General features: G+C 40.4%; 4 protein-coding genes across 6 annotated transcripts; 1 reads left to right on the top strand and 3 right to left on the bottom strand.

The window, feature by feature from the left end:
* Positions 1–10,662: 10,662 nt before the first annotated feature.
* LOC306810817 (uncharacterized protein C3orf38) lies at positions 10,663–16,044 on the bottom strand. Its single transcript, XM_079323804.1, has 3 exons — positions 15,896–16,044; positions 14,589–14,794; positions 10,663–12,830 (listed from the first exon to the last, which is right to left on the bottom strand). Exons 1-3 carry the CDS (start codon positions 16,026–16,028, stop codon positions 12,255–12,257), a joined length of 915 nt encoding a protein of 304 aa, XP_079179930.1. The 5' UTR covers positions 16,029–16,044; the 3' UTR covers positions 10,663–12,254.
* Positions 16,045–18,204: 2,160 nt separating this feature from the next.
* Positions 18,205–47,397, bottom strand: ZNF654 (zinc finger protein 654). 2 transcript variants are annotated; one of them, XM_079321332.1, is made up of 9 exons: positions 47,210–47,397; positions 39,250–39,395; positions 36,279–36,360; positions 34,873–35,008; positions 31,076–31,278; positions 30,202–30,341; positions 26,096–26,237; positions 22,326–24,642; positions 18,205–22,000 (listed from the first exon to the last, which is right to left on the bottom strand). In XM_079321332.1, exons 1-9 carry the CDS (start codon positions 47,339–47,341, stop codon positions 21,993–21,995), a joined length of 3,306 nt encoding a protein of 1,101 aa, XP_079177458.1. In that variant the 5' UTR covers positions 47,342–47,397; the 3' UTR covers positions 18,205–21,992. The 2 variants fall into 2 exon arrangements, with proteins under 2 accessions (XP_079177458.1, XP_079177459.1); XM_079321333.1 differs by lacking the exons at positions 36,279–36,360; positions 39,250–39,395 and having other exon boundaries at positions 20,408–22,000.
* A 2,121-nt stretch (positions 47,398–49,518) lies between these two features.
* Positions 49,519–53,983, top strand: CGGBP1 (CGG triplet repeat binding protein 1). Its single transcript, XM_079307876.1, has one exon. The coding sequence runs from the start codon at positions 49,520–49,522 to the stop codon at positions 50,021–50,023; it is 504 nt and encodes a 167-aa protein (XP_079164002.1). The 5' UTR covers position 49,519; the 3' UTR covers positions 50,024–53,983.
* On the bottom strand, positions 50,953–62,017 carry HEMK2 (HemK methyltransferase 2, ETF1 glutamine and histone H4 lysine). 2 transcript variants are annotated; one of them, XM_079307858.1, is made up of 7 exons: positions 61,856–62,017; positions 61,183–61,272; positions 60,710–60,800; positions 60,071–60,154; positions 59,843–59,984; positions 59,046–59,173; positions 50,953–51,554 (listed from the first exon to the last, which is right to left on the bottom strand). In XM_079307858.1, exons 1-6 carry the CDS (start codon positions 61,987–61,989, stop codon positions 59,067–59,069), a joined length of 648 nt encoding a protein of 215 aa, XP_079163984.1. In that variant the 5' UTR covers positions 61,990–62,017; the 3' UTR covers positions 50,953–51,554; positions 59,046–59,066. The 2 variants fall into 2 exon arrangements, with proteins under 2 accessions (XP_079163984.1, XP_079163983.1); XM_079307857.1 differs by lacking the exon at positions 50,953–51,554 and adding an exon at positions 56,358–58,667.
* Positions 62,018–71,246: the final 9,229 nt, after the last annotated feature.

The following is a 71,246-nucleotide window of genomic DNA, read 5'->3' as shown; positions in this document are numbered from 1 at the left end:
ATCACAGCAGGAGTAGGAAGAGGGTTTTTCAGTGGGATGGGGATCGCCAACAGCACAGACATTGTTTCTTCACAAAGGAAACAAACTTGAGCCCGAGGCTTTGGCCGGCAACACATCCCTAATGCAAACAGCCCTCGGTTCTATTGCCCAAGGAAGGGTGGCTGAGCCTAGCAGGGACAGGAATACCCCCAGGCAGGGGCTGACAGCTAAATCCAGGTCACTGAGAAGGAGAAGCAAAGTACACATTTTTAACAGCTAGCCCCTGAAATGAACTGCCAGGGGGTGAAGCTGGGTGGTTTAGGTTTTGCTTAAATTTTTCAGAACAAGATTAGGATTCCCTCCCTGCACAACAAGTTATTGCAGACCTGAGCAAGACTTGCTGAGCTGCAAACACCCTTGCAAGGAGAGAGCACTGCAGAAGAATGAAGCTTTGTAGAGCCAGGGTTTCATTCAGCAGGATGAAATGACCAATATTGGTACTGCTGCTCTTTCAACTCCAGCCAAGGGCTGTACTGGATCTGGGTCTTGCCCACAGTGTCCCTTAGGAGGGGAAGTGGGCACTGGTGTCAGGAATTTCTTCACTTTACTGGCGATCCCAAGCCCTTCCCAGTCAGCTCAGCATCACAGCTCTTCTCCTGGCTCCCATCACAGCATGCCACCAGCATCACCATCACTTTCCTGCTGCTCCTCAGCGAGCCTGACACCTGCTGCTCAAGGAAGGATGGCTGTATCCCAGGGACATCCCATCCAGGAGCTTGCCCCAGACCTTAGGCCAGAACTGTGGTGTTTTAGTCAGTAAATCTGACTGCTACAGCAGGCAGGAGCGCGGGTCCTTGCAGCAGCGGCTCCCTGCTTTGGGAGGCAGGAGAGGAGGCAGTGCCCGGCTCCCGCAGGATCCACAGCGTTAAACCAGCCTGGAACAGCTGCAGAGCCGCGGGGAGAGGGGACAGAGCCATGGGGACAGGGCACAGAGTCAGGGGGACACAGAGCTGCAGGGACAGGGCACACAGAGCATCGGGGACACAGAGCCACGGGGACAGAGCACAGAGCCAGGGGGACACAGAGCTGCAGGGACAGGGCACAGAGAGCATCGGGGACAGGGCACAGAGAGCCAGGGGGACACAGAGCCAGGGGAACAGGGCACACAGAGCATCAGGGACAGGGCACACAGAGCCACGGGGACAGGGCACACAGAGCATCGGGGACAGGGCACACAGAGCCAGGGGCACACAGAGCATCGGGGACAGGGCACACAGAGCCAGGGGCACAGAGAGCCAGGGGCACACAGAGCATCGGGGACAGGGCACACAGAGCCAGGGGCACACGGAGCCATGGGGACAGGGCACACAGAGCCAGGGGCACACGGAGCCATGGGGACAGAGCACAGAGCCAGGGGGACACAGAGCTGCAGGGACAGGGCACAGAGAGCATCGGGGACACAGAGCCACGGGGACAGGGCACACAGAGTCAGGGGCACACGGAGCCAGGGGAACAGGGCACACGGAGCCATGGGGACAGGGCACACAGAGCCAGGGGCACACGGAGCCATGGGGACAGGGCACACAGAGCCAGGGGCACACAGAGCCAGGGGCACACGGAGCCATGGGGACAGGGCAGAGCGCCGGGTGCCGCTGCCCGGGCGGGGCTGGAGGATGCGCAGCGCGCACGGGATGCTGCGCCGGGATCCCTCCCGTGCGGGCGCGGTACCCACGCTGAATCCCGCGGCACTTCCCCTGCAGCTCGTCCCCGCTGCCGTGGCAAGGGCGGGCTCTCTTAGCTGCCTTTCCTGCGTTTTTCCCGTGGGAATCGCGGGGCAAGAGCGGGGCAAGAGCTCCGCAGCGCGGCCGCTGCGCGCAGTGCGGATGGAGCGGGGCCGGGGGCTCTGCCCGCCCCTCCCGGGCCATCCCCGCAGCTCCGACCGCCTTCAGGGCTCATTTCCTACGGCTCAGGGCACTGAGCCCGGGGTGAGCATCCCCCCGAGCGGAGGGGACCGCTCCCTTCTCCGTCCCGCTCGATTTCTCATTCCCACTGATGTTTCTCATCCTACCACTAAAGTTCTGTGTTGTGCACTGAATCCTGCTTGTTTTGCTCCAATTGCTTCTCCTCTAGAGATTCCCGCCTGTAAAAGAAATGATTGTCACAAGCGTTCTGCGGGCTGTTACTTTTCCTGCCCTAGAAGTGAATGCCTGTCATTGTTCTTTGCCAGCGGTCATGAACTTTGGGTGGCAGCGCTCTGGCCCTCAAGGAGTTTCTCAGTTATCTGTAATATGTCTAATTTTGAGCTGTCTCCCTGCTGTCTTCATAACTGCTGGAAAAACAAAAACTCTCCAATATTTTCAGTGTTGGAGAATCAAGGCATTACTTTATGCTGGCCAGGATGCTGCTCTGGCCAGGATGTGCAACAGAAATCATTTCATCCATACATAGCCCGGGCTATGGAAATTCGTTGTCCAATGTTCATTGGCCACAAGTTACACAGTTCTTAGAATTTGGTTTCCTACTGATTATTGATCTCTTAGCATTCGATGTCAATCAGGTTCTCATTCCCTGGTTCTCTCATCAGGTTTTTCTGGACCAGGTGTCTCCACCATGCCAGGGGTGTTTTTTAGAGCTGATGGTCGTTGATGGTTGTTCTCCTTTGTGTATCTTCCATGCTACTCCCAGTCTGTTGAAAGGTTCAGCTCGTCAGACCTTTCAGTGCTTAGAAAAGAAACTTAAAATGCCCTTCCCTCGGGGCAAAGACGAAAAAAACCTCTGACTAAAGTTAAACAAAAACATTTTCAACTCAGTATTTCCAACATTACCACTTAATACTAATGGTCTGCTTGTAGGGTTTTTCCTTACTGACAGGCTGGAGCACATAGAGTATCCCACATGGAAACACCACTAGTACATCCCACACACCGGGATTTCCATCGGCATTAAATCTTCCCGACGGGAGGCAACCCCACAAATAATCTGTACAGCACTCAGGGACAACAAATTCCATGGAGAAAGGCAAATTTCCCCACTGTGACCCCTGGAAGCTCATGCCCTGTGCCTATTCCTGCTCTGCAGCCTGTACCTCCACCCTCCTTCCCCAGTTTCTCTGCACCCTGTTCCCTTCACCCCATCACCCCTTATCTCTGTGATGATTTCTGGAAATGCCTTTTGTCTCCAACAGCTCATCACCCTGTCCCTCACCTGCTGAGATCAGCTGCTTTCCTACTGGGAAAAAAGAATAAAAAATGAACCCTGGGAATAATGAGGAGTTCTGAGAGCTTTCAAGTTGCAAAAATAAATAAATAAAGGGAAGGAGGAAGGGAGAATTGCATGCTTTGTTTGATTAATTCCCTTTCTTCCCACCCCCAAAGACCATGCAGTAAATAAAATGAAGTCCAGTCCTGACAGACACAAACCTTGACTGTCTGTTTATAGATGTGTGAGTGCCAATATTCCAGAGGGACTGTGCAGAACAAATCTGTCAGGGAATCAGAGCACATGTTACAGAGTGTGAAGGTACATGCTTCACATTAAAAACAAATCCTTCAGAAAGTGCAGAATAGCCTAAATCTACATCTGCCAGGCTGGTTATTCCTGTTGCGTTCTTAAAATTCATCCTGAATTTTATTTTCCACATCTTGCAAGTGCTAGATCTGCAAAACAGCATTATAAGTGCAGCTGTTGTGAAGTTCAGTTCTGAATAGCTGTGTAGCTGAATGCTGGCTGGAATTCTGATTTTTACCTCTGAATATTTTCCATCTCTTGGAAGGTGCCTAGTCTGAGAAAACCATCCCTTCTGCCTATGATCACTGATTCCATCACACTTCTGGGTGATGTGAGGGTGCCATTTTTTCACATCTGATTCAACCCAGCTCTAGCACCACCTTTTCCTAATTGCCTCAGTTCCTCAGCACCAACTCCCTGTGCAGCTGCTTTTGCTTCTGTATTGCCATTACTGTGTCCCCAAGAGCCACATTCAGTGCCACTGATGTCATTGAAAATAATGTCAATGAGCAGAAAGAAGCCTAGTAAATGAATAATATATTTTTAATTTTTTCAATCCTTTGTCACCATCACCACCTCCTGACAAAGGAAGCAGGCTTGAGGCAGGTCTGTGCTGTACAGCAATTTGCAGTGTAAATTTTGAGCAAGATCCTTGATCACACCAGAATTCATTCATCTGTATTAACAGGCAAATACAACACAGAAATCTCCCCAGTTCTGAGACATGGTTTAGCATCAGTTGATGACCCTATTGATTTATTTGGTATTTTTCATAATGAGTTATAGCTACATTATAGAGTTGCCTGCATTGGATTGCAGTTTGATTTTCCAAGTGACATTTCTAGAACGTGAGGTTTTTACAAAAGCTTTCCTCACAACAAAAGCCATGTACTTATCCTTTTAACAGAACAGTGTTGCAAGTTTGCCTCTACAGTTCAACAACAAATTAAAACCTTTTTATTTTCATCTACACACCAGTGAACAGAGGTTGGAGCACAGCAAACAGGCAGTGTGCTCCCTCTGATCCCATTTTTCCTTGGAGGTGGAGAAGAGCTCTGACTATTTCTCCTCTTCTCCTACACATCAACACTGCTGGAAGCTATCACCTCTCTCTGGTTGGACTTTGCCAATAAAAATAGAATAAAACATTTTAGCTCAGTGTTTCTAACTCACAGTTCTTCCTGCAGGTCTTGCCTGAAAAAATCTGTTTCCTCAGAAAACAATTCATAACTTTCCCCTCCTTCAGCAGGAGCTAAACCAGCCAAAGGCATCAGCATGACTTTGTCAGGTCTGAGCTGTGTCTCTGCAGACTGGACAATGTCCTGACACAAAACAAAGCTCCAAAAAAATGAAAAAAACCCCAAAAAACCTGATCATGCTCCTCCCACATGTTATGGATTCCAAGCCTTGGCTCACATGTCAATTCGAAAGGAAGAGCTGGAAAATATTATTTTCCCTGATTTCTTGTTCCATCCCAAATCCTTCCCTCAAGGAAATACAGAGCTAATGGTGCTGTCACAGATGAATCATTAACCCCAGACAAAGTTTTGGGAATAACTCTTTGGGGGTGGCACAAAAATGGAAAAAGAAAGTGACTTGATCAATGTGAAACATTATTTCAGCTGAGAAGGAGAAGGGACAGTTCTCTCTGTACATTAAACAGGAGAACAAATGCATACAGGTGAAACATTTGCCACAAGCAAGGCAGCAATCCCCAGCACTGCTCCAAGAGACAACTTCCTTCCCCTTCCACTCACCTCAGGTTTTGGGATACACAGAATTGGAAAAAAAGTGGAAAAAAAAAAAAAGAAGGAAAGAAGGATCCTAATGGGCTTGCAATATTCAACCTGACATTGCTCCTTGAGGATATTTCCTAGTGTGCACTCAGGAGTTGAGAAAATAATGACAAGATATTCTCTCAATAGGTCAAAAGAGCTTTACTGGCTCTTAAGAAAAATCAAGGAAGTTTGGCAAAGGGCTCACCACAACATCCAGTCTACATAAAACACTTCTCAGAGCATTAATTTGGCCCATTCAACTTAGCAAATTTTAAGCCCATTTGATGTTAAGCTCCTCAAAATGCTCCAAGAAAGGAGAATTATAAAAGGAAGAAAGAGAGAGAGAGACAGGAAGACAGAAAAGAGATTGAAAAGCACACAGGCCACATACACATTCAAAGAATGAAAAAATTTGAAATTAAAACATTCTTAATACCATTCAGGAGCACACAATTAGATAACTTTTACCTGTAGACACCAAAGTACATCACAAAAAAAGTAGTTACAAAGAGAATTCCAGTCCAGCAGCCATTCAATTTTGACCTGGGATCTGCAGCCATACTTTTCTGGCTCAATTTTACTTCTGTTTAAACACTGGAATACTATACAAAGCCTATCTACAGACATTAGATCCAAGATTTCCCAGGTTAAAAATAGACATTGAAGGTGTTTTGATTAAACTTTGTTTAAACAATCACTGGGACTGGAAGAAGGGGACAACCTTCCAGCAGCACCATTTTGCTTTTGCACACTGAAAATGTTAGGGATTTTCCAATACTGACTGTGTTACTGTCTTGTGGGGACACTGAGAGCAGAAGGAATCAGTAAGTGCAGTGAGGAGCTCAGAATTTCAAAGTGAAAAGGGTGAAAACTAAAAGATAAAAGAAGTAAAGCTAATTTTAAGCCCATTCCCTAATTTGCAACGCTCTAGTTACTGTGAGCAGATATGGAAATACAAAGCCTCTGATTCTGTGCAGCCCTGCCCAGGATGCAGGAGGCCAGGAAAAGCACACAGGGAGGTGGAACATGTGCCTTCTGATGATCAGTCCAGATTTAGGGCACTCTGAGTGAGTTACACACAAGGAACTGTCCCAGGTAACTGCATCACCTCCATGCAATTGAAACATGGCATAGTTACTAATGAAATTTTCACATTTATGGAATGTTTATGGCTTCCAGGACATGAGAAATCACAGCTGGCATCATGCAAGCAAGAGAAAGGACACTTGTGCTCAGCAGGTCTGATGGAGGACAGGGTGGGTGGTCTTTTCCAAAGGGCTGCAGTTGTCTCCTTGTGTCACAGGAGCACTGGAAGGGCTCATCCACACACCAGCTTCTCCCCATGGAGCCCACAGCCAGATATTTTCCATGGCAGGGTTCACAAAAATCCTATCCATCATGCTTAGCACTGCTGCCAAAGTTTGTCAGCTATAGCCTGGAAGCATCCAACTTTTTTAGGTTGGAATCCAAGGCCTCTGTTCCATATGTAAAAGCTTTAGGGCAAAGAGTGTTTGCACTCACAGTGCAAAATTTCTTGTGGGTGGTTTTCTCCCTGATGCAAAAGCTCTTTTAACAGTGTTGGAATTAGAATGTTTTTAATGTGTTCATTATATGATCTAGTGGTTTTATTGTCACCACTGCCACTGCTCATGTTTCCCAGCCAGCTGTAAAGGGGTGGCATCCTGGGCTGAAGCAGGAGTTGCTTTGCCAGTGACAAACCAGCCCTCCTGGGCTCCTACAGACCCTGGCAGATCCATAACACAATCCCAGTCTGGCCCAGTAACAGGGAAGACCAACCAGCACTGAAATTCAGCTCACCTGGAATTTGTCCTGTGTTGTTCTGACAGCCTTTGTCCTTGCTGTTAACCCCTCACTGAGCTCCAAGTCTTGTGTGATGTTTTCCTGCCTCCAGCAGAGTCCTTGCATGTATATCTGGGGAAAGCAGCTGCTGGAGACAGCTGGAAGGAGACTTTTATGATTATTGCAGTAGCTGCAAAGTCATCTGTGCCGTGGTAATGCTCAGATATTTATCAGTTTCTGCCACCAACACAAGTTTTTAGGTTGCAATGGGTCTGCAGGCAGCCAGGGGAACCCACAGCACCCCAGCCCATCGTGTGTCAAGGGAGGGAGAGCTGCAAGGGGCTGGAAAAATTCAGGAGACATTGCTGAGAACTCATGGCTTGGTCACTGTCAGGGTGCCACAGATGTGCCAAAATAGAAAATTGAATTGTAAACTGAAAATACTGAGATCTTTTTAGTGTCATGAGATGTATTTCCAATGGCAGCATTTAAAGAGTTTGTGTCTCATAAGATGATGTTTCTAATTTCAGAGGAAAAAAAATGACTGCTCATCTGAGCCTTTCAGCTGCACATCAGCCAGCAAGTAATTGAAGACAAAGTGTTTTTCTGTAAACCTTCATAATGAAGCACCAGAGGAAAATCCTAAAGTTCAACTCAATACATCATGCTAATCTGCAGAATGGGATTTTCCTGCCACTAATCTTGTTAGAGCTGGGGCACTGTGCAAATATATCTAAACACATAATTACTGAAGAGATATTAAAGGGATCGATTTATTTCAATAAAAAATGCAAACTTTGAGGAGAATTCATTAATACTCAAAATCCAGCCAGGCAATAAATAACACTAATGAACTGAGAAGAAGGAATAAATGAACAAGTACTGACATGATGTCTTATGCTTATTGCTGTTAAAGAGGAGCTGACAATTACTGCATTTGAAATATAAATCCTGCAAGGGAAATGCTAGAAAGTGAGTGAAAGACTTGTTAAAAATATGCATGTACATATATATACACACATTTTAAGAAGGCATTAGGATGAAAACGAATTTAATTTCATCCTAAGGAGGCCATATTACCATTTTCATCACCCATAAGCTGTGTTTACATTAGCAAACAGTGCTGTGCAACAGGAGCATGAAACAGCTGCTGCTGAGATGCTGCCAGCACAGCATCTCTAAATGTGTTGGGGGTTTGCTGCCAGCCAGCTCCAGGGTGGTCCTGCAGCCTGAGTGCCTCACAGACAGCAGGGTAGCCCAGCCACAGGGCTGCAGGATCTCCCTGGTGCATTTTGTCCCAGGGGAACTCCAGGGTGATGTGAATCAGATCACAGCAACTGTGGCTGTGGCAGCAAACCCAGCATTTTCCTCAGAAGCAGCCTCCTGACTGGCATTCCAAAGTTGCCTGCAGCAGCAGCAGCACTCAGGGCACTGTAAAGGGCTCACCCTGGGACAAAAAGGACAGAGCAGAGACCTCAGAGACCCACACACACAACCCAAATGACCCAGTGACAGCCAGGGGTATCTAAAACAGCCTTTTTAGTAAGGGCTGTGACAGCTTGTCAGGACAGAACCCAGGAACATGTTTTTCCTTGTGCTTGGGAGGTTCTGCAATTTGCCAAGAGGAAAAACCAAAACATTTGGTTTGGTATTTTGGAATTTTAACATAGTATTCAAACAGCACACTTGGAGTTACCCAGGCTGCTTCAGAGGATACCTGCAGTGATTTTCTACAGGCTCCTGAAACAGAGGAAAGACACTGAGGAGCTGAGTGTGTTCAGAGAAGGGAGCAGAGCTGGGGAGGGCTCTGGGGCACAAGTTTGATGTGGACAGCTGAGGGATCTGGAGTTTAGTCAGAAGAAGGCTCAGGGGGTCACTATCACTCTCTACAGCCACCTTAAAGGGCAGTACAGTGAGATCAGGGATCATTCTCTTTTCCCTGGGAACCCAACAGGAAGAGAGGAAATGGTCTCAAGTTGTGCTTAGATCAGACACTGTGAAAAATTTCCTCACTTCAAGGTTAGGCATTGGAACAGGCTGCTCAGGGAACTGATGGAATCACAGTCCTGGAAGTGTCCAACAAGGTGTGGATGTGGCAATCCCACAGTTCTTACAGCAAAGGAGGTGCTGCCACCTCTCCTGGTGGAAAATCCCAACTTCAGTCACTCATTCCTTACCTGAAAGCTGCTCCTGTCCATTATTTGGGACAACAGACTTCAGCAGCTGAGGAGGAAGAAAGCTCAGATACCAAAGATGAGCCTGTTTTGTTAAATCACAGTTAACTTAGTAAAAATCACCATTTCTTTTCAATAGTCTTATGTGGGAAAATGCTGGCAAGGCATCCAAACCTCATCTAGAGAGCAGCTCAGGCTTTTACAGGTTATAAAATGAGTGATTTATGGCAGCATGTACAACATGATGTTATTTCCCTTGCAATTTGTGCTCTGAGGGCAGAGAAGAGGTAGCTGTGCAGGAATTACACATCCCTTGCTCCTTCCAGCAGATGCCTCCCTGCACAAACAATACTTTGACAAAAATCTCTGTTCTGTTTTCCAACCCACATCTCTGAAGAGTTTCTGTAAGGGCAATTACTACTGGCAGCAAGCCAAATAAATGTTGTATTTTTGTCATTTAAGTTTAGATTGGAAAGACAGAAAGTTTCTTACTTTTCATTCTGCTGAAGGATTCCCTTCAAGCTTTCCTTTAGATCAAGGCAAGGCAAATTTCAGGGAATTTGGCTGCAGCAGGGAGTGGGATGAAGCAGCCTGTTCTGCACAGTCTCCTCAGCACTGCAGCTGCAGGCAAAGTGATGAATCTGCCACCAGATGTCACCCAGAGGCCACTCCTGTCACCTGCTGAGATCCAGCAAGGGCTGCATTTCCTGCAGGGATGGTCACAGCACTGCCATCTCTCCTGCAGCTACACCCACATTTAACTTCAGATTTCTACTTTGTGCCCTGAAAAAAGAAAATAAACTTTCAAGCTGCAGGAGGTCTTCAAAATGCTTTGAAAACTGAAGTGCATTGCATGAGCTAAAAGCAAAATGCTCTGGTTGTTGGGATCTTTACTGCAGATCTGTATTTCTCCTTTTACAGAATTTTTTCACCTTGCAGAGTTTACCCTTATCTAACTCTTATGGGAAAAAGAATGAGCTAGTGAGACAGATAATGAAGAAGAAAACAGCAAGTAATGCAGAAAGAACCAGAAGCACCTTGTGACAAGGGAATATAAAAGATTTCCTGTCATGATAAAGACAATTATAACAGGAAAAAACCAGCAGAATTAAAAAAAAACATAAAGTCTGAACAGATGAAGACTATTGGACACATTTTACAAATTCCTGATCACTCTTTAAAACTTCATTTCATGGGAAGCATCCAAAGAAAGCAGAGAGGAAAACAATTTCCACTGTTCAACATTCAGAAAGTTCCACATGCTTTGCTACAAATCAGAATTTTGCTTTTTATCAAATTATTTACCAGAGAGATCTAAAAAGCACAAACTTAGCATTGCAGCTTCAGTGGTAGTGACAGACATAAGAAACTGTCACTGAAAATATTTGTTGTGATAGGAAACAGAGGGAAATGGATGACAACAGTTTTGAAGAAATTTTACTTAATTCTTTTAATCTCCTAAATACAAGTAAAATGGATTCCAGTACTTCCAAGGGTTAATCAACAATTAATTACTTCAGCTCTGAACAGCAGCATCTAAAAAGAGGGATGAAATCACTCCTGCAAATATTTCAGCTTTTTGAAACTTGCCCAGCTCCATTTAAACAAGTCTTAACCTTTCCTTTTAAGTCAAGGTTCAGCTAAAATTACCTTCTCACCTTTGCCACACAGTCAATGTTTTTCTACTCCTAAAAAATTCTGCTTGTGTCAATGATTTGAAAATTGAATTTGGAACTCTCAGTAAGGATATTTGTTCTAAACAACACAAAAAATGAGAAGCCACAACTCAGCTGTTTATTGAGAAAGAACATCCCAACACAGTATCTGAACTTCTGCTTAGAAAAGAAATTACTTTAAGGAGAAAGCAAGAATCAGACTGTTCATAAAAATCAGTTCTGAAGCTTCTTGTTTCCTCTCACTCAGCTAAACTTTACCATGACAAACCTGGGAAGAGTTCATTTGGTTCTGCTAAGTTATGGGGAATGCTTGTGTTTTCAGAACTTTAAATAGTGAAGCCAGAAAATTAAAACAAAATTCCCAAGCAAGACACAGAAAAAGAAGTTTTCACTTCATTTCAGCTCTAATCCCCTATAAATAAAGAGAGTTTAAAAAAATCAAGTTTTACACTGGCAATAATTTCAGTTATTAAGTAGTACTTGAATACTTTTCTTAGCATGACCTATCATTGTAACCAGCCAGTGGTAACAAATGGACTTTCAGTACATGCAATAAAGTAGCTCAGAGTGAACAAAATACCTATTTTGAGAAAAACATACAAAAATCACAACTTTTATATTAAGGACTCTGTTGTAATTATACACAAAATAACTACCAGAGCATTTGGTTCATACAGTGTTGCTGCAAGTTTTCAAATCAAGTTCTTGGTTCAAGACAGTCAGTGCTAGAAATGGGAAATCATCTCAAGCTTGTCTGCTTGGGGACAGAGACAGAACAGTTTGTGTGTATTCATGACAAAATTGGAATCACAAGGTAAAAGGACAGGAAGCAATTAATGCAAAGAACTTAAAAAAAAATACTTTAACAATGCTAAGTTCCCTGCACTGTCCCATTAAACCACGTTTAGAACACCCACAGCACATTCACAGTGCATCCACCTCCAATCACAGTGTTTTGGTTTGGGCTTTCTATTGGTTTTCTTGGGACTCAGATGTCCTTCAGACACTTGCCCCTCTCAAATTTCAAAAGTCAGATGCAATGATTTCCTGCTACAGCTCAGGTGAAGAGTTTCAGGTGTCCTGAAGAGAATTTGCAGTTTGTGAACTCCTCATTACACATTGCTGCAAACCCATATTTAAATGTAACCAGACTCCACTCTAATGACAGTGCAAAACCTGAAGGAATACCCATGAAATATTTGTTAGCTCTTGGAAAGTGCCCACAAGCATCACTTGTGCTACTACCCTGTATCTCAGCTTGCCACTCAGCAAATCCTACTCAGAGAAGAGAAACTGCACAGCAGCAACAACCCAGCCCCTCACCAGCTGTGATAAAATGCTCAGAATTTCTGAGCTTCAAACACAGTCAGTTCATTCCCATCATAGAACTCTTTCAGTTGGTTTGACTCATATTTTATGGAAGGTTTTTCAATTTGCATGCCAGGCTCCAGAGCATTCTGTCCTACTATTTTAAGGTTCACCAGTTTTATTTTCCAGGTGTTATTCCTCATGGGGCAGCTGATGAGCCCAAAGATTTGCTCAAAGACACCCAAACAAGTATTGTCTCTGTGCACTGTGCCAGCCACTGCCACCAGCACCAACCCATGAGGGGACATGGCACATTTCAGGCCACTGGAATGCAAATTGGGGTTGAAGAGGAGACATTCTTCTTTAACCAAGGAGAGGAGGCGCAGGCTCACCATGTCTGCACCCACATATTGTTCCACGTTTTTCTCCAAAGTGTTGTAACAGAACTTCAGTTTGGCATCCTCCCAAAAATGCTGTGGTCCCCATGTCTCTTCAGATTTGACTCCCAAAGGGTGCTGAGAGTTCAGGAGTTCAAAGTACCACTGGCAGAATTCTCCTCCTAGACCACCAATGTCATCTTCTGGTGACTTCTGTCCATTTCCATGACTCTGCAATCAAACAAATTTTTCTTCTTAGAACTGTTTAGCAACAACATCAAATCATGCACATACTTCCTTAAACCCTTTAAGTGTTCTGAGCCTTCAGTGCCTGAAGAGAAACACCAAAGTAAAATCCCATTTATTTTTACAAACATGATTATCTAGTGAAGAGAACCAGGACAGGTTCCTTGAATTACACCTAAAAAGTGCTTCAGTGTCTTGGGCTCTTCACAAAGAGGAAAATCCTGGTTCTACTGAAAAAGGGCAGGGGAAGGATGTAAAGTGGCATTTTTTGGAATTAAATGTGCAGTTACTTTGTAGGACTTCTCAGTATTTATGACTTGACAGCAAGACTTTTTTTAGAAGCAAATCAAATGTCAAATTTGCTAACACCAAAGTCTAGTAAGTATTAAATTGTGTTGTAAGCATTAAGTAATAAATGTGAAAAGTTTGAGAATTCTGTATACAAATGCTGTATTTGTTTCACCATAAGCTGAAATTAATTTCCAGATCTGTTACATAGCTCCAGGTTTCCCATTTCTTCAAAGTTATGAAGAAGAGATTACAATTATGAGAAAACAAATGCAAAGAAAGATGTATGTGATAAATAAATCAACTTTCTTTTAAATTTATGAATATGTTTTAAGTACTTCATTTATGTACCATCAACCACAGAACTTCGCTCAGAGAAACTTTTTTTTCCTCGAATTATGAACACAGAAAATTGTTTTGAGAACAATTCTCAGCTAAATCCTGCTATTGCCAAAACACATTTCCTTATGCTGTATTAAGTGTTGCAAACACAAAGGGAAAACAAATGGCAGCAACCTGTCACTGCTGGAAACTGCACATTTTATCAATAAACTCACTAAAACATCAAGGGCCTCTGCAGGATTTCTGTGCCATTCATACTGTTTTCAGTTGTTCCAGAACCCACAAAACTATTTGGGAATATCTTCTATTTTAGCTTATAGGACAATTTAAAAATTTAAAGCATGAAGAAGACCCTGCACATTAGAGTTCAAATACTGTGCAAAATAAGAGAAGACATCTTCAGATGTTGTAATTTAAAAATCAAACAAACAAACCCAACAAAAACCAAATCAACCAAGAGTTAGAGAGATCTGGGACCTTCCTACAAGTGCAGAGCCACATTTGCTCTGGTCACCCTATGGAAGCAGTGCTGAGCACCCTGAGGATTTCTGTGAGATCTCAGCAACCTGGGTTTTGACCTGAGGCCTTGGAGAAGGCTTCCAAATTTGAGTGATGAAGTTAGAGTGATGGCTGTGTAGTTAAATAGAAGTGTGTGATTTCCCATGGTCAAGAGTTTTAAATAGAGGTTTTTACAGTATAGTAATAGGTATGGAACCAGATGGAGGATTTTGGGTGTTGTCTCCTTTTTGGTGTTCATTTTCCTTCTTCGTGGTTTCAGGTAGCAGCTTCTAGTTGGACAATTAGTGCTGAGCTGCAGGTTACAGGAGCTTGGTTATTGGGCCAAAAGTATCAATAATATAGGTGTGAATTCTCTATTTGTTCAGCTTTAAGAGACCTGTAGCTAGCTAGGTTTGTCTCCACTGTGCTTGTTACAAAACTCTGCCATTTAGACAAGATTTAATAAACAACCAAGCCCGAACACGAGAAAATCCATTTCCTTCAGTGTGTTTAACCCTGGCTCTGAGTGAAGACAGAAGAAAGCTCAGAGAAGCCACTAATGAAGAGGTGCAGACAGCACCCAGTGCACATGTCAGCAGCAGCAGCAGCACCCACCTGTGCAGGATTGCTGTGCCCTGGGGCTGGGGGCTGCCCGCTCCAGAGCTGCCGGACGCGCGCGATCAGCAGCTGCTTCTCCGAGGAGGGGGGCACTGCCACCCCCTGTGCTGCCAAATATTTGAAGATGATTTCTCTGCAGACTTTCCTGCGCCTCAGCAGCTCCTCCACGTTTTGGCTGTACACCAGAATGGCGTGAATGGCTTCTGCAAAGAGAGAAATTGGAGTTAATCTTCCTTCAGAGTCAAACCCGAAACCGAAGTAGCTTTTTAAACTCTTGACTTCCAAGCACAGTACAAGACAAGGTGACAGGGTATGAAGAGACTGAAATGTCTGTAAACTGAAATCTGGCCTCAGAATACACCCAAAGGCTTGCAAATTTGCTTCTTGGACAAGAATTCCAGGGAAGTGTTTCAGCAATGCACAGTAGTTCATTAAAGTGAGGCTTCACCTCCCTCCTGAAGCCTGCTGGAAATAGAATTAAATCTGTTTGATTTCCACAGGAATGTGATTACAACTCCCAAAAACGCATCCAAGCACAATGACAGTGCACTGAATGGCAACAATAAACAAAATTCAGCTACAAGGCTCTGTGGCAGAATGAGGAAACACGACAAACTAAAATTCACTTTTAAAGCAGCTGCAGCAGACAGTTCCCACCTGAACTGAGGCTAGCACTTAACATGGGACCTATAAAAACCTTAAATCTAGCCAGAAAAAACAGCTAAAGCAAAACACAAAAATGTACAACCACCGCAAAAAGTAGTGAAAAAAAAGGTTAGGGAAAAAACCTGCAGGCAAAAGACCTTTTAAAGAAATATACTGAAGCAAATATTACAGGTTTGAGTTATATCACATGAAACATACTAAAGGCTTGAGGATGTGTATATCAGAGCAACAAACCCGTCAGATAACTCCCATTAAAAATGAAGCCTTACAAAACAAATTTCAACAAAGTGACGGGGGAAGGTCACAATTACAAGTGTCCTGCAAAAAAAAAATTAAGTTCAATGCAGATTCGTAGTTCACCCTTTCAAAACCTGAAAGCAAACTTGAGTGACACCAACAGCGAGAGACTCTTAGTGCTTAAAATATTGAGAGCACAAGGGCCCATCGCAGCTGGCTGCAAGGCTGTGAGAGGAAGAAGATGCGTTTGTAAGGATGAAAATCTGCTCCCAGCCCGGCACCACCGCAGCGCCCTCAGCCTGAACCGCCCCCAGCTCCGGGCAGCGACCCCCGGGCAGCCCCGGCCCCGCAGCGCCGGGCCCGGGGCAGCCAAGCGGGGCTGCCCGCAGGCCCCGGCGCACCTTGGCGGCTCTCCGGGTGCACCAGGCGGTTGGTGACGGTGTCGGTGAGCGCCAGCAGCTCCTCGGTGCGCAGCAGCTCCAGCAGGGCCCGGCAGCCCGACCGCTCCCGCTCGCTCAGCCCCGCGCCCGCCATGGCCGCGCCGCAGCGCCCGCGCCGGCTGGAAAGAGCGGCCGGCAGCGAGGTTCCGCTCGGGAAAAGGGCCGGGGGAAAACGGCCGCGGTTAAAGCTACGGATAATGAATGACACACATGGAGAGTTTATTACCGCGAATTCATCCCTGCCTAAAGCTGGGAAAGGGAAAAATATTAACAAAAAATGGAATAGAAGACAGCAGAAAGAGCGGCCGGCAGCGAGGTTCCGCTCGGGAAAAGGGCCGGGGGAAAACGGCCGCGGTTAAAGCTACGGATAATGAATGACACACATGGAGAGTTTATTACCGTGAATTCATCCCTGCCTAAAGCTCAGAGGGAAAGGGAAAAAGATTAACAAAAATGGAATGGAACACAGAAGAAGCTTCAGGTGGGCTAAGCCTCATCACCTACATGCCAAGAAAAATAAAGGTACGAGTGCTTGACCTCTCTGTGGCAGGAAAAGCCAACACTCTGCTCCACCCCATGCTTGAATATCAATGTGTAGACACAACCTTGTGGTCAGTCCCAGAATTCTGTAAAGACATACATTCCTTATCCCTGCATTTTAGATGATTGTTTCCTCTTTGAGATGTAAAATCAGATCTCCCAGGCTGATCAGAAGGAAAACCAGCACACATTCAGCTGAGTAAGAGCTGTTCTCTGGAGCTGAATGAAAAAATGAACTCCATATGAGCCAGAAACAGCTGAACAAAATTTGTGCATGAATTGCAAGTTGAACATTCAGATAAAAATTCAGTCTGGAAGCATCTGGAAAGCTTTAACATAATAATGCCTATTGTCTGCTGTGCCAAACTTCCCCTCACATGTACACTGATTTAATATTCTTGATTAGTATCAATCTTGCAAACTACAAATTAGATGATGCATCTGAAAAATAGAAATTACCTCTGCTTCATTTTGCTTGTTTCAATAAACCCTTACTTAGATTTGCAGCCTTCAAGGAGTAATACCTATCCAAATCTTCTGGAATTCAGGAGGAAAAAAAAAAAACCAAAATTAGATTGAGATGTTTGCTGTGTTTTCAGTAATAAATGAAGGGTGGGAGGGGAAGGTTGCATGGTCACATTCCCATTAATCCTTCCAGAGGGATCAGGGAGATTGGAGAGACTTTTCAATATTCAGGATTTGTCTCCCCACAGCCCCTTTCCTGTTCTAAACCAAGACCAGCCCTTTCAGCAGGATTATTTAGAATATATTTATATACATTATTTTACTTTGTAAGTGCTTCCCCTTTGGAGGTGATAGGGGTGGAAAGGGGATAATCTCAGAAATAGGTTTCAATTTTTTCTCTCTTTCTTATAACTCAGAATTCCCTTTAGAGTTTTAATTCAAACTTTTAATTGCCTTGAGCATTGAGCAGGAACTGGCATTCCCAAAGGGGAAGAAACAGGGAAATTATTAGCCTATATAAACCAAAAAGTGAACAATGCTCTTGTAACAATGAATTGCTGTTGTAATTCAAGGAGCTATACAAGGGCTTTTGTTGTATTTTCTCTCTCCTGTCCATCTGAGGAGGAGAAAAGTTTATATTTGGTGCAAACACATTTAACAATTAATTTATTAGATGGCTTATGTACACATTGGCATATTGATAAATATTTTTGCTGGCAAAATGTACCTGAAGCACCTTACCCTTATATCCACACTTAACTTCCTCAGGCAAGGACCTTGTCAAAATTATCAAAAGTAGAAAATAAAGGTAAGTTTGAAGTTAGACACACACAAAAAAACACCACCCAAATTTTTCCAGAAGACAGTCAAAAATCTGCAGTCAGAAAAAACCTAGGAATATACAGGGCTGTGAATAATAAATCTAAATTATGCAGTAATTTCAGATGGCAGTATTGAACTTGTTGAAGCAAAATGCAGATACACTGTCTTTCTGTCTGAACTTACCAACCAGAATCAGATGTATTTTAAAACAGCTGCACCCAGACTTGTCTGTGACCCCAAATTTGGATCTTGAGCCCTAGGAATTAGCTGCTGCCTCCCTTTTGAAGGTTGATCTGTTCAAATCCAAATATCCACACACCTGGAACATCCAGACCTGGCATCTTCACCCAGGTGCCATGAAACCATCATGTACCAAACATAACATAGTAGCTCTGAACATCACAGCAGCACTTCCAGAGTGATTCTCCAAAAAACAAGATCACTTTCTATCAACAACAAAGACAATGTTTTATTGAACAAATCTATGTACAGTACAAAAGGTTTTTAAAATGAAACACTACTGTAGATTTATTGCAGTTTGATGGCTCAGTTTTAATTTGTACTCTTATATAAAATGCAAAGTAAAATAATTTAACATTCAACAAGGAAGCACAAATTTCCTTTCTTGCTGAACCTGTAACAGCTTTTACAAATTAAGAGTCCCAAAATGCATACACTGCATTTAATCAGAAAGGTGTTATACAGTACCAAATAAATTAAGAAAATAGTAACACTACCACCCCCTTTGGGTCTTTTGTCCATAGCACTGGTGTTAAACAATAAAAGAAATGAGTACAGCTGAACCTTCCATGTGATATTAAAATCACAAAGTTTAATGTTATAAATTATCCAAACTATACAATTCATATAATTTTAATGAATATGGCTAAATAACCAAAGTACCAGTGACCTTGTCCCACAGATATGACCACTTGCAACATACTTCCAATATTCTTTTTTTTTTTGGTGAAAGGTGCCCACACCATGTGGCAGCTTTTTGAACTTAGAAATTACACAACCTTTACAGTGAAACATGATGGGGTTAGAGGAGACACTCTTAAAAAGAAAGTCCAAATCCAGCTGGAGGAATGTTATTAAATACAATTATGAGCACTGAATTGCACCAACTTTGATCCAACAAGGTTTCTAAGCTCATGTATAGCTTCAGACAGCTGTAGGGTATCTGGAGGCTTTCATTATACATGTACTTCAGGATTTATTGAATCAAAGTCATACATCTTGAAGGATTTCCAATTATGTCACACAATGCTTAATGCTTGGGGGGAAAAAAAAATCAACCATAAAACCACCAACTTTCAAGACTTTTAACCTGTTTTCAGCCTTAGAAGTTGAAGGCTTAATATGGAGTAATACTCACAATAATAAAGAATACTTTAAAAGCATGGAGAATTATTCCATACATGATCCAAATACTTTTTTGCCTCTGATTAAAATTGCTTAATACTGCAACTATCTGAGAATACCAACAGGTATCAGAGAGTAGCTTCAAGAAAATGCAATGTCTTTTGAAATAAAAATACTAATTTTAAAACCTTATCACCCACTTGCTGCTTTAAGTCAATTTAACAGATTCCTGATAATTGTTAGGTGATGCTCATCTTCACCTACATAAGAATTCCTATTTCCTGTTCTCCAGAGTGTACACACTGAATACATGAGAGAAACAAATGGTGGTGTCCCAGAAAAGCATCTTGGAACAAAAATGATTTTAATGCAGGTACAAAAAATTATGGTCACAGTTTATGCATGTACACAGATGCATTTATCTACACACTTAAACCAAAGATAATACAAGTCTCAATCATGTTTTTAAAGCATCTTCAAACATATGGAGCTCCAGGGAAAAGGCATAAAAGCACCAAAGATTAAAAGGTACATGAAAAAGATTTTTACATATCTTGATATCATATCTTTGTTGACTCAGTTTTTAGATTTTCAGAACTGTAATACTTGAAAATGAACCTCTTTTTTTTTTTTTTTTTTCCCAAATATATTTAAGCAATGTCAAGCAAAGAAGGGGGAGCCTGGGAACATTCAACACAGTATCTGGGTCCTTAAAATCTAGTTGGTATCTTGAAAATAAAAAATGTGAAAGTGCATTTGTCTGATAAGGACCCCAATTAACTTTATGCTTAAAACTTTAATGTATTTATACATGTAAATATATATATAGTGTGTATATATGTATATATAATGAATTATGCATTTAAATCAGGTTTTTTGCAACTGCAAAAAAAAAATTCTTTGGTGCCTCAAGCATCATACAAATCTCTGGAAGTGGGCCATAATTGGGATTCATGTAATGCACACATACCTGTGATCATAATTTTATAACCTTTTATTTAATCCAACTCAAAGTTAAGGCAAAACTCTTCTAGAACTCAAGAGCATGATTTTGAATTTGCATTCTTTTTACCTTGCAGGACGAGAAAAGAAAGCAGAATTAAATGCAAATATCTGTTTACTTCCACAGAGGATTATGAGCAGAGGCATTGCTGAACTACTGAGTTTATGTTCCTGAACTACTTCACAGGCAATCTTACAGAGAAACCCCTGGGTTTGCAAGTGTGAGCCATTGTACAATGAACAGGGGGTTTTATAACCCCCTCATTTTTTACCCCACCCACCTGTTGATTTAATCCCTGCACACACTGACAAACTCTTCAGTGACAGCTGAGCAGGAGCAGTTGTTCTGTGCTGTCTTACATTTCTGGAATGACTCTGAACATCAGTTTTCCTCCCCTGCCTGCAATCCCACTACAATTTTCGTAGAACAGGATCACAAATTTTTAAAAAAAAACATACTTTGTGGCAAGTGTGAGATAAATTAGAGGATAAATTAGCACAGTAATTAGGCAATGTGCATGTTTGCCACACCTCTGCCTTAGGGTAGGAAGACCAAAAATTATAACAGCATCTTTTTGGTTTCAAAATCTTCTGTATTTCAGTTTTCCATATAGAACTGAAGGACTCCTATTTCCTATCTTCACATTGTGATTGTTTCTATGAACAGTGAATTGTGAATAAAGTGCTTAACATTTAATAACTCCTTCACCAGCCTCTGGGAAAGGCTCTCCTTTCAAGGGATGCTACTAAATAGGATTGCAGTGTCTTCAGGATTGAGAGGATCCCTGTTTTCTACTTCCTAGACACTGGCAGTACTGAGTTGTGGCCCACCACCATTAAGCAACATCACAGATGTGAAACAGGTTCTTCCTGACCTTTCTGTTCATCCCAACCTGATGTGCTCTGCTTTTCCTTGCCTTCTCAAGTTCTTGTTGGTCCTACCAACAGCTGAGGGACCTCTGTACTTGCACAATTTAACTCTGCTCTGTAATGCAAGCTTAACCCTCCCAAAATTCTGGATTTGCATCCATCAGCTGCTGTTAATACCCACACATTCTATCCCTTGTGTTGGTCTTCCCACACCTACAGTGGATGTTTTACAGGACACTTTCACCTCAGCCTTGCAAAGAGCTTCTCTTGCATGCTCTCATTTCCACTGTGTGCAAGTCTCACAATATCACATCAACTCACTTTTTCCTACTTGTTCTGTATTTCAAGTTTTTGGCCATTCCAGCATCCCATCTATCTCAAGATTTCCTTCCACATTCCTCTTTGGATTCTGAGTAGAAGTTTTTTGAAATAAGCTCCATGCTTTTGAGCAGATAATGGACTCACACAGTCAAACTTGGAAAACAAAAGAATGCATGATTTCTTTATGCATTTATCCACAAGGTAAGAATGTAACACTTCCTTCAATGATTCCTTCTCAGCTGTGTGGATACCCATTAACCACACAAACTAAAGCAGCTTTCAGAACTGGCTGGTTACATTTCCACAAGGCAATGAACACCTCTGCTTCCTCTGCCTCATCACCTCTATGCCTCATTGTCCTTCAACTTTCATGCTAGAAAAGCTGTGCCATTTAAGCTTCAATCACACATTTGGAATGAACATGGCTTTTTTGGATAACTGGTACTTTGGGGGGTTTTGTAGCAACTTTTCTGGACTCAAGACCTGCAGAGCTCCTATTACTCCTCTATGAGTTTTGTCTAGAAAATGTGCTTTGTCTTTATCAAGGTCATGTTTTTCTACAGGAATTTGAGACTGCTTCATGATTAAGGCCAACTGGGAAACAAACTGATGCTGCTTCATGTAGTGTTCCTTACACCACTCCTCATCTGATACTTTTCTCCACAACATTGAATCAGGCACCTGTAAAAAACAGAAGATTAGAATGTAAATCATTCCTTAATCTAGAACACTGCTTATGTTTCTCAACATATCTAGTTTCAAATAAGCAAAGACAGATTGATTGAATTATCCCATTCTGTTTTATCAGAAGTCTCTTCCATTAGTTTGCCTACAAATTCTCACCACCTCTTTCTTATTCCGAACAGCGTGTCCAATTTAAATTTCCAATTTAGCAGAGTACTTTGATTTAGTTAGTGTCTGTCTTATCTATTCCTGTTTTCAAAGACCATTTTCTGATTGCTACTGACTGCCAAAGAAACCAACACAGGAGGACTGCAGGACTTACTTTCATCATCTGAATCGAATCCAAAGAGCGTCTGACACTTCTTTTGTGCAAGGTGAGCCTCAAGTGCTTCTGAATTACAGTAGATGGTCAAGCAGTTGCCACACCTAAATCTTTCTGTTGATTTGCTACAAATTTTGTCTTGTTCAGAACAAGCATCTACTTCATCAGCCAAAATTTTTCTTCTTTTTGGCATGCTAATGTAACGTTCATCAAGGTAACTCGGAGGCAAAGGTCTGACATAGGGTTTTGTTAAAATGACACCATATGAAGTAGTCTCTGTTGTCTGATTTGGTTTAGAAGGTACTTGTGAGGCTGCAGGAGCATTATTTTGTGGTGCATCATGACAATTCTGTAAAACTGGTAACACTGACCCATTTTCTGTCCTTGTTTCATCTGCTACTCTGTCCAAAGGTACCTGGGCTGCCTTGGATGTTGTCTGATCTGGGTCACTGTGCCCATTGACCAGTTGGTCACTAACAACATTACAGTTTTCAGGATTTGGCTGTAACACAGGTGTCTTTTGGTCTATCAAACTTAACACAGGAGCACTACCCTCAGATGAGCTTTCATTTCCATTGTGAATTACATTATTTGCTTTCTTTTCCACACTTTGAATATATGTCTTTGGTTCTGCAGAATCCTTCCTTGACTTCCAGGTTGGAATTGGTAAATCTACAGTTTCTTTTTCATTAACAGATTCATCATCATCTTGGTAACTACAAGGTTCTGAAGGATCATCTGAAGAATCTTTTTCACTTGCATCTTCTGAACATTCTGGGGTTTTATTTAAATAATGCTGAGCCTCGTGTTCATACAGCAAAGGGAGCTCCTCAAATAGCTCACAGCAGTTTGAGAAATTGCACTGAGCTTTAAACACACTGTGACTTTTTGTATGTTCTGCAAGCTCAGTCGACAGCTTAAATCTCTGATTACAATTAAAGTGTAAACAAAAGTAAACATTTGGATACACATGTCTCTTCAGGTGGTCTATAAAATGTTGGGAATCAGCAAATTTCCTCTGGCAGAAGCGGCATTTTCCTTTATTCCATTTCATTATATGCTGCTGCACCTTCAGATCAGTTGGATGAGTTTTTCTGGCATGTTTGTTGAGGAATCTTATTTTTTTAAACACTCTAGCACAACCATTAGCAGGGCACTTAAAGGTTCCTTCCTCATCCAAAGCATCAATGTCTTTTTGAGGGCAAAACACTCCATTCACTTTGTGCAGAATGGGTGACTCTTTACTGGAGCTCTCATCATCCTCAGGCAAGCTCTCTGTACATAAACCATCAGGAACATTATTAAAACAACTGTCACTACTGCTTTCAGTAGCATCATCCTGGTCACTTAGATGATTTTCCACTGCATCCAAAACCTGCTCTGCATTCTCAGCCTCCTCTTGGACCTGATCAGAACTCGGAGCTACTGTAGCCTCTGGTTCAGTATCTTTGGAACCCTCAGAATTCCCATTTTCAAGAGACACAGAAACACCAGAAGATTGCACTTCATGAAGAGCAGGAGCCTCCTGACCAGCCTCAAGAGCTGCAGCAAGATGTTGCCTTTCTATCTTCCTGACATGATTCCTTAGGTGCTTCAGCATGAGCCCTTTCTGCCTGAACTTCCTGGTGCAGAGCACACAGGAGAAGCTGCCCTTTTTTTGGTGAGCTTGTGCGTGTTTCACTATGTGATCCCCAAGGAACTCCTTGTTGCAGATCACACAGCGGTGCCTTGGTTCAGTCTGATCTGAGCTTTTGGCTGCCTCAAGAGCCTGGTGGTTCTTCCTGGCACTCCCTTTGGAATGAGCTCCAGAGCAGTTCCCAGGCTCAAGCTCCCCATTACTGACATCTGTTAAACAGCCACGTTCCTCACCCTGAGCCCTGTGCTCTGCTGTTTTCTCTGCGTTTGCAAGAGAGTTTTCCAGTGTACTTTCACTCAAACCATCCAAAGCTTTATCCCCCAATAACGCTAAACAATTCTGCTTGATCATCAAGAAATTCCAGAACTCAGGATCAAAAAACAATCCTTTCTTCAGGATGGGCAGCAGCTCAAAGCGCACGCGGTTCTGGACAGAACTAGTGCACTCGTTGTACTCCTCATCTGCACATTTGTACAGGTGCTCAACAGTGTAGTACGATTCCAAAGTGCGCTCCAGGAAAAAGATGGAGAGAGCACAAATTCTGAGGATCTCCAGATCGTTGGGCAGGAAATGAGCAATTGCTTTATAGATAAGACTTTTCATGCTGGGATCTTCACGGAGGTCCAGCTGCAGGGCACAGCCACAGATCTCCACACAGATCTGAAGGCCATCCTCACCAACCTGCAGGAAGGAAATAAGAGTGTAGGTAAATAACTCCCCAACATCCCATGTATTGATATTGATCTGTTGCAAAACAGCAGGTCAGAAAGCATCCTGCTACTCAACTTCACCCAAAGGCATGAACATTTTTAAGTATTGCTCAAACAAAGCTACAAATACAGATAAAAATATGGTTTTCACTGAAAGCTATACAGCTGCAAAGCTTCAGCTCTACCCCATGCAGTTCTATACTTAAAGATAATTATTTGGGATATAAACCAAAAGTGAGGGAGATCATATCTCATCTCCCAGTATCTTCTGCCTGCCTCTTCATGCTTAGGCTGTTTCACACTATAATTAGACAATTCCTCTATTAACTTTTCTAGCTTGAATTACATAAAAACCATGGTAAGATTGCTCACAGTCTTGAAACAACCAGCAGGAGAACCATAAAACCCATGGCCAAGAATTCTAAAAGGCTTCATTTTCCAAAACTGGTGACCCATCCTTCCAATGAGCAGAATTCCTATTCCACACTTCAAGCTGGGGGCCCTGTCATGAACATGGAGCTCAGAGGAATGATCAAAAATACACTGCCCAACAGGCAGCAGATTAAAGTCCAAAGAGATACAGGAAATTTAGAAATAGTTAACATTTCCTATATTTGGGTTTTAACAAATACAGACAATGTTCCATAAGTAGGGGGCTATTAAAAAATATGACTATTCACATGCAAATAGAATTATTAATATCACCACAAGCATTCTAGAATACATACCCTTGAACAGCAGCAATATATTTTATTTAGATCTGACAAAATAATTTAGAATTCATTTAGGGCACAAAATATGAAGGAGCTTTGTCTAGTCAGGTCAATGATAAATAACATTATTTGGGAAACAACTCACAGGCCTGTGTGCAAAGCATTGCAAGTGACTTCTTTTGCACATGAGGCAGAAGAAGACTGAGATCTGAAGCATGAAATACAGCACAATTTTCTGCAGCAAAACAATGTCTTCTCCTGTATTATTCTGCCTTTTCCTTTATGTTATATTAAGCAATTATTTTTCCAATTTGATTAGAATTGGTAAAAGGATCCAGAATTTAACAAGGATGAAGGATACATACAATTACAAAGATCCTATTTCCTTAAGAGGTCAGGCTGAAAAAAAAAACCCAACCAATAAATCATTCACATTTATTCCATGGACTTATTCCTCTAACTTGCTGCAGAAACAGAAAAGCTCAGAATTCAGTTAAAAAAAAATAAATCTTAAAACCACACAAGCAATCATAATATTGAAGCCCATTCTGGAACCTGACAAAATTTTACAGATAATATTGTGTCCTTCCCTAATCCCTCTTTTTTAACTTTCCACCAAAAGTGGTCATTACTCAATATAAACATCACTTCTCTTTACTTTAACTGGTTACCAAAAGAAGGGTGGATGAGGTAAAAAAAAACAAAACTTACTTCATCCTTAATGACTTTCATGAAAGGGAAAATTACTCTGATATTTGTAGCAATTCTTAGAAGCTGGTAGCACTGGTCCACAAATACTTGTTTTGATGGGTTAGATTTGAGCTGCAGTTTACTCCAAATGAAGATCAGGTCCCTATTAGGTAGAGAATAAAATATTCCAATTACACTGAGTTTTAGAACTCTCTCACTAAGCACAATGAATTACTAAAGACAATTATTTGCATATTCTGTGACTGAAATCATATTTGAGGGTGCAATCCTGAACTAATTAACACCACAACTGCACACAACATGCACAAATGGAAAATGCAACTTAAGTACTTTGTTAAAGCATTCAGGGTATCTCTTATCACCAGCCAATTAAATATTCAACAAAACATTCATGTGTTCAGCTCAGTTTCAGAGAAGTGCACAATAAAATCAGATGGAACAGCACCCAGCCCTCAACAACCCAGGCAATAAACATCTGTGTGCTCTTGGGATTAAGTGACTTCCAGTAAAAGGATGGAGAGTCCTTTAGGAAAAGAAGCTTTTGAATGTGAAAAATGGAAGCAGCAGAGGAAGCTCCTGATGTGGCAGGAAACAGTGATGTTCTCCAGTTATTACAGCACACTTTTTTGCCTAGAGCAGTTAGACCAAAGTTTCAGGCTCTACAGATATCCTGTATCTCCATGATCTGCTGTCAAACATTCCTGCCTGAGAACAGGAAATGTAAGAACAGATTAGTGCTAAACTCTGCACAAGTGATGTGTTAGCTATAAAATGGAGCTAATTGAAGCTTACAGCATAAAAGTTCTGTGCATTTTAATTCACAGACTTAGGAAGGCAACTGGGCTAGCTTCTAGTCACAAGAAGATTTGCCAGCACAAAGATCTCACACAGGGGCAGCTCTAGTTAGGACTCAGGAAAAATCCCACCACAACATTACAATGAAAGCAGGACCCACTGACTTTCATTTTCTGAAGGAAGATACTTTTGTATTCCAGCAGTCTTCTCCCTCAGAAAACAAACCTGGTTACTGAAAAAAATATTTGGCTGATCTCCAGATTCAGACAAACTTTTTCAGATTAAGCTTCTCTTGGTGAGCTCAGAGCTTCCTGAATGAAGGGAAGTGACAGAACTGCCTATGACAAAACCAACCCCACCTTTAAGTTCAGGACAGCTCTAGAACTCTGCTTGGCACTGACAGCTTGATTGTTTTCTTTCATTCAGAACTCAAGAGAACTAAAGTTGAAAGAAAGATTAAGCTTATGGGGGAAACTGAAAAGGAGAGCTATAAGCAGCTCTACACACAAATTAATCTTTCTGTTTTTCTAAAGATACAAACTGCTCACCTCTGCCTTTACCAGGCTGGAAACCTGATTTCTACATATTTGCAAACTTCATATGCAAGCTTGAAATTATTAGTGTCTTCATGCACTAAATCATTCTTAACAACTCAGTAGCAGCCTCAACCTGAAGTACAGAAGTAAGAACTGAGTATTTTTATGTTATATGTTACAATTCAATAATCCATCTCACTCTCTGCTTTGCCTCACACCATTTCAATACTAATCCCAGAGAATGTGAGAAAAATCAAAATATTCTTCTGAGAGATTAGTGGTTAAAGGGGCTTGCTGTGTGTTCAGACAAGTGCTAGGCTGGCACAAGCAAAGAGCTGAAAAAGGAGAGCAGGAAACTGGAAGCAGAAGGAAGAGCTGCATGGATGAAGAACAAGGGGTTACCCACCATTTACTTAGACTCTGACATGAAACAGCATTTTAGTAATTTAGGTTTATTTTTCTATATCAATACAACAGCTTCTTCTTTTCAAGTCCATTTCTGACTTTGTTGGGACAATTTAAATTTAAACTTACAAAATACCAAAATCACTGAGTGCCTCCACCAGCAACATGAAATGATGGTTAAACCCTCCCTAACTTAGCTCTTAAACCCTCTTAACTAGGCAACACAATTTGCCAAAAGCCTGATCAAACTGTGATAAAAATTCTTTGACTTACTGAATTTACTGCATAGGAATCACCTGAAAATGGGCAAAAAAGCACTTTAAAATCATCTGTCAGAGAATGAAGGCCATCTATGCCTGCCCCATCAAAATACTGTGTGTCCTCCTGGAGAGACAACACCTTGATACAAAGTAATGGAAATTGATTTCTTAGCAGTACCTTGCTCAAAAATATTTTTAGTATGACCAAGCACACCTTGCTTGATTTCATTTCAGAAAAATAATTTGTTCATCTGAATCTAGAATTTATTCTTAATATCAGTGAAAATTTGAGTTTTGTGACCAAGCTGCTAAAAGTTCATCATCCCCCAAGATGACAGCTAATGGTTTTTAGCTCAAAGACTTCTTATAGACTGTAGCACATATTTGCTATTTACAGCTTTCTAATCTGTTTTGTTGCCTCATCTTTGCTTGTAGTGTTAGCAGCTAGATCTCTCTCAGATCTGCAAGGCCCTCAATTCCTGAACAAGGTGAGCTGATTTATACTGTGCTGGAGACATTAATATCTTCCCTGGGGAAAAATAGACTCTCTAGGTTAATTTAACCTGGCTCCTACTTCTTCAAAAAATTGGATTACAGTATAGTCATGCCTTCACAAGCTTTGCTGCAGTTTCCATGATCTATTAAGTATTACACAGAGTTCTTGCTGGGAACACAATTACTAAGGCTCAGCATCTGTGAAGAATGAAGCATCTGTTTTAGCTGCACATACATAACTGCTCTGAACTCTCTTCCAAAGATCCTTAAGTGCTATATTCTGAATAAATTAAAATACTGAGAGATGCCAAGATGATTTCCCTGAAAATCAAGCATCAAACAGTACTGGAGCCTCTACTGGAATTTCATCTTTGACATCTGCTTTACCAGAACAAATAGCTTTGAACAGCAATTTCAAAAATGAATGATGCAGAACTCAATGATCAGCTGGATAACAGCAAGGTCAACATGTTACTACAGCAAAAGGAGTTTTAATTAGAGTATTAAAAATGCATTTCTTCCAAGACTGAATCCCCCAAACAGAAAGCATTAATCCCTGGAGGGTACACTTGTAATTTCCTAGTAAGAAACAAGGAGATGCAGCTTTTGGGCAGCAATCAGCAAAGATGGATTCAATTCCCACTGAGCTCACACAAACTCTAGCTGTTTAGTTGAACTTCATCTTTCCTATGGGGACAGTCCTGTCCATCTTTTCCTGGACAGACTGGATGAAAAATGCCAGTAGCTATTGCCAACACATTGTACTATAAATGGAAGTCATTATAATCCCAGTAATTTTGATTGAGCAATTACTCATCCAACAGTCCAATAGTTAAGGAAAAATAATATCAAAGCAAACATTATTATACCTAACTTTCATTAGTTTCTCAAGGCAACAAAGCCTTTTGATTTCCTGGAATCTGGGAACACTGAGGTAGCTTCTGAACTCAACATCAAAATTAGTTAGATTCATAATTTGACCTCTACCAAATCCTTGCTAGGATGTTATGCTTTAACTACATAAACAAAGCATATTTTATCAAGGAATGCAATGTTCCTTTAGGTACAGAGGTTACACAGGCTCAACAGAGGGATTATATTCCTTGGCCATCTTTCAGCCCTTAGAATGATGAAATTTGTTGACAACTCTCTAGAAAACACTTTTTAGCCCTAAAAACAAGTCTAGGTATCAAGACAATTGAATGTGTGTTTTCTAGAGAATCCCATCTAGGTGATACCTAGATGTTCATGACATCCAAGTTTCCACATAACAGCACATTTCCAGCACCATACATTCTCTCTTTAGGCACATTGGTGACAGTTACAGAGCCAAATATCTACATGGCTAAAGCCTACAGACTGCATTTTGCTAAAAATAAATGCTACATTTCTAGGTAAGGCTTGCTTTCCTATTATTTTCAAACAGTAAATAATAGTTATGAGCTGTTAGGGTACCCTGCATATGACTGTGTGTAAAAGGGCAAACAGGCACAACAGAAGCACCAGGAACATTTAAAAATCAGTTTTATCTGGTAGTTTTAAGTTAAGTGATTTTCATTTTGGCAATAAGCATGTGTTTTCTGCTCAGCTGCTTCCCCAGAAATAAAATATTTACCATATACAATACATGTCCCCATTTTGGAGCTGTGGGACTAGGAAGGATTCACAAAGCTGTAAGGCTAAGGTAGTCTTCCCTTCTTTTTCAGTGTTGCAGATGATCTCAATTCCACTCTTGCAATCAGTCCTCAACAAGTGCTATACAATTAAAATAAAATCGATTTAGATCAATTTGCTGACATGAAATCAAAACCAATCAGACCCTGCTCTACTAAAAACTTCAGGAATTGCTATTAACACAGGATGTCTTAGGAATGGCTTTTGTGTACAAAGTAAAGATTTTGGAGATATTTCATGCTCTGTCATATTTCTTAGAGTAATGTCCATCAGAATAATTGTCTGAGAAATTAAAATACTACACAAAAAACACTTTCTTGCTTGTTCTTGCCACTGTTTGGTGGCTTCTTCTTAAAACAAAGGTTAAGAAAAGCACTGTTATCTACTATATGCTATCAGTGATAAAATAGGGCCACATTCAGCTCAAGAGTCATTTGACATATTGGGGCTTATTAAAAAACTTTAACAAAACTATATAATGTATGATTAACATCAATTAGGCTCAAATGCTTTTACTAAAATAGTTAATAGTCAATACACTGAAGTTAGAAATATTTAGGGAATATATCTACAAGAATATTTGACCAAAAAATTGCATTTAGGTCAACAAGATTTGTAGGCACTTGACAGTGAACTTTTCCAAGCTTAAGCCAGCACTGAGTTTAGCAACACTGATTTTATGACATTTGGTTCCACAAAATCAAAATTCCACATGCTCCTCTTGACAACTTGTACACAGCACGTATAAAGCACCACTTCATTTAAAAAAAAAAGAAAAAATAAAAAAAAAAGAAATGTATACTGACAAACAATACCTCCTGGAATAGCTGATCTTCTAATGGTGACATATAAAGACAGGTGAAAAGAGCTTGATGGAAATACAGATCTTTACTGATATCTGGATGATTTATGCAAGATTTGATAAGAGCCATTGCCTCAGGGATGCGTTCACAGGCAATAAGGTATCTGGCACGGAGTTCAAAGAACAGTGGATTTTCAGAGCTTAAGTATTTGTTAACTGCACAGAAAAGAAAGATTTAAAGGCAATTAGAATATGAAGTCCAAACAACAAATATATCTAAATGTAATGTTGTTTTTAATAACAAATAATATCAAGAAAATATAAAGGCTTTGCTAAAAAAAGTCTACCAAATATTAAATTAAATACCATAAGAAATCTGTCCTTCTGCTTGGAAATAGAAATTGTTATTTCCCTTAAACCAGTAATCTAATTCAGTATTTTGTTTCTAATAAGTTAACACAAGGTGCTGCAAAGGATTGGTAAAATTTATATTATATAGAAGCAGATGTGAGCATTTGAAAGAAAGAAAATTCCCTCCCTTCTCAGCAGCAGAATCCATGTCACTGTCAGAAGTACAGGACTGACATCACTTCCAAAGCTATAATTACAAATATTTTAAAACATCTGAAGATACTCATTATCCATTAAAATGGAAGACCTCAAAGTGGTGAAAAAAGTTCACTACAATTCAAATGCTATTGCCTTAAGAAGCTTTAAATGCCTTGATTTTGCTTGCTTAGGAAACGTATCTTCCTCTGAAAATGCCACTGGGCACAATTCCTGTCTAAATACTTTTAAATTCTGCCTCCTAATTTTTGGAAATCTGCTTTCCAGCTCTGAAAGAATCTTAACAAGTGAGATACTGAAAATACTCAACATTGAAGAAACTGGAGATTCAGAAATACCTGGAAGACATGCTTTGCATCTTTAGTGTAAAAGATTATGCAGATTGTAGTATCTCTTTGGATTAAAAGTTAAAATATCACTCAAGGCTACAACTGTAGTACTTGAGTGTTTCATGTTTTAAAGAAACAAAGAAAGAAAGAATGAGATTGTCAATTTAAAGTCAGTGAAGGGTGAAAGTTCATCTATTAGAAGAAATCTGTATTAATTACAAGCAAGTTAAAGTGAAATGGTTACTAAAACCACAATCTGAACAACTAATTTTTCCCCCAAAAAGAATAATTACTTATACAATAAGCTTTCAGTTAAAGATTTTTTTTGAAGGATTGAAATAATTCCTTACACTCAAACCCAAGATTCCTCTAGCAACTTCATTTTTATGCAAGCTAGCAGTGTTCCATGCTAATGAACATTTAAGCAGTATTATTCAAGGTGTCAGGTTTCAACTTGATTTGTTAACAGATGCACTGTAAGAAAAAAATCATCCCATTAGCACTTTTGAGAACAAGCTCAGAAAACAAGAGGACTAAAAAGAAAATCAGTGTCTAATGGTGGTGATGAAGTGCAAGAGAAGTCATTATATAGAAAAGTCCTTAGAGCCAAGTAAAGGCCTCTCCTTTTCTGAATTACCACCCTTAGGATAATAAACCACATCCTCTGTTTGCATGCAAGCATTACCCAACAGATTACTGAAAAATAAGTCTGGAAATACTCAGCTTTGGTAAGTGCTAATGGTAAAGAAATGCTGCCCATCTAACAAGTGGCTGTAACATCCTTTTCCATTAAAGGAGGGAGAACTGCACAGCACAGCTCACTCCCCACTTGGGGTGGGAAACTCTCAGGTGCTTCTGCTGCAGAAATGAGTCTCTGATCTCTCCCATCCCCATACCCTACACCACTGCCAGCAGGAGTCACAAGGATGGGGGTTCCTACAGCCTCCTGTTTTCAGTTTCACTGATGCTGCTGGCAGGGCAGTGCTCCCTCTCTGTCCTGCATGTCCTCTTGTCCCAGGGCAGCACACAGAGCTCTTCTAATCCCCCCAAGCCAAAGACAACTGGAGCTCCAGCAGCCTTTGGCCAAGCCTGTGATACACTAAGAAACAACATTTATTCTAACCCAGGTAGTGATGCTTTGCTTTAGAGCAAGAGCCATCAACCAGCACCTCAGAAACTCCATCTGACTGCACCTGTGTTGTTCTCTTCTGGATGCTCACCTTATTCTCCCTAGTCCATCACAAGTTCATTGTTCCTGTGTTCCAACCCTACTATTTTTCTTTCAACTCAATGACTGCTTTGTTTCCAGCCATCTCCAAACAGATTGTGACATCTCAAAGTTTACTACAACTCATGTAAAGACAGACACAGAGAGGTTTGTCTTGGCCTAAGCTTCTCTATGGAGTTAATGAATCCAGAACAGGATTATGTAATTTACACAAACTGTTTTTTGCAAGGAATGGTTGGTGATTCAGCAATAATAGGCAGGTTTTCCTATTTAAAATAACTCCTGAGGGAACTACATGGCCAAATTTCAAAAAACACTCTAAACACTCCTATCCTATAAAACAGCACAGGATGTTTGCTTTGTGCAAGACTTCACAAGAATCAAACTTCAGAGGAAGTGAGAGGAAGAAAGAACAAGCTTTCAAAACATAATTGTCTAATATAAAATGCTTGTAGATGAGATTTGTCAAGGGTGTGTGTGGGGATAGCAGAAAATAAAGATAAAATCTCTCAGCAGAGGGGAAGGAGGTACAGCCTGAAATAAAAGAGAACAAAGTGCTCACCTAGAGACAACAGATCTCATTCCTGTTTGCCAGGTTAAAAACAAACATCTTCAAACTGTTGCCCATCATAGAGAGGATTCATGATGACCAAGAGAATCATTACAGCAAAGGACTAAACTAATTCTTTACTGGAGAGATGGAGACCTAATTCCACATCATAATCACCAAAATCACACAATGCAGAACATTGTGTTCTGCAGAACAAAACAAGGTTCATCTTGGTTTTCATTTTGTTTCTGTAGGTATTTGACCAGAACTTTGAGATATCTAATAAAAACCATGGGTAAATCTGTTGCTCAAGAAGTTACTTCACAAAGAGACAGAACAGCAAAGGCATAATGAGGTGAATTTGCTACCAAAACCCTTGTTCTGTGCTCCTCCTGTCTCTCAATGAATACACTGTCACAAACACAGTGTGAGTTTGTATCAGGCACTACACCAAAACAACTACAGAAGAACTGGCATTTTCCCATCACTATCAAATTAAAACAATTTTTAAGAGCTCCCCTGTGAACACTGTTGTTTAACATGCTAGTAAAGACTTCACTGTAGCTGGGGTATTTTTCTTTGGAACTTTCATTAACATTCCAGTGATTTTGTTCCCATGCACTGCACCTTTCCCAGCTCCAGGAATTACATATCCATAAACAGAAAGCAGCTGTCACATGTAGCCAAAGGCATCATTGGAAATAGAACCAAGTAAAGCCACAAGACCAAGTATTTACAACTGAAGAGGAAAATTAAATGAGTCAGAGTGCCAGGAGACAAATACACATCAGATCCTCTCCAGTCATGTTATTTCAGGAGTCTAATGGAAGTCAAGTTGGTCTCTGTGCTTTAAGTGTACACTTATATTTGGAAAATCCACTGTATGAATTTTATGAACTACTGCATAGCTGCCTGTGTCTGACCAATCTGATCTCTACATGATAAAAGCAGACTTAAATGACCAAAGAAATTCAGCTTTCTTTCAAACAAAAAAGGGACCAGCACATTTTACTACAGAAAAATAGCTAGAACACTGTGCAATGCCAGCTGATAACACCTGACCCCATATATTTTTAAAAAGCATACTTGAACATATTTTTCAGTACTCTAGAAAATTACTGTGATAAATGAAGTACCTAGTTCCTGTGACACAGGTTTTGCTTTAAGAATTGCTTGTAATACTGGATCCTCCCATGGTCCACCATCTCGAATGATTCTAGTCACTAGTTCCAGGTTCAGGTTCCTGTATTTATTCAGAAGGTTCTGACATTCCTAAGTGTAAAAAAAGAAACAATTAGAAAGAATTAAAAGATGCTGTCTAAAAATAGTCAGGCTATCCCAAAGATACAAACCAAGAAACTCATGCATGGCTGAGTATTTCCTCAGTAATTTGAGCTACAAAGTCTTTCATTGACCATACAGAAAGCCCTAAAGCAACAACTCATATTTTCTAAAAACAGCAATACAGAACTGTTGAAGGTCAAATTCATGGTTTCTACAGCCCTCAGAAAGAGCCTTCCATTTGTATAATAATGCAAAACCAACTTGGATTGGAGATATTACTGGCACACATTGAGATAAGTCTTCACTTCATGGCAACCTGCACAGATTTAGACATGTTGAGTTGGATTTGTGATTTCTGAGGAAAAAATTGAATTAAGCCATGAGTCACCAGCCCTCAAGCAACCATTTTTCTCGAGATTTCTACACTGCAAAAATTATGTTTGCCTGTAATATCATGGAATGCTTTAGTCAGCCATGATTTTCACATGTCAAGTTCCCTCTCATCCCCACATCCATTTGCTGTTAAAGTGTCAACAACACCATTAATCAACAGAAAATTTTAGTAATGAAGAAGTTGTCTAATATTGAAAGAAAAAAATGCAGCAAAAGAATGGCTTCCATCCACATACAATTACCTGTTTTTCACTGCCAGTTTGATTACACAACTGATGCAGAAACAGTGCTGGCTCACTCATTTGTAGAAGCAGTAACAGATAGGTATCAACATAAAAATAGCAAAGAAAGAGCTTTTTCTCAAAATGCACGAGCAGTAGGAATAGACACAACCCTGGTTTTCCTCTTTTTCATCCTTTCTTTCCCAGCAAAGTTTCCAGTCATGGTGGCATAACCCTAAAAATTCTTTCAGGTATTAAAAAAAACCCCAAACAAACAAACCCCATGTTTACCTGCCAAAACAAATTTTTAATCCAGGGTCATTATCTTATGAAGTTGTACATAGACATAGAAAAACTCTGTACCAATCTACCCAAGAATAGAACAATTTAAACCATCCATGTTTATGCTGACTTGAAGACTTTATTGAGACAAAGCTTCAATTCCAAATTTACTGTTTAAAACCAGAGAGGAAACATGAGATCTCATGACATGAACTGAATGACATGAAGCTCAAAATAGACATAAACAAGCAGAGTTTCTTTCACTAGAGTGGCATGTTTCCTCCAGGTCATATAATCAACAAAACTGTCTTTACATCTACTAAAATAATACTAAAAGTTTATATGAAAGTAGGCAACACTACCTGGATTGAACCTAAAATATCTTTCAAAGGATCTTCATAGAACTCATCCTTTCCAAAGAACAGCAGCAATTCAAAGAAACTCCTAAAAAACAGAAGTAGTGACAAGTCAAATTAAAAACACTTCAAAAAATGAAATTATTGTAAGGCTCTTACTTTTCACAGCACTCAAACCAAAATTAGGAATTCTGTGAAATCTAAACTTGTGCCCATGTGGAGTCACTCAAAGGTTTTTGGTGACAAACAATTCATATTTTCAGGCACTTTCTAAAAAGACACTTTATTTCATTTCAGCCTGTCTTGCCATAACTGAAGTCTCCCTATAAAGATGTTGATTTAAAGGTACTAATTAATTTATCTTTTCAAAAGAAGCTTTTGAAGATTATTTAGAAAGGGACAGCTTTTGTGCAAATACTGTGCAAATACACAAACAAAACTACATTCACCTTCTGTGTGGCACTCAAATTCATACAACTTGAAGAACAACAACCCCAAGAAGAGGTGGCAGAAATGGCTGAAGAATATTCAACAGCTGCTTAGATTCAAACTGATTTGTGGCTCCATGGCTTTTATCTTAAAATACTGGTCTAGCATTTTATTTCTTTTAAATCCTGTTGTAGAATAAGAGGTTGGTAAAAAGCAGCTTTCCAGATCTCCTTTCAATTCAGATTTTTGTTTATGAAAGTCTCTCCAGATAATGCAGTTGAGTCAATTCAATCAAAAACTTGGCAGTTGGAGCTCGTGGATCTGCAGTGCAACTGTTACTGTTGTGCCTGAAGATTGTGAGAAATTTCATTTCTACTTGGAAAAAGTACCAGGCAGGCACTGCACTAATGAGCTGCAATTGCTGATTGAGAAAGTCAAGAGCAGCAGAGAAGAACTGAGAAACTCTCAGAGGGACAGGCAGGACTTCAGAAAATACTGTGCAAAATAAAGGCATTTTTTCTCCTCAGTAACATTTTCAGAAATACTGTGCATGAAAAAAGTTTTAATACTTACAGACAAAATTAAGTTTTCTTGTAGGAATAATGGAAAAGTACCATAAAATTAGATTTCCAATAGTTATGCTAAAGTTTTTTTTTTTCCTAATCGATGATTAACTATGCCAAAAACAGGCTTAGAGAAACAGATGCAAATTTATTATATTCAGTGACAGAATTTCTCTCAAAGCTAGGTCTTTGAATCTCAATTCAAATATGCAATGAAAAAACAATCCCTACCCAAATAAGTACTTGGTTCTGAAAAAACATTATCTCATTTCATGTTAAACAAAATTTTGCAGCATACTTGACTCTCAGGAAAGGTCAGCCATGAGTCATGTCATGATATGGCAAGCAACCAAACTGGAACTTAAATAATAAGACAAAACTAGTTAGAGCAAGTGATATATGCTTGCATTTAAATTTGCTTTGACTGATTTAAAAAGAGGAGAATCTTGAAAAAAAAAAATCTGGAAATCAATAGTGAACAAGTGTAAACTATGGTTTTCTGCTTTATCAATGCACCTGCTCATGGTCTAATAAAGGAAATCATCAAAATATTTTAATTTCCCTATCAGCCATCTCCAGTTAAAATGATTACAGTCAGTTCCAACTTTGTTTATCTCAAAACTGTCTGCAGCACTGCATATTGACATTTATATCCATCTAGATTGATCACAACACTGCTGTGGCATCAAAACATTGCCTTAAAACACCAGTGTAGCACCATTATAAAACCCCCTGACATTAATGCAGATGCTGCTTCATTTGATACAAATAGCCAAGTTATTAAGTATAGGAAATAAACCAGTTACTCCTATTTATTGTCTGGTTACCAAGGAAATCTTACTCAAGGATGACAATACAGTCAGGCAGAGTTTTGCTCTCCAAGAACTAAAACCTAATATACTCTGAATTTTCAAAAGAGATTTGAGCAAGGTTGCCCAGGTAACTGCAGCTACTAAGCCCTGGGATCCCTTTATATCACATCACATGCAAAACTGTGCCAGCCAGGCAGAAGAATAAATAATCTAACATCCTAGAATGGAAGCAAATCTCATGGACTAGACCCAGTCTCAAAAATCCAATCAGACAAGGGTGACAGGAACTCAGTGACCAATTTGCTTCTCAATTATTAGAATGTGTCCATCCAAAAAAATACCTGAATTTAAACCTTTTCATCTCCAAAGCTTTGCTATTTAAAAGTACATATCAACATGGTTTGAACTTTAAGGCTTTTTCTCCTTAAAACTAGTGAAAAAACCCACAGCAACAGATGTCACTATATTTTGATGTAACTTTGAAAATTGTGGTCTTATGATGCCATAAATAGTCCTCTGTCAAACAGTTTCACACACATGAAACAGGAAATGTGAAGCTTCACCAATGTTTAAAGACAGCATTTATTTTTCCTCATGTCCTTATTATCCTGATACTTCCAGTCTTCATGTGGGAAAATGCTCAATGCATCAAAAAAAATGAAATTAGAGCAAAATTTATGACACATGTCCTGCAACTCTTGATGCTGAATGTGACTTTGGGTCAGTTAACTGCATGACAAGTAATTCCCATAAGCATTTTCATGACTCAAACATCAAAATCCATTCAATTTTCAAGTAATTGACTTCTTTCTTAAGAAATTTATCTTGAGAAGTACTTGGCTTATAACATCATTAGAAGTACAAAAGTAAAAATTTGAGATAAAGGATTTCAAATGATCTACTGGCAAAGGTCAGTCTTCAAATACTCCAGAATAAGGTTATGATGATCACTTATTTCTTAGATTATTCATTTTGCCAGACATCCCTTATGACAAAACACTGCCATAGCCAACTTGGACGAAAAAAAAAAACCGAAACTAAATTCTAGTTAGCAATTCTTTGTTGTGTGTAGCTACAGCACCTGTAAAACCCCTTTTGGGAGCTCTGAGGAGCTGAAGCCCTTTAGCTGTGCTGCTGGCAAGGGAGGAATGGTGAAAATGAAGAGGTACTCACAAAGCAAGGCTACTCAGTACGTATTGGACGTGCTCGCACTCGGCCGGGAAGGAGACGCAGGCGGACGTGAAGCAGCACAGCGCCGTCTGCAGCACCTGCAGCTGGGGCAGGGGGACCTGCCACCTTCCAGCATAGTCCTCAACAACCTGGGCAAAACATCAAACAGCTCATTACCCAGCACACTCTCCTGGCTCAGAAAGGGCAAGTAGTTAACATTGTGCCTGCTGCAGCTCCCCTCTGCCCTCAGGAGCAGAGTTTGTAAACTAAATATCTGACCGTTTTCTGGTCTGTAACAACATCCAGATATTCTAGTCTAAAAACTTTCCAAGAGGGGAAAGAGTAACCTGCACTCTTCCAGCCTTTATGTCAGCAGAGAGTCACAAACATTCCAGTCACTCTTCCTTATCTGATCAAATGAGTAAGTTTGGCTTTATTTAGACATAGGATAGATCTAAGGCAGCAGAAGCTGAGATGGATTAATACTTTGTGTGCAGATTCTAAGTTTTCCAAATTTATTTTAATAATTTGTTTAAAAAACTGTTAGCTTAATGCAGCAAAGATCTAGGTCAACTGAAGATGAATTAGCAGACTCGTAGATAAGTACTCTTCCTCTTAAGAAGACCAAACATTTTATAAGATAGTCCTGCCTCACAGATCTATTAAGAGTTCCCTAAAATAGTTTTAGCCAAGCCCCTTTTAGAGAAAACCACAAAAGCCTTAGAAAAACAAAGTAGACAGAAAGAAAAAACATCCTTTAGAGGTGTGAGCCTCCAAAAGGTCAAACAAAGTGGAAATAAAGCATCACTTCCCACCAGGATATTTCATAAAGCTTGCACCTGAAGGACACAGTATAGATATGCCCATAAATTATTTCAAGCAATAAAACAACATTTTGTGTCCTGTACAACCCTCACTGCATCTCCAGCACTCATGTGAAGCCAATGTAAGCTCAGTTAGGAATTAATGGGAGGGAAGATCCTCTCCCTAAAAAAAGCCATCAGTCCCAGTTTGCACCAGTCCCTCTGCCACATAAACACCAGAGCAGCAGAGAAAGGAACACAACAGCAACATCACCTTGGCCTGGCAGCTGGTCTGCAACTCAAATGTACCAAAAAGGATTCACAGCAATGGTGCCCCCCATCCCCAACTGCTCAGGAAAAATAGGAATAGCACTTTTTCTTGAATGGAGATAACCTGAAACCATTAATTCATCAGTCACAGGAAAAGAAAAGTCTAACGGGCCAATTCTCATAAGACCTGCAACAATCAGGAAAAGATGGGGGTGTTAGAGTGTGGGGACAAAAAGTTAAACTAAGATTAAAATAAATTCCAAACCACACTTCACACACTTTAATAGGTTTTATTAACTCACAGGAAAACTCAAAACTCGGATATGTATCATTAAAATAAAATCAAGACCAGATTTAGAAAAAATTTCTGAGCATGCAGCTAAGGCAGTTAACCCCAAAAATAACAAGGCAGCAATTCAAAATCTGAATTAGTGAAACAATAGATTTTCTTGGAGTATTATGTTTTAACTGATTAATTATACACATATTTTAAGCAATTAAATACACACATATAAAGTTATTTGGCTGTATTTCTAAGACTTAAGGGAAACAGCATTGCAAATAATTAGATTTGCAAATACACAGGACACAAACCCCAAATGTTTTATGCAGTGTTAGCCTGGAAGCTGCTACAGCTTTTCCTATTCCTCCATACAACAACAACCTAAAAAAAAAACAAAAAAACCACCAAAAAAAAACCAAAAAAAAAACCCACCCAAAAAACCAAACTACAAATTCTACCATTACTAGGATTTCAAACAAAGCTATTCCTATAGTTTCTTATGAGATTTAACATTAAAGTAATCACAGGATTAAAATCACGATAATTTTCTGAGTTTTTCTAGTTTGTAGACATGGAAAGATTATTGGCAAATATAATTGTTGTCATTCATTATAATAAACATGAGTAAGGGTTGTCACATGACAGGACAAACCCAAAAAGGGCAAGCTTAGAAAAACCAAAGTTTCCTGAAAATTAAAATCCATAATTAAAAGCAACATCCCACCACAGTTGCCTGATCAGCAGAAATACCAGAGCAGCTCAGATACCAAAGTTCAGCTCTAAAACTTGAGTAATACCACATTTGCTCTTCCTAGAAACATCACAAGAAATAAGCACAGCTTTGTAACTGTCTTTTGAACCTGTTCAGTGGATGCAGAACATTTTATTTTGTTTCCAAATACAAACAAGCCAACCATGTCCTTACAAATAAGGATTTTACTATCCCAATAGAGAGTAGGATTTTAGGGTAATATGAAATATTACTTTACATGTAAAAGTTTAAAATTACTTTATACTAAAATATGTTAAGCAATGGGTTTACTGCAATTCATATGTGAATATTACATAAGGAGTAAGCAAACATAATCACACTTCTGGCAAAAAAAAAAATACATCACCCCAGCAACAGCATGACACATCCTATGAAACAAGTTTCTACCCTTAAAGCTAAATGCTTTCCCCCTACTCTTAATCACCAAAATCTCATCCATCTCCTCAGCCTGCCTGAGGCAAGAACAATTCCCAAAATTGGGTACCATATGCCCATTACATTTAGCAAACCAAAAAGTCATGTAGTTTATACAGTTTATAGTCTGTCACTTGCACAAAAGTGAAAACTACACATTAATTCTAAAAAAGCAGTTTAGGCTGATTGGAGCACTGTACTAAGTGCTCCTATGTATGATTTATGGCTGAGAGAGAAATACATATACTGAAAAGTAGAAATATTCCTTCTCATCAATTGATTAGCACCTCTCCCCCCCCCAATGAAAGTCAGCTAATGAAAGGAATTGTTTTGCTCACATATGAAAGTTCACATTCACATCACTGGTAACCAGTTCAATACAATTTATGAGGTGTATCAGGGAAGAAGCACAATTACTTGTTGTCCTCATCTAAACAAAAGGACATAAGTTTTAGATTTTTCCATCACCTCCTGCACTAGTGTGTGACTTCTCTAACTTGAACAAGCCCATGTAGCCAAGCTAGCAAACAGAAGCATCACTCAATGGAGATCCTTCCTTTAGGTATAAACCTACAACTCCTTTCTAAGTTAGAATTCTGTTATATTTTTCCAAGGAAAAATGATGAGTTAATTTTCATACAAAAGCTATCCTTAATGAGAAGGCATAAAAACCTAAAGAAGTAGCAATATCAAGAGGTTTGAAAGTGTCAAAGAGTGATGTTTCAGAGAAGTAAAAAGATGTTACAAGGACCAAGAAAAGGCTACAATGTCTTGCACAAATGTTTCTTTTGGAAAACAGTAGCTCTTTAATCCCACTTGTAAAACAGGGAGATGATTTCCTGAGATAAAGCTAAAAGGACAGCAGGCACAATAACTGATGAGAACCACCCTGCGTATGTGAATAAGAAAAGATTTTATGATGCTAAGGACAAGAGCACTGAAGGTTGGAAGCCTGGAGGAATCAATCTTCAGATAAAGAGGCTGCAAAACAACTGCTATTGTCAATGCTCATGACCTGACTCAGGAGCCAAGTGCACTTCACCCACCACTGCCCAGTTTTGCATGAAAAACTTTATTTTTTTTTTATTTATATTAAATGATTTTTGCATGATCAAAGTTGTGCAGTTTTCCCATCAAATGTCAGAGGAAGGAGTGACACCAACTAACACAAGAACTGCTGCACACACAGGCAAATCCTCACCACAACTGGAAACTCACCTTGGCAGAAAACAACATGTTGTTTTGCCACATCTATTTCATAAGTATTTCCTTTTAAATGTAAATTTCCTTGAATCTCAAGCAGCACAATACTAAACTACCAATAAGTTGCTTTCCACCAGTCCCACATGTAAAATAAACCACCATGACAGGTTAATTTTTGAATTTAAATAGTTTCAAGTAGTTGTGGTAGTCTTTAAAATTTTAGTTACTGGAATGTATGATGGGTCTTTTGCAAGTTTTCATGCAATAAGCAGCATCAACATTCAAAAACACGAAAAATTAAAAATGTGACTTAAACAGTATCCTTAAAATTTCAGCCATTAACAAAGCATATTTGTTCAGGAAGGTAGAAAATCCCCACAAATTATTAAATGAGCAAATAGATGGTGAAAAATTACAGATTCTGCCTCTTCAGAGAAATAAGCTTCAAGGATGCTGAAGAAACCACTTTTCACTACTAGTATTCATGTCAGCAAGTCTTGTGTAGTTGAGGCTTAAAATGTTGTATTGTAGATCAAATATGGATCCCAAAGGTCCAAAATTTGATAGAATAAAAGTCTGGCACAACCTAAAGGTTTGGGGAGGTTTTCTTTGCAGTTGTTTTGGTTTTGTTGGTTTGTTTGTTTTTTTAATATAAAGACAGCTTAACCAATATTGATTGAAGTCCAGAGTAAGAGACAAAAGCAAATATTTGCAAATATAGGCACAAAAAGTGTGAAACTGTATTAAACCCAAAGTCAGAACAAACATCTGAAGTTATATCTTTTTTTACTTCCATCACCACAAAGCAAGACAAACCACAGCTGAGTCACACACCCCTCCCTGCTTTTTTTTGCCTGCTAAAATAAATCCAGGAAACACTATCTTCTCTGGTGTGTTACTATATTTTACTACTTAACTTTTTTTTTATAAGAATTGTTTTTCCACCAATGAATGGAGGCAAAGGCATTCTTTCAGGAGAATCCTGGAAGGTTGTAAGCTGATGCCACAGGAAGAACAGATCCAGGAGTGTTTATCCCTCACAGCATCACCTTGTTACTTGAGATGAACTCACCTGGTGCTTATTCCAGTCAGTACCAACAACAAAATAACATCTACTACAGTTATGCAGCCCTGAGGACAATTACAGAAATGCTGGAAGCAATTTGTAATATTTTGATAGTATTTCATGTTATGAGGAAAATATCCTGAAAAAAAAAATTAGTTTCTTTTTCTTGTTAATAAAACTGTACCCTATTCCAGTGCAATGAAGGAAGCTACATCCATTTTTGCAGCTCACCATTAAAGTTTGTTTTTAGGCCAAGTAAAATTGGAAATTCATCCTTCTAATTACAAAAATATTCCCCTTAACCCCCAAATCAAAAAAGTCACCATCTATGCTGTTTTCACAGCTCTTCACCATTTGTATTTCAGTCTCACAGGAACCTCTCATGGTTATGGTTCCTGAGAAACCTCATGAAAGAATTTCAAATGCTGCATACAAACACAAACAAAATGTTTAGGCTGAGGGAGTTTCTTCTAGGTACCACCTTTCAAATGTCTTTGACTTACAAAGTAGTTACAGATGCATTTTTCCTTTGCCTGCCAAAGCTTGGAACTCCACAAATGAGAATAAAAGCCACATCAGCAAATTGTAGAAAGTAACATAGAAACAGCTGACACATTGGGCACTTGACTCATCTTCCAACTGGTTTTTTTTCCCTTCCTGCCACAGAAAGCTTGATTTTTGCTTTGCCCGTGTCATCAATCTCATAACATTCCAAGAAAACATTTTATTCCATTTTGCCTTGAAAGATTCAAGCTGTAACAACTCTCTATGACCATGAACACCTACAAGACACAGATCACAAAACTACAAATGGGCTTCAGGATGCCACATTCCAACTGCATCTTGTATCATTAAATTGTGATTAACCATAAATTTATGGAAAATGCTCTCATAGTCCAGACATCTCACCTTTTTTAACTGGTGCTTAATCACTCCAAAAGTGAAGTTGATCTAGAATACTCCAGGCCTCAAGAGAAGTGAATCTGGCTGTTTACAGCAGGTTTTTTACCTTTCTAACACCATTCAAAGGTGAATACACAACAATGCATTTGAAGCTGTAAGTCACTCTCTTAAAGATCAGTAGGATTTTCTGTGTACAGAAAACAGATCTGCAGACTAAAAAAGGCTTTATTTACAAGGTGCATAATTTCTCCTGTAGTTCTTACTGAGAGATGCTCACAGACTTCATCAGTTTAACTACAAGCTATTTAAGCAATATTATTTTCAGGTGACAGCAAGCTTCAACACCATGTCTGAAGCACAGCCTTGTATTCTGATAGGTTGTTATTCTGAAAATAACAATGTTTCTTCCAGGGAGTGCAAACTCACTGCACCATCACTAAGCAACTATTTCGACAACTGCAGTTCCACATCTGACACAAAACCAGGAGCACAGGAAGCAAACTAGGACATTCAGAAGGGCCAAATGAGTAGGAAGATAAGCAAAACTGTGTTATCAGTGCAAAGTGGAGTGAGGAGGAAAGGCTCAGTCTGCACAGCAGCCAAATACATCCTTCAGAAGATCTGGATAGCAGAGTACAAATATATATTACATGTATAATTACACAGCATCAACCCCATGAGGAGAAATGGGCTCACATGGAGCACATACAACTTCATTTGTTGTCAATCCATAAATGTCAAACAGCTAGTGACTTTTCACACCAGCACACCCCTTAGGATCTTGGGTTTGCAGAGTTAAATCAGTAGAAAATCCCATTACTACAAAGCATGCTTAAACAAAACACTGATTACACCTTGAGCAAGCACATGACTGCTGTTCACACCAGGCCAAATTTACAGAAAACAAAGAAACCCTGGGGACAAACTACTAATATATTAACTTACTCTCATCAGAAGTAATTAAACTAGGTATCATTAAAAAGAAATTTTAAGAGAAAAGGAGCAGAGCCCTTTACATACTCAGAACATTGGCTGCTTTTCTGGAGAGTTCATCAACTCAAAGTAGGGGAGAGGGTTTGGCAATCTCTCCACACACACACAAAAAAAATCCAACTGCAGGAGAAGTCAATGCTGGATATATAAGACATAAAATACTTGTGATACAACTATTTCACAGAAAAATTCTTCCCCTGCTCTTGTCCTCCTCTGTTTCCTACTAATTCATACCTTTCCCTGGGATTGCTATTAGTACATGCAGCTATCACCACATCTGTACTTCCCCAACATAATATATTCAACATACAGTAAGAACAGAGAGAAAATTCAAGATAAAACCCTCAGAGTTAAACAGAAGTAACTGTCTTTCTAACCAACCAACATAATCAAATATGGTTGTCATTCCTTACAGTTGTAGAAAATGCCAGACTCCCAAAAACATTCTCTTCTCCTTCGACTGGCTCTGCGATTTTTGACAGATCGTGAAACAGAAAAAAAAAATATGAAAGGATCAACAGCCCCCAAAAGCAACCTACGGGCTTAGTGAGCAGAATGCCCCCCAAAGTTATTGTAAACACCTAAAACAGCAAACAAAATTTCAAACAGGATGTGTCACTGAACGATAAAACAGGAACAAAGTGACAACATGGCAGCACGTTTCTACAGATGGCAGAAGACAACCGTAGTGGAGAGATAAGTCAAAAAGTTGATAAAATGAAGCAATTCTATATGAAATGACCTCTGGGCTGTGTTTTGGGAAGCAGCAAGTGGCGTGGCTGGAATACACCAGCGGTAACTAATGTTCCACCCGTAGCTGCTGGTGAAAACAGCCAGGAAAAGCAACCTGTTGGTGCTTGTTCCTTTGCACGGCACACCTAAAGGGCTAAGCACGGGAATTGCGGGCCCGCATCAAGAAAACGCTGCTTTACAAGCACGAAAGCCTAAAAACCATGAAACACGCTGGTCCTACTCGGCCAGCGAGACAAGAGCTGTTCCCGGGGCCCTTTTTGCCTCTCCGCCTCCCCCGCCACGCAGGCGAGCCCCGGCACCGCTCTGCCCCAGCACCGGCACGCGTGTCCCCGGCTGTCCCTGCCCTCCCCAGGGCCGCCTTCCCCTCCCTTTCCTTCCCCCGGCAGCCTCCCTGCCCGCCCGGCCCGGCCCGGCCCCCGGTCCCCCGGGCCGCGCCCCGCGCCCCGCTCCCGGCAGCGCTGAGGGCCCGGCCCGGCTGCCCCCGCCGCGGCCCCCGCGCTCACCTGGCAGAAGCGGCGGCAGTAGTACTGGCTGCGGAGCAGAGCGGGCAGCCCGGCCGGGAGCCCCGGCGCCGCCAGCGCCTCCAGCTCCTCGCTGAGCCGCTCCGACTCCTGGTCGCTCTCGTCTTCCGCCATGGCGGCCCCGCCGCCCCGCGCGTACCGAGCGCCCCCGCCCCGCCCCGCCGCGCCGGAAGAGCCGCCCCCGCCGCGCCGCCCAGCGTCCGGCGACGCCCCCGCCGCGCCGCGCGCCCATTGGCCGGTTCGCCCTGCCCATCAACCCGCGGCGCGCCTCTGCCTCCGCCCCTTCGCAGAAGCGCGCAGCCATTGGCGGAAAAGTCCCGTCGTTACTTCGGTCCGGCCTTTCCTTTGGCTGCTCTCCCCGCCTGTCACGCCTCCCTCCGCAGCCGCCTGCCCGAGCCCCCGTCCGCTGCGCGCCGCCGCCCGCGCTCTGATTGGCCGGCGGACGCCTCTATCAGCGCCCTCACGCCCGCCCCTCATTGTTAATTGGCTGCAAGCCTCGCCCATCTCCGGGGCTAACCAATCAGCGAGTGACTTCCGGCGGCGGGGCGGGGCCGTGCGGCTGCGGCGGAGCGGCGCGTCCGGCCCGGCCCGGCGGGGCCCAGCGCGGAGCGGCGGCGGCGGAGCGGCCCCGGGGCGGCCCCGGACGCGGGCGGGCGGCGCGGCCGCTGCGGGTAATGGCGCCGGCACGGGCCCTGCGCGGATCCGCGCGTGGGGAGGAGGCTGCGGGGCCTCGGGGAAACACCCGCGCTGCGGGGAAGGGCCGCGGCGGCGGCGGGGCCTGGGCTGTGCCGCGCCGAGCTCTGCGCGTTTAACCCGCGGAACAAACCCGGGCAAGGAACGCATCGAGTTCTGCTGCCGGCGCCGGGCGGAACCCGCCCGGTGCTTGGGGATCCGACTGGTTACCCGCTCCTTACCCGGCGGCTCCGGGCGCGGTGACAGCGGTGACAGCGAGGAGTGTCCCGGAGAGCGGATCCGTGCGCCCAGCCAAAATTGACACTTCCCCAAAAACAGACCTACCAAAAATCCTGTGTTCAGCTGTCTCAGAATCCCCAGGGGTTCCGCTGCAGTAACACTGCAACACCTGGTTTGATGGGGGAATTGTTATTTGGCCTTTCAGAAGCCAAAGCAACAAGTTTGTGTTGGGTTAGGACTTGTTTTCTTCTTGGTTTCAGGAAATGGTTGCTCAGGAAAGCAACATAAAAGAAAGTATAAAGCTTTGTATAAAGCAACAAAAAGAAAGAAGAAGGTTACATTGATGCTGGATACAGATTGTTTATCTCTGTATGAGTGTAAGACCTAGGTTCTGCAAAGCCATTAAGGACAGAAGAAACTGTATTAAACCATTTTTTTTTTTTTAAATGTTGTAACAGCAATTGGGTTACAAAGAAAACAAGTGCAGAGAAGTACATTCAACCCCCCTCCCCAAGGTATCTGGACACTTAGAACATTGTTGCCTTTGGGGCTTTTTTTTGTTTGGGATTTTTTTAAGGACATGGGTAGTTAATGTGATGAGCATTCACTTTTCTCAGAAAACCCCAAATCTGAACAGAGCTATTACTTAACTTCAACTTGACTTTAAAAGAGTTAAATTATCTTTAGTTGAGATTTGCAGTAGCTGCTCCATACCTCAACAACAAAAGGACACAGGTTGATTTCAGAGCACTTAACTGGGTTAGTGTCTGTTTTGGTGACATGGTCTAGTTTAGAGTGATGCTAAATCTCTTTGAAAATAGAGTTTCTTATTTTGCATGGCAATATATGTAATTCTGTGTTCCCATTAAGCTGTTCCAGCAGCAATTACAGTGACAAAATTATTTTCTCTGAGCTCCAAGTTCAGGTTCAATGTAACAGCTATGGTTTAAAAACCAGGGCTGTTTGCAAACAAGTGCTGGCAAAACTTTGGTTTGGGGTTTTTTTATTTACTGGCTTATATAAGTGACAGTAATGGTTTTCTTCCTTGCTATTGGCAAAATACACAGAAAAATACTGACTCAACATATATGTTGAAAATGCTAAGAAGAAAGTACCCTTTGTCCTAAAGTGTAAAGGATAAAAAAGCTTCTTCAAGAAAAGTGTTTTTGCTAGACTTTAGGTGATGAACAGATTGAGTTTTGAGGGTTCTGTTGAGAAACTAGAAAGCGCTTTACTCTGCCCCACAAGGAGTTTCACTCTCCCAATTTCTCTGGACTCCAGACCAGGAGCCCTTCAGTGCTGGAGTCACGAGTGTGACACTGGTGACATTTGAGGCGGCAGCTGGGCACTGACCATACCCGTTTTGTCCCCAGCTGTGCCATGGAGCGCTTCGGGGTGAAGTCGGCGCCGTCGCGGAACCGCTCCAAGACGGCGCTGTACGTGACGCCGCAGGACCGGGTCAGCGAGTTCGGCAGCGAGCTGCACGAAGACGGGGGGAAGCTCTTCTGCACCTCCTGCAACGTGGTGCTGAACCACGTCCGCAAGTCGGCCATCAACGACCACCTCAAGTCCAAAACGCACACCAAGAGGAAGGCGGAGTTCGAGGAGCAGAACGTCAGGAAGAAGCAAAGGACTCTGACTGCCTCCCTGCAGTGCAACAGCGCTGCCCAGACAGAGAAAAGCAGCGTGATCCAGGACTTTGTGAAAATGTGCCTGGAGGCCAATATCCCCCTGGAGAAGGCTGATCACCCCTCGGTGCGAGCCTTCCTGTCCCGCCACGTTAAGAATGGCAGCTCCATACCCAAGTCGGAGCAGTTAAGGAAAGCGTATCTGCCCGATGGATATGACAATGAGAACCAGCTCATCAACACTGAAGACCGTTGAGAAGAGAACAGTTTTCATCCTTGTTGTGAAGTTTTACATATTGATGGTGTGGTTTATTTTTATATTCATGCATATATACAGTGTTACATATTGATTTTACAAGCTATTTTGTATTCTTGTAGAAATGACAATCTACTCCTGAACTTAGCAGCGTGCTGCATATTGTTGCTAATCCTGCTGTGGACTTCAGAGCTACATGGATGTAGAGCTCCTGTGGAATGTAGGGAGCATCCCTGGACTGATCTCTGCTCAGTCCAGCTGTGACTGAGGCTGAGACAAAGGCACTTGAATGGAGGATCCCACTGCAGAGTGCATCTAAGATGGTGTGATAGAGGGATTGCTGCTCGTGGCAGTGGATTGCTTTGTCCAGTATCCTGTCCCTGAGTGACCAAGAAGAGGTGCTGCACCTTCAAACTGCAAGAAGCTCTAGGATGGTTAGTTAAAATATCACTGCTCTGTCGGGGGAGGACTACTGCAACTTTCTATTCAAGCTTGGTTTACGTTTTGAAACAGAAAACATTTTTCTTCTAGAACTCTCTCTTATGCTGTTTGGTGCAACTGTGGATGTATTCATTATCCAGCTTAACTAGCCAGTCTGTTGTACCTACCTCTGAACTCCACTATTCTCATAAGGCTGGGAGTTCTGCAGGTTTGCCATGTCTGCTTTTCTAAAATCACTGTCCCTTTGTCTTGGTTTCACATGCCTCCTTCCATTTCAGTGCCAATATTTGAAAGCTGAGTAGACAAACCAGTAACTGAGTGTGGTTTGCAGTGCAGCTGCTGTCAAGTGAAACTTATGCTGGACCAAGTTCTTAGCAGAGAAGATTAATGCCTTTTTCCTACTAGCAGGACTAAGCTGAATCTGTATTGGGGATGGCAGAGGCACTAAATTCAGGAGTTGGGAAGGTTTTTTCATTGAGCACAGGAGAAGAGGCTGCTCCATCTTTCCCTGAAGGTCCTTTACACCTCTGGCCTTGTCATCAGCCTTTCAGTCAAGGGAGGTGAAGTGATGAAAATAGTTTTTAAAGCAGTTACTGCAAAGGCTCTTCAGTACTTGTAAGCACAAGTAGGAAGGCACATACACTTTGAATTTATTCTGGAATTACAGTCCTAGGCAATATTTCTTACTCTGTGCCATGGCCACATCTATTGGACTAGCAAAAAGCAAAATGGGAAATGGAAGAATTTCAATAATATTACTCTCTTCAAAATCTAGTAAACTGTTACTAAGCTATTCCAAATGATGATGCCAAATAGTTCACCTGACACAAGTGTTCTACAAAGGTTTTGAATTAAATGAGGGAATACTGTGCAAAGTGCTGGAATACAACTGACCTCTGCCTGCTCTAGATCTCCTGGAGATGCTCTGGCTTCAGAGAGGTGCCAAGCATCTCTTAGGAGCACAGGAATCCTCTCTCCATGGGTACAATGGCATAAAGATGCTTTAACTCCCAAGGTGGAGCCAGTTGTCCAGCTTCCTTTCCCCAGCAGAGTTTCACAGCAGTTTATTTACAGCAATCCAAAGGAATTCCTGAAAAGAGACAAAATAATCAGATTATTTGGGGTTTGGAGCTATTTCCCCAGCTCTATCTAGGGCAGGCTCCTTTGCTGGGCTGAGAGAGACTTACATAGTAAGAAGTACTTTTTTATGCAATTAGTCTGCAGAAATGCACTTGTGTTCCACATCCTGCTATGAAACCTGCTGGAATAAATGGACAAAGTTAAGAAGCAGAAGGTTTCTTACCCAAGTGCATCAGTCCAGGAGTGCTCAGCCTACTGCTGGTCTAGGACTTCAGACAGAAATAGCAGTACCAACTTTTTAATCTAATCCTAGAGATCAAGATATGCCTTCCTAAATGTCATTTTTTAGAGCACAAGCTTGGGTTTAGCTTCAAATCCTTAACTGCCTTGGGCTAGAACTGTTTAATAAATCTTATGAAGCCAAGTGAAAGGTAAACTGCCAATAGCCTTTTCTGTCCTGACAAGAATTGAAAGTATTTTCTCACACCTGCTGTTTCCTTACAGTGAAACAACATCCTTGCTTTAATTTTTCATCTCTTTTGAAACCTCAGCAGCACTATCTTAGAATTGAGGCAAATGGAGGATAATGGGATATTGAGAAAATAAAAGCAGCTAGAGAAAAGGGATGGTCAAAAGGCAGGAATTTGGGCTAGTTCACTCAGTTTTTTGCTAACATGGGATTTTTAAGGCTGCACCTCATAACAGTTTTATATAGGATTAGATGCTGTATGTTCTTCCCTTGACTGACAGATTGACAAACATTTTGAAATGCTTCGTGGGAACATTAAATAGGCTCTTGCATAACTAAAAAAAAAAAAAAAATCAAGCTGCTTGCAAAGTTACAATTTTACATAAAAATAAACAAAAATTGCAAGTGTAATAAACTCAATTTGCTGGGCACTACTTACTGTCTTAGTAATAGGATATTTTCCTTTAAAAATAATGCCACAATGCTTTTGAAGTTTTTTGAAAATCAAGACATTGATCCATTGCAACAAACATTAACAATGGAGTAAAGCTATGAAAAACAAAGCACTTCCAGGTAATCTAGAAAGAATGAGTAAGTTTAGAATCATGAACATAACCCAAATCATCACAATTTTAGAGAAAATATGAGTAAGTGGCTGCATTCTGTCAAGAAACAGAGTCCTGCAAACACTCAAATTCAGAACACAATTTTGCCAGTATGGCTGCAGTTGGATAAAACATAACTTTCTTTTCATTGCTGTTGATCTCAGAAGTTTTCTCATCTATTTAAACCTAAAGAATAACTGAATCTAGTTTTTGAGGCTGTGATGGAGTTATTTGAACAGGCAACCATGGGGGTTTAATTTCTTGTGCAAGAATGTATTTCCTGTAAAGATGAAAACTCTCAGAAGAGAGGATGGCAACAAAATTCTACCAGGTGGTTTTAGGAATATATTTGAACTTTAAATGTAATTCTAAAAAATTAAAAGAAGAAAAATTTTCTTTTCTGACTAATACTTAAACTAATTAAACAAAATCAGCTAATATTGCTCCCCAGTGTTTTTCTTCAAACACTTGCAGAAATAAAATACAAAGAGGAGCATTCTCTGTTCTGTGACTCCTTATGTGGAAACACTATGATAGTTTCAGATTGCATGTTCTTGACAAAAAATGAGTAAGCTTCAACACTTTTAATTATTTTGAAGCTTGTAATTTGGCAAGTCCCAAGGGAAGGTGAAACATTCAGCATCATGAAAGGGAAATCTGTTTTTCAACAAAGAGAGAAACTTGTTCTGCTCAGTATGGGATATTCCTATGATAGAAAAGCTGGTTTAGCCAGAGCCCCTTTTGGCAATTCTGTTGAACTGGAATGTGAGATGCTCCCTGTTAGATTTTGCAGCATAATGAGCTGGTTTTCAGGAAAAGGGAAAAAAAAAAAAGCTGGAAGTTTGGCAAGGATAATCTCTATTTATATTTACATATAAAGAGAGGCAAGGCTTACTGTTGTTGCATTCACATTGTACTCACTGCTACTTACTCTGTGTAATTTGAGTGCTTGTTGTCTTTGTACAATTTTAAAGTCGTGTCTAACTTCCAAAATATTTTTATTTTAACAAAGCTTCTCACTGTAATAGTGCTGTTAGAGTTTGGTCTCTTTTGGTCTAATGAAGATGCTTTATTTTTGTTTTGGTGGTAGGAATGTTTTGTTGATGGTGAGTGGCCACAGAAATGATTTTATTTAAAATAACAGTCATGAACTTATGATTAGATGCTAGAGTGAGGCTGAAAATACCTGGGTCCTGCAGTGCCACAAGACTTCCTGTAGGAACAGTAAGACCAGAGTAAGTGATTTAAGTTTTTATATTAAAACAATACTGAAGAGAAATACTTTACATTGTAAAGTTTTCACTTGGTAATGAAAAAACAGTCTCTTTAAAAAAACAAAAATAAAGGTATTCCTTTTTTATAGAATTTATGCATGATCTCTTATTTTACCAATCAAGTGGATTAAGAACATGTGGTAGTTCATAGAGTGATGTAAAATAAGACAGAATAAGTGGGCTGGGACAGGAAAAATTTAGAAGCTGCTGCTGTAGCTTAAGGTAACATCAGATATTGAACAGTTGGTTGGTTTATCTGTGCAAGGACACTGAAGTCTGTTTCAGGACTGGTTATACAAAACCTCTGCTTCCTGTCAATTCCTGAGTTTCTTCATGGTGACAGAAATTCCCTAATGATGCCTTCTGCTCCAAGCAGGTGGAATGACTGTTGTGCATTTACTACAGTAAATGATTTTAGGTACAGGATCCTGCAGATATGCAAAGCCTCAGATCTTTTCAGGAAAGGCTTCTGCAGTGTGGAAAAATCCAAAAAGGTCACAGTTTGATCCCTCTCCCTTGGGAATTCATGAAAAATTGAATAAATAACATCAACCCATCAAAAATTATCATCAAGTGTGGGTTTGATTGTTTTGCACATTTCTTTTCCTGAATTCTGACCTGTCTTGGCATATCAGGATGGATCAATGATAAATTCAGGCAACCTCTTGACTGATGAATTTATGAACCATTATTTTCTCATTTTCAGTCATTTGCAGGTCAGAGCACATTAAGACCAAGTGCTTTATGTTGTGAAATGGAAAAGCAGAATAGAAATAAACATGCCCTTTGTAAAATTTCCTTGTGTGGACCATTCCTGTATGAAACAGCAGAAGCACACTTGCAAAAATCAATGTATCAGTCACTATTTGTGTAATGCAGAATCAGGTGAAGCAAATATTTAAAGTTTAGTAATTAGGCCATGCTAAATACTGATGGTGCCATTTTACCTTTTTAACTGAATCAAAGCAGTTCAATCCATATCCAGAATGCAGTAGGATCAAGTACACACAGCTGTCAGGCCACAGTGATATTGATAATTAGGTTTGACATTTGTTATTTGCACAGGCTGGAGGAGAAAATCTGTGGCAGTTCTGTTTGTTTGTTTTTTTCCCACCACCTTTTTTTTCAAGGGGTTTGGAATTTGTGGTGGTAGAGGCCACCTCTTTCATATCCAAAAGCACATCTCAGGTAGAAGCAGAAAGTGCAGGATGAGAGTTGGAATAGAGAGAACTACTGCAGCTCAATTGAAGATATTGTTCAGTAGTTCTGTTCAGAGCTGGAGAAAAGTATTTAGGGATTTAAGAGCTTCTTAGGAGGGGTTTGTGCATTGGTTTGCCTCAAGTGGTTTTTTAATCTGTCCTCCAGTGTACAAAATAGCTCAAATACAGCATTGGATTTCACTGCAGTAATTGACACCTTCTCACCTTAATTCTTCTATAATTAGCTTTAAATTGCTTCCTCCTTTCCCTTATTTCTGAAGCCTGTCATTACCTCTAGACAAATCCAACACCTACAATAGCCATGGTTGCACTTAGGGAAGTGTTTTACAGACAATAAACCCCGAGTGGAGCTTTAACCAGCTCTGGACTGAACGAACTGAGCCCCCTTGTGAGAACACCCAAGCTCAGCCTACAATTCAGAACTTGGCTCAAGATGTGTGCTCATCTCCTGAAACTGAAATTGCAGAAGGAAAAGTGGGGAGATGCAAAAAATCTCATGTTGTGAAGGACTTGCATCAAAATGAAGGAGCTGATTCCTCCTTTAACAGGGAATGACAGGAGTCAAGCTGCAGGGGTCACCTTGGCTGGTGCAGCAGCAAATCCTGAGCTCAGTGATCACCAGTGACAGGCAAGGAGCTGCTGGGACACTGCAACATTGCTGTACCTTTAAGACACTAAAGCCTCCTTCATGCAGTGTTAAAAGGTAATTTTCAGCAGACTTCCTGGAGCCCATTCTCAGCAGGCTGTGTGTCACTCTGTGGTTTCCTGCAAACAGGAAAAATGCAGCCCTGAAATAGAACAGTGGTCTTGTCAGAAGCAAAACTGAGGTGGGACAGAAAGAACATTGCATAGGTTATGGTTGGGTTTTTCTTTTTACTTGTATTCAGTAAAGTAGCAACAGCCATGACAGAGGGGGCTGAATCAGGTAAAGAAAGTTTCTGTTTATAGGAAGCCTCAAATCTGAATTTCACCCCATATTTTGGAGCCTTTTCCTCCAAAATAATCGTATCCACCACAGAGAACTGTGATAATTGTGTTTAAATTGATTTAGTTCTTTGAATTCAATTGCACTGAATGAAGGTTTTTAAATACCTGATGTCTGTTAGGATTCAGCAAAGACATCACTGAGTTACTACAGTGCACATCAGTGTCCATCTGGTGGCATCTTTTTCTGAATCTCCCTTTCCTAATTATACAGTTTAGGATTAGGACTCTCATTCCTTACTTTGACAAATACTTATTTGGAGATCAAAAATATCTCATTTGTATCTTAATGATATAATAAAAACAGAATGGTTCAAGATGGTAATTAAGTCTCAACAAGAGAAAAACTTCCCTGAAAAAAACAATTTTTCTCTCTGAGCTGGCTGTGGATGCAGCCACCAGGTGTCTTCAGTGTACAAAAATGCAATTTGTGGTACAAGTGTTCTGGCTCAAGTGGAGCCCTGCTGTGTGTGCAGTTATTATACTCAAGGAGTTTTCTTCCATAAATATTTTCCATTTAGGCTGGACTGGAATTTTTGTCAGGCTTTTTCAGTTCCTCACAAAACATCAGTAGGATTCTCCTGATCATCACAGACTCCATCCAAACACAAAATTTTTGATAGAAAAATGAAGTTGTTTCATTATTTTCTCCAAAATATTACTCTGGGAAAAAATTCCTGTTAATTTAGACTTTGGTAAGCATTTCCATCAGAAGCAGAGGTGACAATTACTATATACAAACTTCCTGTTTGCCTTCAATTTGGTTCTAACTTTATGAAGAAACTTTGCTCAGGCAGAAGTTTTTGGGAAGGTTCAGCTAAGTGCTTCAATGTCTTAAAACTATTTAGGGGAAAAAATATCTTAAAGACATGCTGAGAAAGGAGCACACAAAAGCCAAATTACTTGTCCTTCTGAAGATGCTGAGAACAAGCAGCTGAAACAATAAACCCTTACAGTGCAGATTGTTGTGTGAATAGTGAATTTTTTCAACTTTTTAACTGATTGATGCTGAATTAGAGTCATGCAGAAGCACTGACAGTTTAAAATCCTGATTTGCATCCTTCCTCTCTGCTATCTTGCTTCTTGTAAAATCAAAACCTTGCTTGCAGGAACATCTTTCAAAAACCAAAAAAACCTGCAGCTTTGTTCATTTTTAAACCCTCAGGATCATCTTCTCTTTCCAATGCCCAGACAATAAAGGTTTCTGCAGTCCTGTTGATAAAAAGGATATTCCTGTACATTCTTCAGGTAATGCTGGCTCAGAGCAATTATCAGGTTTACAATAAGATGTGGCCTCATAATTAAACCTGTCTGTAGCTATTACACATTACAGGTGGAGAACAGAAAGCAAAGCAGTGCTCAGTGCACCCTGGAGATAATGAGTCTCATTTTATTACTATAGCAGAGCCTCCTAATTTAATTGAAGAGGATGATAATGAGAATAACTGAGAAATATTCAGTAATTGGCTAGATAAGAACTCCAGCACCTGAGGACAAAGTACTTTTGAACCATAGCCAAAGGTTTCAGTAGCATTCAACCCTGAGCTTAAAATCTGAAAATCCTACAAGCTCTAGGTCCAGTCTGCAGTCAAATTATCCTTAATTTGACATGTATCTGCAATTATTTAGGTTAACCACATCTAATTATCATCCCACTTTCAACTTTGAATGGCCACAGTTTTTGAGTATGAGGCTCTGCTAATCTGGGCTGATGTGAGGACTGGACTGTGCTCAGTATTCTCCTGTGACAAAGCACTGCTAAAATGACACAAATTGCTACAAATATCAAAATCATGTTTATAGGAGCATTACACAAACAAAAGTCTTGCAAGACAGTCTCTACAGAACCACAGTGGAAATATTTTTGTAATGTGCTTCCATGTTGACCCTTCTAAACTTGTTTGGAGGTTTTTTTTTTTGGCCAAAAGTAAGCTGGGAGTTGAAGCCAAATAATTTAAGCTTTGTATGCTGCAAAGCTATCCACAGACAAAACAATGAGAGCCCCAGAAAATCCTCCAGTACACAGAAAAACATGAGTGTTTTCTTAAACTGGGGGGGGGAAGTGAAAAGGACTAAAATTCCATTTCTATTTGTAAAATTGCACTCCTCAAAAAATCCCAATGGCAATATAAATACGTACAAAAATTTATAAAATAAATTTTTCCACAGTTCCTTGAGAAGCCTTCTCTGGAGCTCAGGGAAGGTGTTCAATAAGTTGCAGAACTGTTGTGCTTGTTACAAGGGATTGAAGAATTGGAGAATCCTCCTTAACATCTTCTTATGTTTGAAGAGATGAGAAGTTCAGTACCCTGGGTAGTACAGCAGCAAAATATTTGACAGGTAAGTGAGAACAAGTGAAACAACTCTGCCTTCACATTTTGCATTGTATAAAGTGCCACTATATTTCCACCTGTGCACAGATCCAAACATCCTCCAAATGCTTCTGTGGTGAACTCTGAGCATCTGTTTACTTTAACCAGGCTCTTTCTTCTTCTCTGAAGGTCAGAGGGACGTGGAAGACTCTGGTCCTTAATCATGGCCAAAGTGATCCCCGTGCTGAGAACGCTGATCCTGGGAGAGGAAAGAACTTTTTAAGCCAACAGAAGGATATCTTAATTGTGCTGCTTGTAAATTTGCAGTTTGTTGTGAATGTTGATGGTGCAAAATTACCCTAGTTCTGACCAATGACAACTGAAGACTACAAATTAATAGTGAAACATGTGCATGGCTTCTAGAAGTGAGACTCTCTGCTGTGTGACATTGGTTATGCCAAATATATGAGATCATTATGAACCCATTGATAGTTTGTTCCCTACTTTAGTTGTTGGGTTCATTTCTCTCTTGATGTTTTGCTTGTATGAATAAGTTCCTGCCATTAACAGAGGGCAGGTTACATTCACTTCAGTGTTTACCAACTGACAACTGTTCAATTTTCTTCATGCCTACTACCTGGCAGGTGAAGAGAAGTTATCAAGACTTCTTAAATCTGAGGATTGTCAGCATCTCTTGTCCTGCTTGCCTGGAAAGTACTTGTGTGCCTTTTAAACCACTTTTCTTCATTGTTTCCAGAATTTCATCTGTAATGGAAAGTGCAGTGTTTACAAATGAGTTGAAATTGGTTCTAGAAAATAGTTCTAAGGTATCCATCAAACTGTAAAGCAAAGTTTATAAACTCTGTCTTCCAACTCTTTCAGACAGGATTTTAATGCAAAATAATCTCCCACTAAGCACAAATAAAGGTCACTATTTAAAAACTGAAGTTCAATATTTTGCTAGAATTCTGTATGAAGCTAAACTGGAGGAGAAAGTGAAATTTGTAGCACCTTCTTCACAAATACTGCCTTAATAAACCAGGTGTGAAGAAAAATCTTGACATTACATGTTCATTTGTGACCATTAAGCATTAGATCAGAAGAAACAAATCCAAATCTTTTCTCTACACCTGTAAAATAAAAACCATCACATTTCTCACCAAGCCTTTTAGGTTAACATCACCATTCTCTGCCATAAGAAAGAATTGGCTTGGCATCATTAATTAACTCAGACTCAATTAATCCACCTTTCAGACTTGGGACTGAACTACAGAGTTGCTGGGGTCCCACACACTTTCACTTTCCAAAGTAGCTTGGGGAGTTCTTAGTTTTGATAAATTTGCTTGCATTTTTGGTCTAGCTGTAATCAACATTTTGATTTATACCATGTTAAACCTGGTTTGGCATATTTGAGTGTCCAAGGACAGTGACCACCTGGATTATTTTCCTTAATTGTGACCAAGTAGAATAATCCTCCTGGTGAAAGCAGGTCTGGTACTAATGGGAAAACTCTATCCATTACTTCTCTGCCCTGCTTGCCCCCAGCCCAGGATGCCTCTATTCCATGGCTTTTCACCTAGGAAGAAAGAAAGCAAATATTGTCATAATACAGAATAACAGAATTGTCACAGCAACAATACTGTTTTTTCAATATTTTCCTACCTCTTCAGAAGGTGTTACCACATATGGTGGGTTAAACAGCAGTAGATCAACCTTCCCATTTAATCTTGGGGATAATCCTTTGACCTGTAGGTAAAGTTGATGATTGTGTGGGGTTTCTTTTTGGGAACATGAAGAATGCAAATGTTTTGTAAAAATACAGTTACATAGTGCAGTTATTCAGCCATTTAAAATCTCATTTATTGTGGCCTAGCTACATCATATTTTATAAACATATAAAAGTGTTAAAGAGATGAGAAAAATTAGCTTTTCTCCATATCAAATTTTGTAATAGACTAAAGGTAACAGACACAAGTTCTAATTAAATCAGAAAAGGCTGAGAATCAAGAACTGCATAACTTGAGACAAAGGGCCATGATAATGTCAGGGCAATATAGAATTCCTAGTCCAGCACTTTCCAAACTGTATCCATAGATTTTTTTTTTTTTTTTTTTAGCTAATCCAATGAATTTTTAGAGCTAAATTTTGAATTTTAGCGCTTGAGTAGTTGGCTGGGGTTTTCTGGCAGGGGTTGATGTCCAGAGGTCCCTTCCAACCCTAACTATTGTGTGACTCCACAATCTCCAGTATTAAAAAATTACACAACCTATGAAGGAGATCCTATTGGAACCTCTCTCTTACCAAGTCAGTAATGACAGGCTGCAGGTGAACATTGTTAAGCAGAGCTGTCTCCTGGGTACAGTAAGCTGCCATGGGGTTGATATCTGTGCATCTGAAAGGGAAATATTACCAAGTGTAAGTTATAGGCTACTGTACCTGGAAGTTTAATCCTATGAACCACAAGCTAGTTTATAAAATCACAGAACATTCTGAGTCAAATGGGACCCACAAGAATTAAACCCAGCATACACAAGTGCAGGCTTAGCAATTTGTCTGAGAAATGGGAAAATGGATTTCCAGTCACATCACTACTCATTTGTTACAGAACCTGAAGTAAACAATTCAGGCTGCACCATGAGCTCAGAAATGCTCTCTTTGGTCTGATGTACATATCTATGGAATCAAGAAGATAATAATTTTTTAAAGGTGAAAGAGAGAGAGAGCTAAGCATCCTTTACTATTGCAAGCACCAGCTGAGGTGCTGTTATACTCACATGTACAGTGCACTGGGGCCGAGGATGGAAGAAGCCAGAAATGTTGAAACCACACCAGATCCAGATCCTATTTCAAGACAGATCTCCACCCTAAAAAGAGAACACTCTGTATGGCTTTTGTTTGTAACAGACACAGAATTGGTCAAGACAGAGTTATACCACATGCTGTCCTCCCAAAAATGTTAAAGTACAGAGTTCCAGAATACCCAGAGCGGGATGGGACTTACAAGGACTATCCAGTCCGACCTGCACAGACACCCCAACAATTCCACCCCGTGCATCCCTGGGAGTGTATTCCAAGGACTTTCTGAGCTCTGCCATCCTGGTGCTGTGCCCATTCCCTGGGGAGCCTGTCCCAGTGTCACCAGCTTTTGGGAGAAGAGCCTTTCCCTGATATCCCCCGAACCCCTCCTGGCACAGCTTCAGGCGCTTCCCTCGGTCCCAGAGAGCAGGATCAGCACTGGCCCCTCTGCTGCCCCTCAGAGAAAGCTGCAGACAGCCATGAGGATCCTCTTCTGAAGAAGCCAAGTGCCTTCATTCCCTCCGGCTTCTCCTGCAGGCCCTTCCCCATGCTCTGGGCTAACACAGCAATGCCCTCCGCCCCACCCCGCAGCCCCTCCGGGCTCTCCCATGGCTCCACCACAGCAATGCCCTCAGCTCGGCCCTGCCGTACCCCGCCTGCCGCAGCCTGCCCGCGTCCCGCTCCAGCGCATCGAGCAGCAGGAAGGTGTCCTCGGCCGGCTCGTACACGTCCCGGAATGGTCCCCGCGGGCCCAGGTGCCCGTACCGCGGTGTGGGCAGCGCCATCCCGGCCCGCAGCCCCGCCGCATCCGGGGGAAGGGGAGGGACCGGCCACGAACGGGGCGGGACGGGCCCGCTGCCCCTCGGCATGGCCTGGCTCTGATCTCCGTTAAATAGTTAATGTCTAACAGCGTTAAAGTGTTGATGTTTAAATCCCTGAGGGCAGCGCGGGGCCGCTGCTGCTCCCGGTGTCGGCGCCGGTTTCACAGGTTGTGTTTCCATCACGGAAACGGCCACAGGGAGTCAGCACGAACCCGGGGGAAAGAGAGGATGAGGAGGTTTCTAAACGCACGGGGAAACCCTTATGCTGATATCCAAAAAAAGCTCTATTTTACAGTAATAAAAAGACTACAGTTCTGCGATTCTTAGCCAGCAACACTCGGCAGCATTCTTACCTACCGAGCATCTGAACTGCAGACACAGAAACACAAATTGGTTTGGGTTGAAGCTCATAAAACTCATCCCATTCCATCGCTGGACACCTTCCACTGTCCCAGGCAGATCCAAGCCCTGTCCAGCCCTGGGCACTGCCAGCGATCCAGGGACAGCCACAGCTTCTCTGTGCAAAGGCTCCCCACCCTCACTCAGTAAAAGAATTTCTTCCTCATATTCACTCTAAACCTGCCTTCTATCCACTTGAAACCATTCCTCACTGTTCTGTCACTCCAGCCCCTTGTAAATAGTCTCTCTCCATCTTCTTGCAGGCTCCCTTCTGGTACTAGAAAGCTGCAATTAGATCATCCTGAAGCCTTTTCCAGGCTGGACGATCCCAATTTTTTCAGCCTTTTCTTAGAGCTGCTCCATCCCTCTGCTCATCCTGGTGTCTCCTCTGAACTCCAGCAGCTCCAGGTCCCTCCTGTGCCCCAATCCCAGAGCCAGAGGCAGCACTCAAACAGAAATGAGGCTCTGCAAAATTAAGGATTAAGGAAAAATTTCAAGCCACAGGTCAGATTCATAATTTTTTGTACTCAACGAAACCCAAAGACATTCTGATCAATATCAAGAAAGAGCTGAATAGATTCGAGTTCTCATTAAATGTCTGTGTTGGATTATTAATGCCCTGAAGACTCAAATTGTGAGTGACGTGACTGTCTAGGCCAATGAAGGAAAAAGGTGATAAGAAAATCAGTGCAATCAGATATCCAGAGATTAATATTCACACATCCAAAGATGAGGTTTTGACTCAAAGATTGGTTTTGTCCTGTCATGGAAATGAAACCACCAAGTTTTATCTTAAAATCGACTTCATGCTCCACTATCTAAAAAAAGCAATTCTAGAAACTCACAAGTTCAGAAAATTTCAGTTTCCAGAGTAAATTTATTCATGGACCTGATCTTGTACTATTATTACCTTTTAATATAAAAGGTTACTTTCTCTTCAGGAGACAATACCAGCTTTTTTTGGCTCCTGAGGAAATTAGTAGATGCTCCTTCATTTTATCTGCCTTCTCAAAGATTTGCTGCTGTACCAGAGAGACAAGTACTTGTAAAACATACTAAGCTTGCATAAAATTCCATTCCTTTGGCCAAATGAAGTCATGTTAAGAGACAGAATTTTGCACTGTGTCCATATTAGGAAAATTAATTCTTTGGATATATTTTTTTTAATCTCTCCAGGTGGTCAAGCTTTGGAGTGCAGTAGGAGAAATGACTTCACCTCCTTCAGCTGTACTGGTTATTATTTTTGGCTGTTTCATACTTCATGAAATCTGGTTAATTATTATTGGGGTTTTTTTTTTAATACTTCTAAGTCCTTGTGGGTGAATTTTATAAAACATTTATTTTACTGCTTATATAACTACCTACCTAAAATGTTTTTATTGGTAGACAACTATACTGTTTTTGCCAAAACAGATTCTATTTCAATTTGGGGAAAGTGTTGGAAAGCTGATATTCCCATTTTTCAGTGGTGCCTGTGCCATGTTATTAAACTGGGCTTTATGGAGATGAAAAATTGATCTTGACAGGAATCATAACCATTTGTTTACACTAAGCTGTATGGCTTCATCCCATCTGGAATCCAGTGCCATGCCTCTCATACAGAATCCTTAACCCATCATTTCCTGTCACTCCTCAAAGGCTTCCTCTGTAAAATTCTCAAACATTTCATAGATACATCACCTGGAAGAGACCTTGGCCTGTGCTGGACTGGGAATTCTCCTGTTTTGCTGCATTTGAGGAAGTGGAGCCACCAGGATAACCTCAAAGACAGAACTGCTAAGAGAAGACTGGAAGAAACCTCATCATTTCTTTCTTCATTTGAGCAAGTATCTTCCTAAAAGCAGAAAATTTTCTTGCCATCAGTATTTCTAATTAAAAGATAACACTTCAGTGCTCTAATAATTAGAAACCATGTAGATCCTGGCCTAAATACAGAGGACATAGGTTTTATGCTCACTCTTTTGGCAAGTATGTAAATTTAAGCAGTTCTTTTCACAGTTGTAGGCATAGAGAAATTCTCATCAGCTTTTGTTCTGCTTGGCTAAATAAAACATGGTCTTAAATTTCCTGTCACAAGACATTACTTTCATTTCTCTTACCACACTACTGCATATGGATTCAAGCCTGACTTCATCCTGAATGTGACTGGCACAAAATATTACAGATAATGCCTTACTGATACTTTGAAGAATTTACAAGCTTCATTATCTCTTGTAGAACTTCCATGCCAGGCTCATGGGTGCACTTGCTTTTGCCCTTTTGTGATCAGTTGGTTTTCTTAAGTTTTCCTCAATAATTTCCAAATAAATGACCATGAAGTGAGAATTCTGTAGTGTTTCATTGATTTTTGATAGTTCCCTTTTTGCATGGCTATTGCTCACATTCTGATAATTTCATTTTAAATTGATATCTCCTGATTTCTTGTTGTCATCACAGTGATGCCAAGGATCCTAATAAAAACATTAAGCACAATCAACCCCAGGATTGAAAATTCAGGAGTCACCAGTAGTGACTGAATCTGTCACTATTCCTTTTCAGTACAGTATATTACCAACTTATATTCAATTTCTTGTTCACTTGGTGCTCCTGCTGCCAGTTTCAGCTTAGTTCATACTTTTCCACATGACATCACATCTTAAGCTGCATGGGAGCCTAAGCAGATTAATTTTTGGTGTTTAAAAATTGAGACAGACACTGCACTAATGTAGCAAGGTGTCCTGCCTCTTCCACATGGCCAAAATCATCACTCAGCTGTTGTTTTTAATTGTTATCCCAGGTCAGTGATACAGAGGTCCTTCTAACCTCTTGAAGACACGTCCATTTGCTCCAGAGTTTAATATCTTCAATAGAAATACAGAATCATAAAATAGTTTGGGGTAGAAAGGAATTTAAAGATCATCTTGTTCCAAGCCCCTGCTATGGGCAGGAACACCTTCCATTAGACCAGGTTATTCTAAGATCTGGCTTTGAACACTTCAAATTTTAATAATTCTTATTTTTACATTATATATTTTAGCTTCTAAGACATAGCTTTTTTAGAGATCAGTCTCTTACCCTATTTCTTTTTGACACTATCTCATGCTTGAGATAGTTATTTAACCAATAAGCTTTAAACCTATTCCTGCTCTCATTCATTCCTTTGCTTCCATCTCTTACCTCAATCAAATATTTTCATCCTCTTCTGACCTTGGCATCCTTGAATAACATGCTCATCACTTAACTAAGGCCAAAATAAGGCCAAAATAATTTTTTTTTACTGCTTTCCTGGCTATTAAGTAAAGAACTTCTGCTGTTGATGTGAAAACCACTTGGATGTTGCTAATTTCTTGTCTGCATAATTCTCTTCTTTCTCCAAGTGTTGCCTTTCCCAAGGACCCTTTCTTATCATACACCTGAGTTCCCTAACCTACCAAAAGCCAAACCTTGGGCTTTATCCTGCAATAAAACTCCCCATTCTCCACAGATACAATCAGATCAGTCAAATCTGGGTTTACACCCAGTCCTTTTGTATTTTTAAAGTGAATAGCTCAAATCTCTTTTCACTTCCATGCTTCCCTCCTGAGTGATGAAAATCCTTGCCCTCACATTGCTGCAATACATCAGGGCATGGCTGTGGGATTTTTAGCCCTGCTAAGGAATGATATATTAGAGAGCAGGAATGCTGGATGCTTGTGTTCAGCCCTTCCTGGAAAGGTTCTGGAGAACATGTTGAGCTTTAAAAACCAAGTGCAAGCTCTTGAAGGAATTATTACATCACTCCAACACAGAAATGCAGCTGCCTCAGGGGGAAAGGCAGGGAATTTTTAATAGTGCATAGAAGTATTTCAGCACTTCAGGAGAGAAAGTGAATAATGCCATAATCAACTGAGCAGAAAGGGAATGTTTAGTAAGTAGTCACATATAGTTGTTTGAACTGGATTTATGCCAGAAACCTGGGAAAAACCTGCTGCTAATGGCAAAAATGGATTTGGGGTTTTTAAGTCACCAATGACCAAGTCCTTTGGTTTTCATTTGTATTCTAAACCACAGCATCTCAAGCAGCAGGGTTGTGGTGGAGTTTTCCTTTATAACTGGTTACCAGCATTTCCTCCTTCATCAGGCAGGAATGATGTCTGATTTCCCCAGGAACTCACAAGAAATTAAGTTCTATACAGGCCTGTACAGAGAAGCAGAACACCACAGTCTGTTGGTGCAATTAAATTAGTCAGTGACAGAGAAAATAGTAATTAACACCAATTTTGTGTCATCATAGGAATCTGAGTGGGTTTAAATGCACCACACCAGGTCTTTACCTATTTTAATTTATAATTTTATTGACTTCATCAGTGTAGCTGCTCTAGTGTTCATGAACAGAAGATAGAAAACCTTGAAAATACAGTTATAATTGTCCTTATACATTTCAGGATAAATTTATTGTTATCCATCAGAAAATAAACCACCATCATGGAAAATCAGGGAAAATCTGTTTGAGATACCATAGGCATACCTCATATTAGAAAGGGAGGAAATAAAATAGGAAATATTACTGTACTTTAATATATATTGATGTTGAGGTATATAAGCATACATATATTTATAATGGCAATTTAAAAATACTAATTTATGTAATATATGTTACCTGATGATGTGTATATATATTTTTAGATCTTATTTTTTGTGTCCTGATTTTGTAAAGTATCTCATAAATGGGTGATGTAAAGCTATTGAAGCCAGGAAAAGACTTGGACTTTTCTGAGGACAAGATTTGAATGGGAGATAAGGGAAGAATAAGAATAAAATGTGATTGAAGCTTTTAAAATAGTGAATGTTTAAAACTACATCATATGAAAAGAAGAAATTGAAACTATGAGTGAATTCTCAGAAAATTAAAGGCAAGAAATGTTTTCCCTGTCTGTATTTTTGTGTGAAAACCTAATAAAGAAATATTTAAAAGGGTTTTTATTTCAAAAGAACCCTTGAAATGTTCTTCATAATGACATTCTGAAATCATACATTGTTCAGTCAAAAACAGAATAGCAAAATTTGGCCCATAATGAGGGATTTTATGGCAGTACAAGACAGGAGCAAACTGCCACCAACACAATCTCACTGCAAGGGACTATGAATGAGAGCCAATGTTTTCTATGGCTTTCCATAACTTTATATCAAGACTTTATATCAATTACTTTTATTAGTTTTTTTAAAGGATAGATAGATAGATAGATAGATAGATAGATAGATAGATAGATAGATAGATAGATAGATAGATAGATAGATAGATAGATAATTGATTCCTGGCTGTATTAGCCTGACCTACAATCAGAATGTGAGATTTGTGATACTTTTTTAATTTTGGCTTGTAACATTTTCATTGGACTACACCCAAACTGAGTCTTTGTCCAGTAATAACAACCTCCTTAAGTTGTCTGTTTTTCACACTCACACCTGTTAACATATTATAAAGCAAATACTAAAAATATGTTACAAGTAGAGACATAACATATGCCAGGAAGAAGGAATGAGGTGATTTGAATTAAAACTTTCAAGGTGCCTGGTTCATGAGCCATGCTCCAAAGCACTGCAGGTTGATCCACTCTGCTGGATCCAGGAAAATTGCTCTGATGGATCCTTGTCACTCCTTCTCCCTCATTTTGGTCTCTTAGTGGGGGGGTCAGGTTTGTAAGAAAAGTTGGAAAATATTTTGTGATGTGCTGGTGAGTTAAGACAAAGCCCTGGAGATCTGCATCTGCTGTGTGTAAACTGGGAGGGCTGAACTCCAAGATTTTTGTCCCTTCCAGCAGCAAATCCCCACCAAGAGGTATTTAAATTACAAAGGCTGACAAGTTGAGGAGCAGCTCACAGGGAGAAATTTCCTAGCAAGAAGAAACAAAGAACAAACAAAGAAAACAAGAAAAATACTCCTTGCTTAGAAAGATTTAAACATTTCTCATATTGTACAAGATAAATTGCATTTTTCCCCCCTTTTGCTGAGTCTGTAAAGGTTTTCATCAGTTGTCACCTGGTACTTTGGAACATGCCAGAAGATTTGGGGGATATTTGAGCTCCTTAGCACCTTTGGTGCCTAAACACAAAGGCTGCCAGCATCTGGTGGGTTTTTGGGACTAACTTCAGGAAAGGGAGTGCTAAGGTGGAGTACTCCTTCTAAAGGGAGTAAATCTGTAGTATCCTCACTGTGCAAACAACAGCCTTTTGAAACATTACTTTGAAATTAAATACCCTGAGCAGATGTGCAGTCAAACAAATATTCAGAGAGAGATGTAAGCAAGCTCTAGGAGCTAGAATTTGAGAAGGGAATAGAAACCTGCAAGTAGATGTATAAATAAGGTCATTCTATAATAGGTCCACAGCCATTGCACATGGAAGAAAAATAGTATAAATCCTTTCTGAGGGTACATATGTTAAAGAAAGAAAAACTAATCAGTCACTGGGAGATGGGCTGGTGGTCTGATTACTTCATGTAATTCTCCCAAGTCAAATTAATTTTTTTAAAATATGCTTGATGTTACCATAAAGCCTATCAAATAAAAATTCCTACAGCCATGTTTTTATTTTTTTTCATTGCCAGCTTAAAATAACAATACTGACTTTGGCATGAAATAATTTCTTGAGATTAATGACCAGTTTGGGTTGATGATCCTTGGCTGTGGTGCTGACCTTCATCCCTTCCCAGCCAGCATTAATCTTCAGGAAATTTACTGTACCTTGATTGTTATTGCTCACACATGTACAGGCCTCAGGCATTGTTGTACATCAAGAACTCTTACAGCAAAAACCAAAGCAAGAACAGCTTTCAAACCTTAAAAAATCAGAAAGGCAAATCATCTGATTTTGATCAAAGAATTAGTAACAGCCCTCGCTGTGCACTGTTCTCTCTGTATGAGTCTTGGAGCAATTATTGAGGAGTATTACAGAACCAAGAAATGTAGCCCTTGGCTTTGGCTGTCAGGGTCAGGCATTTCTGAAACTGCTATCAACTTTGAATTTAAATGCCAAAAGCAATATTTTGACTTGATGCAATTCTTCCAAGTACCATCCATCCTGCTTTGGCTGGAAATGGTGCAAATCAGAACAATGCTTTTATGAAGGTATGAAATGAATGGGAAGGGTTTGGCTCATCAAGCCTTTTTCACTACCCACGGGTCACATAATTAATTCTTGCACTTAGCTGCAGCTTGCAGAGGGAGATGATGAGGCAGAGGGTTTGCACAAGACCTTAGAAAAAAACTTATGTAGAGTTATGATTGCAAAATGAGATGTTTCTAGTTAATACTGATGTTGGTGTTCATTCCTGAAGTGTACAAACCAGAGTTGCCTTTTCTAACATCAAGTATTTTATCAGAGCTCCAGATACACCAACAAACAGGAAGAAAAATAAAGTTATATGATCCTCCTTTCTACAGTGGCTTGAACTGGCAATTCTGTAAAAAAAAAAAAAAAATAGAAATTAGGCAAACCCCATGGCTGAAATCAGACATAAATACTTCGCTATATCAGAGGTCTTACTGTTAAATTTGAATATAAATAAACTTCTTCTTCCTTCTGAAAATGAGCAAACAAGAAGTTTGGGTAGGAAGACATCCTAGAATACTTTAGCCACATGAGTTAATGCCTGTAGAATTTATTTAAGCAAAAACGCTTTCCCTTGAAAATTAATGTTTTTAAAGGCAGTGGAAGATCCATCTTCTTCCATTTTTTGTGACTTTCTTGTCCCAGTTCTTTACCAGCCTCCCAGCAGCCTTCTGGCTAAGGGAAATTGCATGAAAACCTTGGAAGTGCTGTATTTTAACCAACTGTGCAGATCACCTGTGAAAATGTCAGGAATTTATTTCCCCCACAAGAATTCATCACAATGTCTTCCCAGCATTCCCAAATCTGACAGTGTGAGAGGAAAAATACCTAAGGAGCAGGAATAAAACACCTTCTAAATGTTTTATTTCCAGGGCAATTTCTGGCTCTGTGCAGATGTGGATGGAGCAAGTGAAAGAGTGGTTTTCCCAAGAGAATTAAAAGAACCAAAATACTTTTTAAGGACCTCAAGAAGAATGTTGGGCATTTTTTAATGGCAATAAGTTGAGTCATCTTTATTCCCACACTATATATAACTTTGTGAGCCTTCCATCAGAACTATTTGCATGTAACATAAAATATTTTTGCATCCAAAAATCCAGTAAAGTCTCTACAAAGCAAATGTTTTATAGATAGTTTCCCCTACTACACTTTCATAACACAAAAATACCAACAATTTTGCCATTTTCTAGTTCAAAGAGGATTTTACTGGGATAAAATGAGAAGTTCAACAGTTGTTCAAAACTCTAGTTTTAGTGTAAATTTAGTATCTTGCAGTGCAGGGGAGGAAGAAAGAAGGTTTTCTGGGAGATTGGAAGAACTTTATATGAAAATAACAGAACTTTATTGTTTTGGTCAACCCATGACATGAACTGAAATGTTTTGTTCTCCAAATCTCTTTTGACCTTTTGGCATTTCACTAACATGAAGTTTATCTGATTTTCAAATATTTGTTCTAGTATCACACTGACATTGGAGTAAGTGTGGTATTTTTAGAAATGGCACTGCAGGTAATAAACATTAATGATTTAACTAAGAATAAAAAATTATGGGTGGCTCATCACTCTACACTATTCCAGCTCTGTCTCAATACCCCATACCTGAGCCAAGCATCCTCAAATATTTAGTTATTGATTAACAACAGCCAGCTTGAAAAGATTTTTGAGGAATGGAGAGCAGATGATAGACATGAGCACAGAACAGGGCAGGAGTGGGAGGATATTCCCACTGGGCTTTGTCTCACAGTGTGTATAAGG

Source organism: Erithacus rubecula (assembly GCF_903797595.1).
Source record: "Erithacus rubecula genome assembly, chromosome: 1".
Lineage (NCBI taxonomy): Eukaryota > Metazoa > Chordata > Aves > Passeriformes > Muscicapidae > Erithacus > Erithacus rubecula.
The sequence above is the reverse complement of the archived record's forward strand: the minus strand, read 5'-3'. Positions and strand labels throughout refer to the sequence as shown.

Coding starts and splice junctions, on each gene's coding strand:
- LOC306810817 (XM_079323804.1), bottom strand. CDS start 16,028: ATGGCGGGCGCGGGGCTGAGCGAGCGGGAGCGGTCGGGCTGCCGGGCC. Junction 14,795..15,895: donor GCACCCGGAGAGCCGCCAAG/GTGCGCCGGGGC, acceptor CTCTCTTTGCAG/AAGCCATTCACGCCATTCTG. Junction 12,831..14,588: donor GGCACAGCAATCCTGCACAG/GTGGGTGCTGCT, acceptor GTTTGATTGCAG/AGTCATGGAAATGGACAGAA.
- CGGBP1 (XM_079307876.1), top strand. CDS start 49,520: ATGGAGCGCTTCGGGGTGAAGTCGGCGCCGTCGCGGAACCGCTCCAAG.
- HEMK2 (XM_079307858.1), bottom strand. CDS start 61,989: ATGGCGCTGCCCACACCGCGGTACGGGCACCTGGGCCCGCGGGGACCA. Junction 60,801..61,182: donor GGCCCCAGTGCACTGTACAT/GTGAGTATAACA, acceptor TTTCCCTTTCAG/ATGCACAGATATCAACCCCA. Junction 59,985..60,070: donor TGGTAACACCTTCTGAAGAG/GTAGGAAAATAT, acceptor CTTTCTTCCTAG/GTGAAAAGCCATGGAATAGA.
- ZNF654 (XM_079321332.1), bottom strand. CDS start 47,341: ATGGCGGAAGACGAGAGCGACCAGGAGTCGGAGCGGCTCAGCGAGGAG. Junction 30,342..31,075: donor AAGATCAGCTATTCCAGGAG/GTATTGTTTGTC, acceptor TTAATTGTATAG/CACTTGTTGAGGACTGATTG. Junction 24,643..26,095: donor TGAAAGTCATTAAGGATGAA/GTAAGTTTTGTT, acceptor TCCTTCCTGCAG/GTTGGTGAGGATGGCCTTCA.